This window comes from Capsicum annuum, chromosome 10 (assembly GCF_002878395.1).
Source record: "Capsicum annuum cultivar UCD-10X-F1 chromosome 10, UCD10Xv1.1, whole genome shotgun sequence".
NCBI lineage: Eukaryota > Viridiplantae > Streptophyta > Magnoliopsida > Solanales > Solanaceae > Capsicum > Capsicum annuum.
In genome coordinates, this window is record NC_061120.1 from 20,399,670 (window position 1) to 20,468,913 (window position 69,244).

Below are 69,244 nucleotides of genomic sequence, written 5' to 3' on the forward strand. Positions count from 1 at the left end.
CCTTGAAAGCCTTTGCAATAGATATGTATTCTGCCTCAGTAGTTGACAAAGCAACCGTTGTCTGTAAAGTAGGTTTCCAACTGATAGCACAACCACCAATGGTGAAAACATAGCATGTAAGGGATATCCTTTCATCATGGTCTCCTATAAAATCAGAATCAACATACCATATTACTCCATCTCTATTTCGCCCAAACTATAAACATACATCAGTAGATCCATGCACGTATCCGAAAATCCACTAAACTACTTTCCAATGTTCTTTACCAGGATTTGCCATGTATCTGCTAATTGAACTGATAGCATATGATTAATTTGGTCGGAAAAACCCCATCGCATACATAAGAGACCCGACGACACTAGAATATAGAACTCAAGACATATAATCATACGTATCATCTGTCTTTGTAGATAAAGTGGACGAGAATTATAAGTGAGCTGCCAATGAACTACTGACAGGCTAGGCATTTTGCATATTGAACCTGTGAAGCACTTTCTCAATATAGCTTTTTTGACTTACGTATAACTTACACTTCTCTCCACCCCTCTTAATTTTCATCTCAAACACCTTGCTGAGATGGGCTTTGACTTTTATTATCTCGCTTATTTCCTTTGTTGCAATCCACATATCATCAAAATACAAGAGAAGATACACGAATGAACCATCACTTACCACCTGAAGTAGACACAACTATCATAACTACTCCTCTGAAACATATGAGAGATCATAAAAGAGTCAAACATCTTATACCACTGTCTGGGCAACTATTTTAAGCCATAAAGAAACCTTTTTTGCAAGCATATATTGTCCTCTTTTCTTGAAACTACAAAGCCCTCTGGTTGTGGCATATAGATGTCCTCCTCAAGTTCTCCATGTAAGAATGTTGTTTTCACTTCCTACTGCTCAAGCTCAATATTATTCATTGCCACAATACCAAGCAAGGCTCAAATTGAACTATGTTGTACAACTTAAGAAAACACAGTTGTGAAATCGACTCCTGGAACCTGATTGTAACCTTTAGCAACCAGTCTTGCTTTGTACCTAGCATTTTCAACTCTCCATGTTCCTTCTTTCTTTTTAAATACCTATTGCAACAGAAAACTTTCTTATCTGTAGGCAATCTCACTAGATCCCATGTGTTATTCTTATGAAGTAATTCCATCTCCTCCTGTATAGCAATCATCCATTGGCCAAAATCATCACAACTAATTGCCTCTGAGTAAGAAAAAGGTTCTTTACCGGAATCAATACCTTCTGCTACATTAAATGAATAAGCAACCAAATCAGTTTCAACATACTTCTAAGGAGCTCCAATATATTTTCTATGCCTGTCTTTAGCAATAGAATATTGTGGCATTGCTAGTGATAAAGTAGAAATAGTATAAATTTGTATGTTTGGTCTAGACTTAGAAGTAGGCACTAGTGTAGGCTCGTTTCTAATCTGTAATTCAACATAGGTGTTTAATTTTTTCTAATTCATGTCACTAAGCTAATATGGGATGAAGCTCTAAACTCATAGGGAGCTCGAAGCATGGCAGCTTCATCAAAGACAACATCCCTGCTAATTATAACCTTTTTGTTTTCTGGTTACTAAAGCTTATAACCTTTAACTCCAAGCTTATAACCCTCAAATAAGTATTTTATAGATTTAGGTTCCAACTTTCCATTATCAACATGAGCATAAGAAGGACGTCCAAATATCCATAAATCAGAATAACTAGCAGGAGTACCATACCATACTTCTTGTGGAGTCTTTTTACCAATCGCCACTGACGGAGAGCGGTTAATAAGAAGACAAGCTGTGGAAGCAGCTTCTACCTAAAAAGTCTTGGGTAAATCATCATTAGAGAGCATACAATGAACCTTCTCCATTATTTTCCTATTGATTCGTTCGGCCACACCATTCTTCTGCGGAGTATGATAAATTGTCAAGTGCCTCACAATTTCTTTCTGACTTGAACAAAGAATTAAATTCATTATAACGGAAATCTAAACAATAATCAGTCCAAAGGCGTTTTACCTACTTCCTTGTTTGCTTTTCAATTATAGACTTCAACTCCTTGAAAGTAGGCAACACATCATTATTTTGCTTAAGGAAGAACACCTAAACTTTTATAGAATAGTCAACAAATAATTAGCACCTCTTCAAGAAGGTACTCTAGAAAGACCCCTGAAATTAGAATGAATATAATCAAGTGTGCCTTTAGTTTAGTGGATGCCTCTAGTAAATCTGACTCTCTTCTGCTTCACAAAAATTCCCTGCTCATAGAACACTAGTTTTGTAATACCCTTCCCATCATGAATTCCTCTCCTACTTAGTTCAGCCATCCTATTTTCAATCATATTCCCTAGATGCATATGCAAAACTTTAGCAAAGTCACTTTCTGCTAGAGAGAAAGTAGAAACAGTTGCATCACTTGTAACCGTAGAGCCTTGCAACACCTATAAATAGGTAGTCTTTCTCTGTCCCTTCATCACAACAAGAACACCATTATCAACCTTCAGGACTCCACCTTGACCAATGTTGCTATATCCGTTCGAATCAAGAGTACTCAAGGAAATAAGATTTCTCCTTAGGTTTGGGATATACCGCACATCACCCAGTGACCCCACTACCCCATCAAACATCTTAATTCTGATTATTCCAATACCATTTTTCTTACAAGGTATGTTATTTCCTATTAGCATAGAACCTTTCATATGTTGTAAACCAATCCCGATTGTGATACATATGAAATGTGCAAGCTGAATTAAGAATCAAATCCTCATTGGGTTTGGAGTAACCATTAGAAAGTACAAAGAGTTCTCCATCACTACCGCCATCTTTAACAAAACTGGCTTCACCAGACTTCTCAGGTTAGTTTTCCTTTGGTTTTGGAGCTTCTCTTTTCACTCTATTCTGTAATTTCCGATACTCAAATTTTATATGGCCCTTCTTCTTGAAATAATTATTGGTTTTGGTTTTTTTTCTTAATTTTGACCTATTCCTGTCATCGCCCCAGAATTCCTCTCATGAGTTCTTCCTCAAACAATGACACCATCTCCTTGAGTCTTCGACCCATTTATAAGATACTTCATCTTCTCCTTAGCGAATAATACATCATAGACTTTATCTATTGCCAGGGTATCATGACTATATAAATTTGTATCCCTAAAGGTCGTGTATGATATAGGCAGCAAACACAACAAAATTAACCCTTGATCTTCCTCATTATACTTAACCTCCAGAGTCTATAAATCAGAAACAATTTCCTTAAATACAGATAGGTGATGCTCCAAGGATGCATCATCAGACATGCGATGGGAATAAAGTCATTTTTTGAGATGTAACTTACTTGTTAGGCTCTTTTTCATACAAAATTATTCCAGTTTCAACTATAATGCAATGACATTGGCCCCCTTCAAAATATCCTATAGAATTTGATTAGATAAATGGAGGTAGATCTGAGATAGAGCCTTCTGATACTTACTCTATTCATCCTCGTCCATCCATGATGAGGGAATCTTATCAAACCCTAATAGAGAATTGTTCAAATCTATTGCGTGAGCACAACCCGCATCTTTATCTACCATAACAAAAATCCGGTGTTGCAATCAAATAGCAAAATATCATACTTCTTGGTTTCCATCCTACAGATGATAATTGAACAGGCTCTGATACTAGTTTGTTATGATTTTGACAGAATAAAAATACCACAAGTAAAACCAAAATAAAGAAAATACACTAGATTTACATAGAACCCCTTGCGGGGAGAAACACAGGCATAGGAAGAGGAATTTTACTATGAGAAGAGAGAAGTACAATATGGAGAATAAGATAATTTCTGATGTCCAAAACCGACTCACTAATTGTGCTTATATATTATGTGCATACAAATAAGTCCTAGGCCCAAAACATACAATTCCATAGTGATGCCTACGCTACCACCACAGATCCCATTAAAAATCACAAACATAGGTCGCACCGTAAAACTTTCAGTGTCGAGCCAACAAAATTTTGGTCACAACTCTAACAATAGGTAAATCATTTTGTATGTCAATCTCTTTAGCAAGATTACAATAACTATTAGTTCTACCTGTAAAATCTAGATAATTTTGTGTTCATATTTTATTTTGTATCCATTAATTTCATATTTTTATCTCTTACTTTTATTGTGTTTTTAATTATTTCCTTGCCCATTAGTGTGTTTCTGTCCTTCTTAGTTGTTGACATACACTCTTCTTTGAATTGATACTTGAAAGATTACTTTGAGATTATTTAAGCTTGTAGAACCGTCAAGAGTCTAATGAATATCCTTGAGTGGTAAAAAACTAGAGTGGTGATATCATTTGTGTGTGGTCGTAAAATCCTACGACCTTTGAGTTTATACACAAAGGGAAAGAAAATTGAGAGACATCATTTGAGTTATACAGGTGAGGGACTCACTTGTGTGTTCTATTCTTTTTATGACCACTTTTCTTGGAATAGTTAGGTCTTATATAAGTTCAAGGAGTTACAATAATTATTTGGATTTCAATGGAGAAAGGATAATTTCATATTATAATCTACTTCTAGTAGAAGTTATTGTGATGTTTTTCATGATTACATTTGTGCTTCTAGATGAAAAAGAGAGCATTAGCTTAATAAAAGATTGACTAAATTTGCATTCATTGTAAAGGGTATATAAGAGTGGTTGCACATTTGGTTGCACCTTAGATGTGAATAAATTGTGTTATAGCATCTTTATTGATCTTTCTTTGTTAGATTGGTCAGATATATCTTGTCATAAAAAAAGTTGACCATATAAATTCAGGACTGATCTCAACTATAGTTAATCAGTATCAGAATTATCAGTTTTAGAGATCACCTGCTAGATAGGATTGATCTTAAATTTAGTTACTCCATATAGAACAGAACTCAGATAGTTTTATCAGAACTAGACTGTTAAATATATTTGGTCAATATCAGTTACATTGGTCTTGTCGATCATCACAGTTATATCAATTAAGCCAGTTGTCATAGCTTATGTTATCAGTATTCAGCTTTAGGACAATTAGACACAGACCAGTTCTTTATAATTCAAATAGTCAGAAATAGTCATTTATCTATTCAGTATCTCAGTATTAGTAAAGTCATGTCGTTAGTATTCAGACTCAGTAGTCAGTATCTCCACGAGTTCAGTTATAGTTTGTTATGCATGTCTGTATTCTCACGTTTATATTAGTCAGCATTGTTCATGCACATAACCCTTTACATTTAGCCTACCTCAGTTGTATACTCAGTACATTAAGACGTACTGAAGTATTTGTGCTATGGTGATTTCTCTAATGTTACACCATAAGTTTAGAGGCACGTATTCCAGATCAGTGGTAGTATTCTAGTCGCAGAGTTACAGTGAGTCCTCATCTATTAGAGGATGATATTATTTTATTTCATTTATTATTTCAGTTCAATTTTGCTAGAAGGAGTTAGTTGGAGACATGTTCCTTCAAATCCTTACTCAGACAGTATTTTGATGATTTTAGATTTAGTTCAGATTTGATTTAGAATTTAGTTGTTTTTTTGGGTATTTTCCACCCATATGAATATTGCGTTTGTCAGATATTTTATTCAGTTAAACCTTATGGCCTATTGTTCATATTTTTCCTCATTATTACGTCATATATTGTAGTGTACAGGTATAGATATCAGTCATGGGTTAGCTTCTGGTCCTTCAGGGTCATAAGCACCATGTACAATTCTAGTTTAGAAAATCGGGGTGTTACAAACTTAGTATTAGAGCCTATGGTTCTTTAGAGTCTTAGGAAGTCTGAAAGCCGCATCTAGTAGAGTCTTGTACATGCATGTGTTGTGCTCTACACTTATGTGTAGGAGGCTATGAGATGTTTTAGGAATAGTTTCCCTTCTTTTAGTATTCATGTTATGCCAGTGAGCATAATCTCACATCACTCTCAGTCTAATCCATTTCTCCCTTTTTTTTAAGAACATGCCTCCTAAAAGAAGAAACACGAATCAGTCAGCCCCTCAGCCTGAAGAACTGTTGGGCGATCATGTTTCTCATGCGGAGTTTAGGACCGCATTCACCACTCTTTCTTAGTCAGTTGCTGTCCAGATGAATGACCAGTTGTCGTTACGGCCAATCCAGTGGACAATTTAGCTGCTGCTAGATTTTAGGACTTTACATAAATAAATCCTCCTTCTTTCACGAGGCCTAAGTAAGATGAGGACTCGCAGGAATTCTTAGATCAGATTCTGAAAGTGATAGATATTATGGGGGTGACTACTATGAAAAGTGCTGAGTTAGCTGGATAGCAATTGTAGGATGTGGCTTATACTTGGTATAAATAGTGGAAGTCGGAAAGGTTAGATGATACAGGTTCTATAGAGTGGGAGGAGTTTCCCTCTGCTTTCCTTGATAGATTTTTCTCACTAGAGCTTAGAAAAGCTAAGGTGATAGAGTTCATCAACCTCAGGTAGGGTAGAATGATAGTGAAAAGAGTATTCTCTTAGGATTTCTCAATTAGCCAGATATGCCCCTCATGTGGTTGCAGACAGTTGAGCCAAGATGAGTAAGTTTGTGTCAGGGGTGAATAATAGCATGGTAAATGAGTGCAGATCTTTCATGTTGAATAGTGATATGAGTTTAGCCAGACTTATGTCTCATGCTCAGCAGATAGAGAAGGAGAAAATTAGAATGAGGGAGATATAGAGTAAGAGAGTAATGACATGCAGTTTTAGCTTTGCTCAGCCTAAGTCACAGGGTGGTAACCATTCTCAGAATAGTCAAAAGTTTTCAGTCCCAGCTCCATTCTCAGGTAGTGCACCAATACCTAAGTCTAGAAATAACCATCATGATGGAGCACCAGGCTTCGAGGCCCAGGTTAGTGAGAATAGAAGTCTTACTTATCCGTTTTGCGAAGAGTGTGGTAAGAATCACCTAGGTATATGTAGGTCAGGTAGTGATGTATGCTTTGGGTATGGCAAGCCAAGCTACAGAATGCAAGAGTGCCGAGTTCTAGCATAGAGGGGTAAAGGGTTACATTAGGAAAGCACCAAGAGCGGTCAGCGCCAGAATAGACTCTATGCACCCCAGACCCATGATGATCTGGAAAGTTTCCCTGAACTAGATTCGGGTATGTTACCAGTCTTTCATCTTTATGGTATGCATTGTTAGATCTCTTTCTTTGATTTGGATATATGTTTCAGCATGAGTTAGTTAGTAAAGCCAGTAAGCCAGTTTAGCAATCAAGCAGTCAAATTTATATAGTTTGTTTCCTCATCTTTGCATCTATTTATTCTATCCAAGATCTCAGGAAATGTAACTATTCCAAGTAGAACCTCCTAGTAGTTGCAAGTTCAATTCAGTTCATGCATTAGTCCCAGACTCTTAAGGTTCAGTTATAATCTAGTTCGTAGATGCCTTGTGCATCACCTCAACTTTCTCAACATCTCAGCAACGTCAGTCCAACATCATTCAAGGGACATAGTGTTCCAAGGGGGAGATACACTATAGCACCCAAACTTTCATGATTTAAACTTGTCATTTTCTTTGATGAATCTATCTTGCTGGAAGTGTTACTTATGAGCCAAACCTCTAGCTCCAAAACTCAGCAGTAAGCCATGTACTCAATGGATCAGTTTAGTCCACAATACAATACTCTATCCATGTCATGCATTGCAGACTCAGTTCAGTCCTGTATCACATTCCAGAATCAGTTATGTTCTTATGTTTCCGCTCATGCATATTGAGTGATTAATCTCAGACTCATCGATATTTTTAGTTTAAGATGATAGTCTATTTTGATCTTAGTTGTTCCCATGTTCAGATTTTAGTACCAAACTTTGTATTTAGTTCCATGCTTATTTTTCAGTTCAAACTTGGTACCTTTACCATTACATGTTCAGCCGCATGTTCAGCTGCATGTTCCTGAGCCCGTTCAGTCATATATTCACGTGTTACATATGCGTGATCAGCTTATCAGTACTTTCTATCATGCATTCATGTATCATGTCAGTCGTATAATCATGCATCATATATGCATGGATTCAGCTCATCAATTAGGCATCAGATATGCATTCTTTTTATGAGAAACTCAGTTCATCAGAACACTCAGTCGTGCATTCATGAATTAGTTACTCATGCATCAGATATGCATGTTCCATATGATGTATTCAGCTTATCAGTCATGCCAGTCCCAAAACCATGTTTCAGTATTGTATGTATTGTACGTACTTCAGTTGATCTTTTCTTCCATATTAGTTATTCTCATTCGAGGACGAATGTTCCCAAGGGGGAGATATTGTAATACCCCAAAAAATCCAAGCCAATATTAACGTCAAATTAAAGCTCATGCATAGTACATCATGGTTATTTTATAATTTTATGAGCAAGTTACATATATATTAAGTCTTCAAATAACTTCCAGCTATCAGACGGATCAAAACATTCCTTACCGATTGAATTCTTGGGAAGAATATTGCTATAGTCAACTTCAAATGAGCATATCTCTCATTATAAAAAGATCTCATGACCTACCAAAAGTTAGATAATTGAATTATCTTTCCAACAATATCAATTTCGCCTAAATACAGTATCAGAGCAAGGAGTTATGCCCATTTTACTCCGGCATGTCAGGCAGGGAAACTGAGTGACGACATTCGTGATAAGCTGTCACGCCCGTGATGGCCTATCACCAATGTCGTCATCCCTGGGCAGATTTTCACCTCCAGTGATGACATTTTCTGACATTCCATCACGCACATGACGGCCTATCACACCATTGTCGTTAACCTTAACCAAAAAACCAAGATTTTACCTTTTTATGATGACAATTCGTGATGGCCTATCACCAGTATGACGGCTTCTCACAAATGTCGTCAGCTATTTTTTTCAAGAAATTGAGGGTCGTTTTTCCAAGGGTATTTTGGTCTTTTATTTCACTTCCCATAACTTATAACCCTCAAGGAGCGTATTATCTTTCATTCTCTCTAGTTAAACATCTCAAAAAGCTCTCTCATACACTCTCAACCACAAGATTAGGATTTTCTCTTAAGATCATCTCCTCAAGAACAAAACCATTTTCTCCCAAAGGGGTTAACTCCTAGTCAAGAAAAATCAAGAATAAGCCTAAGGATTTCTTCAAGAACCTTCATGAAACATTAGATCTCTTTCAAGATCAATCTTTAAGGTATGCCTAGTGTTCATCCATGGGTCCCTTTCATCCATGGAACTCAAGAATCATGTTTTAAATTATAGATTATGATTTTGTTGTTGTGTTATGACTATATTTATGTTGATGATTGTTGTTTGGATTCAAGGTTGTATCTTGATGTGTTTTTCATGAAACATGTGAGTACGTTAGTTGAAACCCATCAATTTTGGATGGATTAAGATTGTCAAATTGATAAGTACACCTATGCCCAAAGTTGTGCATGTAAGATGTTTGATAAAATGCCAAGAATGATAGAATCTATGTTTTTATGACTTAATAGTGCTTAAATGACAAGCCCATGTTTTATTCTTTATGATTCCATATGAACTCCATGTTATTGTTGTGTGTTATAGTTGTGATATGGAATGAGCATGATATTGATGCAATGCAAGTATATACATGTTGTGTGCATCACCTTCCATGTAAAAGATGTTGCGAACCAAGTGTAGTATGAAATCCCTTACTTATGATATTGTGAATTGTGGACTCTATTCTTATGATCAAGTCAGTCATGTGTGTCAGTTTCCTTCCAGCGAGTCCTGGGGGTATTTGTTCTCAAAATAATATAGATGTGTGCCTGGTGTCATGTCATGTTATCATGATACTCTCAGTCAAGCCATGATCTATAGAATTCAGTTAATCATGTGATTTAGGAAAACACAAAAATCTCAGCAGTCTTAGTAGTTCAAGAACCTCAGTACTCAGTAATCTCTGTGATTTCAGTAACAACAATATTCCTAGCGATCTCAGTAATTTCAGTAATCTTATTCAGTCCTTAGAACATAGTACATTCCTTCAGTCAAAGGAACTCATTCAACGTAGTTTAGCTCTGGTAAGCAATACCACTAGTATCAGTTCAGTTAATCAGTATATGTTCAAATAATCAATTCAGTTCAGTTATTTAGTTTAGCTTAGTTATCCGGTTCAGTTTCTTTCAGATGGGAGTATGATTCAGCACCAAGTGAGCCTAGGGATGGGGACTCACCAGCTAGAAAGGACGGAGATCCTTAGAAGCAATCCCTAAGTTCCAAAACTACATAGCCAGCATAGGTACGAGATGTCACCTATTAGATAGGATTGGCATACTCAGGGGTCACCCGTTCGCACATTTATATGTATAGAACTAATCCCAGGAGTGACCTGCTTGATTAGGACTGACTCTACAACAGTTGTCTTTACTGGTGGCGCGGTACTGACACCCTTTCAGTTAGGGCAGAGATTGAACCCAAGTCAGCTTAGCATGGGGCATGTCAGTTAGATGAATATATCCCATAGTTTCAGTTACAGATTTAGGACTATCAGATACAATTAACTCAGTTTAGTAGTATAGATTGAATACTGTTAGAGACATCAATCCTTATCATTACAAACAGACTTCAAGATCACCAATTAGACAGGAATGATCTCAACTATATTTAATCAGTATCAGAATCATCAGATTTAAAGATCACCCGCTAGATAGGACCTATCTCAAATTTAGTTACTCCATATAGAATGGAACTCAGATAGTTCTATCAGAACTCAGACTGTTAAATATAGTTACTTAGTATCAGTTACATTGGTCTTGTAGATCATCACAGTTATATCAGTTATGCCAGTTTTCATAGCTTATGTTATCAGTATTCAGTTTCAGGACTGTTAGACATAGTCAATCAGACCAGTTCTTCATAATTCAAACTGTCAGAAATAGTCATTCATCTATTCAGTATCTTAGTATTAGTATAGTCATGTCATCAGTAGTCAGTATTACCACGAGTTCAGTTATAATTGGTTATGCATATATGTAGTCTCACATTCATATTAGTCAGCATTGTTGATACATATAACCCTTTGCATTTAGCCTACCTCACTCGTATACACAGTACATTCAGACGTACTGACGAATTTATGCTATGTTGCTTTCTCTTATGTTACACCACAGGTTCAGAGGCACGTGTTTCAGATCAGCAGTAGCATTCCAATCGCAGAGTTGTAGTGAGTCCTCATCCATTTGAGGATGATATTATTTTATTTCATTTATTATTTCAGTTTAATTTTGCTAGACGGAGTTAGTTGGAGACATTTTCCTTCAACTCCTTACTCAGACAATATTTAGAGGCTTTTAGATTTAATTTAGATTTGATTTAGAATTCAGTTGTTTTTTTAGGTATTTGCGACCCATATGTATATTACGTTTGTCAGATATTTTATTCAGTTGAACCTTATGGCCTATTGTTCATGTTTTTTACATTATTACATCATATATTATAGTGTACAGGTACAGCTATAAGTCATGGGTTAGCTTATAGTCCTTCGGTGTCATAAGCACCGTGTAGCATTCCGATTTAGAAAATTGGGGTGTTATATGGGACATGCCCTAACTAACTCCAATTGACTAAATAATCGAACTACTTACATAACTGAATCTCGTACTCGAAGGAAGATGACTCACCAAGGCTTCTTCTACTGATGCACTTTAATTTCTAAGTAAAGTCATGAATTCGAGCATCCGAACCTATGTATAAGACATCATAGCACAAGAAATGAGTATGCAATCAGTACTTTGAATGTACTGGTATGATAAAGAGGTAAGGCTGAAAAGCATGGGTACATATGTAAGTAGTGCTAACTGACTGAATAAAGTAAGGTAACTGTTTGAGAATACATGTAAAGACTGAAAATACTATAAAAAATGCAAGACCAGGTGTATAATACAAATTTGATATAGTCTGGAACTGAAGTACTAAAGTCTGTAACTAAATTTCTAATAACTAAAAGCTATGGTCAAGCAGAAATGAACTAAACACTGTACTGAGTACTATAATTGAAACTGTAGGAGGTATCATCTAACATACATGCCCCAAATAAACTAATTAGGGTCCACTCTATAACCCCAGTTGAAAGGGTGTTAGTACTATGCCACGGGTTGTAACAATGGTTGTGTCAACGCTAATCTGGCAGCAAGACTTATGGGATATTTGTATCTGTCAGAACTAATCTAACAAGAAGACATATCAACCTACACTTGCTACGTAGTTCTATAACTTACACCTCGATTGAAGAATTTTTTGAAGTTCTTGGTGGATTTCTTGAAAATTTTTACTTGAAGGTTGAAGGGGCTAGGGTTTTGTTCTTCAGAGAGAATGATTCCAATTTGAGAGAAAATATTATTTTGTGAGTTAAAATTGCTGTTTTGGGGCTTTCACCCCATATTTTGGCTGAATTCAATTAGGGGAAAATGACTTATGTGCCCCTATGGACCCAAAAGATATGAAAACAAAATTGGGCCCCAAAGCGATGGGTGACGCGCCGTGTATCTCAGCTTAACGAGATAGCTGCCGAGCCGTGTTGATGACTCCGATGTGATGACTAATGTAATTCAAACTTACCGCATTGGTTCACTATTTTGGTCATCCAAACATCGCTCAAACATCGTCCAAAAAATTCAAAACTCACCTGATATGACCTATGGGCAACCCAGATCATGAATGAACTTAGAAATCAACATTCTAAGGCTAGGAAAATCTAAATAAAATTCATTGTAGTAGAGATGCCAAACTAAGACTCCCCCAACACTTAGCCAAATTTTTATGTTCAAACCTCTTACACATGCACTGGGAGCTGAATTGAGTTAAGGCTAATACGGGGTATTACAATATCTCCCCCTTGGGAACATTCGTCCTAGAGTTAGTCTGGTTAAGCGGAGAGATTCTGAGGCACTGAGATTCCATTCTGAACATCCATGACTTGGAACATTAATTGGATAACTGAGTCTGAAATATGATACATTAACTGAACTGATTATCATGAACTGAACTATTTTTGTGAAAACATGCAATGCCATCAGAATGTTTATAAGGATGAGCTAGGATGAGAGAGTCAACATATAATTAACTATTACTTCAAGATGGATCTTGTTTTGGAAAGAAAAGATGGAAGGTTTCGGAGATGAATACTCAGGGTATTAAAACTTCTCTCCCTTGGGATAGTTTGTCCCATGAATGATACTGACTTGGCTGAAATGCTAAGGAATAACCGAGAGGATGTACGGGACACTTATAGACAGAATTATGACTGAATACCTAAAATTTGAAACTGATGCATGATACCTGAACTGAGCCAAATTTACGACTTTCATGGTCGTGAATAGATTAGCTCTTGAATAGGAAAGATTGGAAACCATAGAAAATTGTGCTAAACTAAATTGCTGGTTATATGGGCTGAATTATATTAAAAACCTATACTCAACTATAGATTCCACTTCAAAACTGCATTCCCCTTGAGGCAACTGAAAAAATTCACAAGGGCACCGATAACTCTACCTACTGAAGTCTGAGCTGAACTGAATTTTCTCATTAGGTTTAAGCCTACCCGAATCTACAAAGTGCACACATAACACTGTTACAAAGTGCACACTAACCATGACATATATCAAAACTTGGCCTCGATCGCACTTCACACTTATAATCTTAGATCCAACAAGCATACAACAATTTCTCATAATATGACACATTTACTCTCACCCATATAAATAATTATTCATCAACCCTATCTTGACATAAGGTAAGGTCATTGAAAGGTTAGAATGTGAGGACCTAAAACAAGAAAGAATACTATTCATAACATTATGGATTCATCATGGAGATTTAAACTAAGGGCATATATGAAATAATCTTAATTTTACTGATCGTTAAGAGAGTTTGGAACTTAACATACTGTAGGGCATGAGTACATAAGGTGTGAGATGCATGACCTAGGTTTGGAGTTCATAATTTTATGGAACATGACTCGTACTACTGAGAAAACTAGAACTCCTTATACTAGGGACTGGAAAAGTATATGATTCTATGGAAAGTGCATAAATATGAGTTACGATCATGGAGCTGACATGTAAGGCATGAGTAGATATTGTGATGACTGATAAAAGATGCAATGAGATAAGGATGGGTCAGGCATCTTTCTTTTTCTCCCCTACTAATGTTCTAGGATACACTAACATTACTACTAGGATCTGAGGGCCTGACTTGGTCAGTTGTTCTATCATCTACCTCTTAGCTTAAAGCCATCATTCTAAGTTTGAGAACCACTTAATCAATACCTCTAAACTGAACTGCCACCACTTTACTTTAGAATCTGGGGTATAATAATACACATAATTGGTAAACTCACCTAGAATAGCCATGCCCAATAATGTAAAACTTGCTGCTAGTACTTTCTCCCGAGATACAACTCTTAGCCCTATATATCCCCAAAAATAATCAAGTAACAACTTAAAATTGACTAACTTAGAATTTTTAATTCCTCTTTCTATTAGCTCAACTTTAAAGATTCAAACTTAGATTCTAACATATAATATGGATATCCCAAAATCTTTAATAACCATACTACTTTCATCATAAACTTCAAATATCACATCCACAACATATGTTTTGAATCAACAAACTTAAATTCTTACATACACAGCTGCAAGGCTACTGATTCACATTTCATATGACTAGCCCCATGAAATATAATTTGCACAAATTAAGATAACACTATCCCAAATCTACTACTATTGCTAAACTCCTAGTTCTATGCTTCTAATTCTAGATCATATACTATCATAGGATTTTGAGAAGGGATTAGAAAACACGCATGACTCTTAAGCACTGAGACACCACCCTTTAATTCAATAACAGGGTCCTTGGGAAACTAAAATTGAATGACTCTATTTCCTAGATCAACTAAATTGTTTTATTGGAATACTATAATTGGGCCATTTCTATAAATCCCCATAGAAATGATATATTTACCCACTAAGGTACACATTAAGAATGGCACTACTAATGTTATAGGTTCGGCACCAAAGTTGATTGCTATATAGGGGGGTTACAAGAGAAAGTGAAGTTCTGGGGTCTAGTGAAACATATATAAGAATATGAAAGGCCTATAACATACCCGTAATCGCATAAGAAGAACTTTCCTGACCATGTCAGGACTGGAGTACATAAAGTTTATTTTGATATTGACCACTAGTAGCACTGAAAGTGGCGCCCTACTGAGTTGGGCGAGTGGGTGGAACTGAAGGACAGTTGGTGTAACGCCCCAAGTCTGTACCCCGGATGGTACAGTTTGCTCATAATCCCAAAGGATCATAAGCTAACCCATGACTGGTTCTTGGAGTAATAACTCAATAATAATATGATAAATATCTAGAAAGTAGGCAAAAAACTGGCCATAAGGTTCAATACTGTAAATAATACTGGATGTGGTATCACAATACCAAAAACTAAATATCAATACTGAAAATTAAACAACTGTTTGAAAATACTCTATTCTAAAAAGCCTCTAAACTTTCTGAACTATGGAGTTTGATGGGACAAGTCCCGAACTAACTTTGAATACTAAAAATAAAATAAAATGCTAAAATAAATAAACACATGCTAGAACTATGAGAACTCACAACTAACTCTGTATGCTGAGAATCTAAATTTCTAAGGGTGCTCGGGAGCCCGTGCATCTGAACCTATGATATGAGACATCATAGCGCAAAAGTAAGATATGCGTCAGTACTTTGAATGTACTGGTATGCTCAGTGAGGTAGGATGAAATACATGGGTTCATATGAGTGAACAATACTAACTAAATATCATGAGTATGATTGAATAAGAGTACATGCATGAATATGGAAACTGTACTGAGATTGTAATAACACTGAACACTAATATCTGAGTATACTAATACTGAATTACTAGTAAATGAATGACTGTATCTGATAGTATTGATTTTGTTAAACTATACTGAATCTCGTATTGAGGTGAGTGACTGTGTCTGACCGTCCTAAAACTGTATAACTAAACTGAGTCCCATACTGAGAGTGAATTTGAAACTAGACTGTGGGAAGTAATCATCTAACCAACATGCCCTTTTTTTAATTGATTTGGGGTCCAACCTGTAACCCCAGTTGGAAGGCTATCATAGTAAGGACAAGTGCTGAATCACCCTTATCTGGTAGGTGCTCTGAACGAGAATGATGGTACCCTCAATTGGTAGGTAGGTCACCTTATCAACCCTCAACTGGCAGATTTATGTCTCAACCTATACAGGCTACATAGTTCTGGAATGCAAGGACTGCTTCTAAGAATTTCACTCTCTACTGGCAGGTAAGTCCCCATCCTTGGGTTCACTCAGTGCTTAATCTTACTCCGAACTAAATAGACACTGTACTGAATTCTAAACTGTACTAGGCTTGACTGAACTATTACTGATCATACTGTATAGCAGAACTGAACTGATTTTACTGAATTAAGCTGGACTGATTTTGAGTTCACAAAGTTTTCCTAAGTTTTGTAACTGACTAAATTTTAGTGACCGAGACATGGCTGATTCTACTATTTGACTAACCATAGCTCTAGATAAGCAGCTAAATTGTCGGGTATTAAATAACCCCAGGACTCAAAATCTTAAACTTAAAAGACATGGCATAATTTTGAGACATGGTTGCGAACTACTTAGTCATCATTTATGCATTTGGGAATTCAAGCAAACACTTGCATACATGCTAACATGATATAATTAATATATTCAACTCACATGGACAATTCAACAAACACTTGTGGGGTACAATACATGCACATAATACTAAAATAACATTTTGGCATCATGACTCAATTCCAATTACACAATTCCAAGAGTTTCAACATGAATTCACATGATAAAGCACACATATCAATTAACTCTACATGAATCTTGTAATAAATCATGAATGCTCTTTAATTCAAATTATGAAAATCATGAAATAACTCTACATGAACTTTAAAAGAGTTTCTTGGACTCAAAGGGTGGAAGGAACCCTTAGATGAACACTTCACATACCTTAGTTTGTGAATTCTAGAAAATTAACGTTGGAATATTTAGCCTTGAATTTTAATTTAATTCACCTAGGGTTTTTGTTCTTGAGCAATTTGTGAAACAATGAATATAACTTGGTAAAAGAGGGCTAGATTTCATGTTATAGGGGTTGAAGGGCGTGGGAAAAAACTTAATCAACCATATGGATGTGGCATTTTAAATGACTATAAACTGAACTATGAACGCGCAAGTCAACGTGCCGCATTATTGGCATCGACGAGATAGCCAATATGTTGCGTCGAGTCCACGTTGGTTCACTGGAATTGGACGTTGGGAGCTGGGGAAAAAATTTATCAATGCGATACTCGATGCGACATGTTAAGATAGCATTGATTCATTGGTTTAGGATTCCAAAGGTGCTTCAAATGAAGTCAGAAAAATCTGTAACTTTTTTGGGAACAAATATTGACATTCCTGATGAAGAATTAACTCTAATATCAACATTTAATAGACGTAAAGGTCTAAAAATAAGAATTCCAACTTTTGAAGGCTAAAATAACACGAAGTCTGAATACTTAGCTAGAAATTTTCTAAGCTTGGGACCCCTTAACAAGCTTAAAAGACTGAATTAAGCTTGGAATTGTGGGGTCTTACATTATCTCACCCTTGAGAATATTCATCCTCGAATGAAACTGACTAAGATGAGAATATTGGTAGACTAAACTTACTTACTGAACATAAACATCTGAAATATAATTATCTAACTGACATTACTGACATACTGAACATGCATATCTGATGCATAAATACATGACTGAACTGGCTTATGAACGTATGAGTGAATATATAACGGTATTTGATTCCAAGTTCGTAATGTACAATCTGAGCATAAAACAGAACAAGCTTAAGGAAAACTATTACCTTGAGCAGAATTTGAGTTTGTAGAGAAGAGGTAAGGATACTTGGTCCGCATATCTGCTTCTGCTTCCCAAGTAGCTCCCTCAATGGACTGATTCTGCCAAAGAACTTTGACTAGAGTGACTTGTTTATTCCTTAGTTTATGAATCTGGTAATCAAGGTTTTTGACTAGAATTTCTTTGTAAGAGAGGCTATTCTAAACATCTATTCCCTTGCACACATAGTCGACCCTAACAATAAAAACATCATATTTCCCTTGGGAGAAAACCTCTACCTTCTGATCTCTAACTGATTCTTTCAACTTGACCAGATTGGGATCCCAATTTTTCTTTTCCTTTACTTCAAAAACTAGGGATGATTCTGAACTACTCTGCACCCATACACTACCTTCTACTGAATCAACTAAGCGGACACCTAGCCGGACTAGCATATGAACTTCCTGAGCTAGCATTTTTTTACTATCCTTGATATGAGCAATACTGCCCATAGATATTCTACTAAGAGCGTCGACCACTATGTTGGCCTTGCCCGAATGATACAAAACACTCATGTCGTAGTCTTTCAACAACTCCAACCATATTCTCTGATGAAGGTTTAGGTCTTTTTGACAGCATACATACAACAGGCTCTTATGGTCAGTGAACACATCCATGTGCACACCATATAAATAATGCCTCCAAATCATTAAGGCAAACACTACTGCTGCTAACTCAAGATCATGAGAAGGGTAATTCTTCTCACTTGGTTTAAGATATCTAGAGAAATAGGCTATGACCTTACCTCTCAGCATCATAACATACCCCAAGCCAACCCTTGAGGCATCACAATACACAAAAAAGCCATTTGAACCATCTGGTAGGGTCAAAATTAGAAGTGTAGTGAGTCGAGTCTTCAACTCTTGAAAACTCTTTTCACAAGAATCTGACTAGTGGAATTTAACTTTCTTTCGAGTCAATCTAGAATAGGGGATACAATAGATAAAAATCCCCCAACAAACCTTTGGTAATAGCCGGCCAAACCCAATAAACTTCTGATATATAAAAGAGAGATGGGTTAGGGCCAGTTTTTAGTGCTTCAGTCTTTTGGGGATCAATTCTAATGCCATCATCGAAAACTACATGGCCAAGGAAAGCTACTAAATTTGGTTAATAACTGATGGTTTCTGAGAGTCTGTAATACTATTCTGAGATTGTCTATATAGTCGTGTTCATAGTGGGAGTAGACAAGAATGTCATCTATGAAAACTATTACGAATATGTCTAAGTACTTCTTTAATACACGGTTTATTAAGTCCATGAAAGCTGCTGGGGTATTGGTAAGGCCAAAGGACATGACTACGAATTTGAAGTGACCATACCTAGTTCTGAAAGTAGTTTTTGGGATGTCAAACCCCCTGACTCTGAGCTGGTGATAGCTTGATATGAGGTCTATCTTAGAGAAGTAACTGGCACCATAAAGTTGTCAAACAAGTCATCAATTCTGGGAAGTGGATACTTGTTCTTGACCGTGACTTTATTTAACTGATGGTAGTCAATACATATTCTGAGGGAACCATTTTTCTTATGCACGATCAAAATTGGTGTGCCCCACTGGGACACACTGGGTCTGATAAATCCCTTATCTAGGATATCCTTTAATTATTCTTTTAATTCTATGATTTCTTCAGATGCCATTCTGTATAGCGAGATAGATATGGGCTGAGTATTTTAATTCTCTAAGTTTTATAGGTGCCACTCTATATGGCTGGATAGATATGGTTTGAGTATTTGGAAGAAGGCCTATTCTGAAGTCAATTTACAATTCAGAAGGAATCCCGAGAAGATCTTCCAGAAACACATCTGGGAATTTACATACTACTGACATTGATTCAAGAGTAAGAGTTTCTGAACTGGAGTCCTAGACTTGAACGAGATGGTAGACAAATCCCGTATATATCATATTTCTTGCCCGAAGGAAAGGAATAAGTTGACCCCTAAGTGTTGAAGTACTACCCATCTACTCTAGGACAGGTTCATTCAAAAGCTAAAATAGGACAATTCTACTTGTGCAGTCGACTGAGGCATACCATGAATGAATCCAATCTATTCTAAGAATGACATCAAAATCAGTCATCTCTAATTTGTCTAAGTCTGCTAAAGTGACTTTTTGTGATAACTTAATTGGACAGTTCCTGTATACACACCAGACTATGATAGATATACCCACTAGGGTAGATACTTAGAAAGTCTCTACTAGGATTTTAGGACTAACTCTAAAATCAATAGCTATATAAGGAGTTAGAAAGGACAAGGAAGCTTCTGGATCTAGCAAAGCGTAAACATGTAAATGATAAACTAGTAACATTCTAGTGACCACATCGGGAGAACTCTCCTGATCCTATCAGGACTAAAAAGTATAGAGTCTATTTAGCCATTGCCCACTGGTGGCACTGGAAATAGTGCCCTGCTAATTCGGGCAACCGGACTGAGTTGGGGGATGGTTATACTAAGCCTAAGAACCTGACTAGGAAAAATTTCTGACTCTATGGCCTGGCTTGCCACACCCAAAACACACATTGTTGTCTGCTCTACAAATACCCTGGTTATTTCTGCCATACCTCTGACAAAGGGGATTGGTTCGGTCACTGCTCACACTTCCCTAGGGTTTAGAGCCCGATGCCATATCTTTTTTGTCATCTTTGAATTTCAGTACATGAGCACTAGCTAAGGAAAGAGTTGGATTGAAGATTTTAGGCAGAACTGAGAACAATTTTCACCCTCTGGCTTAGGCTGAGCGAAGTTGAAACTAGCTATTCTTGCTTTCTTTCTCCCCTCTCCTTCTCTTTATTCTTGGCCTCCTCTACTTGCTAAGCATAAACCATGAGCCTGGATATGTCCATCTCCTTAATAAGCATTATGATCCTACACTTCTTGACAATGCTGCTAGACACCCCTGACATAAACTTACTCATTCGGGATCTGTTGTCTGCCACCACATGAGGAGCATATCTAGCTAATTAAGTAAACTTGAGAGAATACTCTTGCACCATCATATTGCCCTACTTCAGATTGATAAATTCTATAACCTTCTCTTCTCTCAACTCTAGTGAGAAGAACCTATCTAGTAAAGTAGTGGTAAACTTTTCCCACTCTATGGACCCTACATTTGTGGCCCTTTCTGCTTTCTAACAGTTAAACCATGATGTGCCACATCCTACAATTGATATGAAGCCAACTCAGCACTCTCAATAACGGTCACTCCTATAATATCAGTAACCTTCTACACTTGATCAAGAAATTCTTGATGGCCCTCATTTTCCTTAGACCCAATAAATAATAGAGGGTTCATTTGGGTGAAGTCCCAAATCCCAGCAGCAGAAGTATTTGCCACTAGGTTGGAAAGAATGACAGTTGGGCATTCATTCTAGGCTATCACAGAATGATCTAGGATGGTGAATGTTGCTCTGAACTCAGTGTGGGAGATGTGTTTGTCCAGTGGATCTGGCAAGATGAGATTGAGTTCTGGCTAGTCTCCTATTCCTTTTCCCTTAGTCCTCTTTTGAGGCATATTTCTGTAAAATAAAAGAGAAAGGATTAGACTAAGAGTTTAACTGGAGCTCATTCTTTCTCCCATGACATGAATACTTAAAAAAGGAAAACTTTTCCTAAAACATCTCATATCCTCCTATCCATAAGTGTGGCGTGCAACACATCCATGCACAAGACTCTACTAGATGGTCCTTTCAGACTTCCTAGGACTCTGTTGAACCTTAGGCTCTAATACCAAGTTTGTAACACCCTGAGTCTATACCCCAAACTCTACATGGTGCTTATAATCCCAAAGTACCACAAGATAACCCATGACTTGTACCTACTGCAATAACTAAATATTAATGCGGTAAATATATGGAAAGTAGACGAAAAACAGGCCATAAGGTTCAATATGATAAATAATACTGGACATGGTATCACAATACCAAAAACTGAATATCAATACTGAAAAATGAACAACTATTTGAAAATACTCTAGTCTGAAAATCCTCTAAACTCTCTGAACTATGGAGTTGATAGGACAAGTCCCCAACTAACTCTGACTACTAAAAATAAACTGAAATGGTGAAATAAATAATCACATCCTCGAACTATAAGGACTTACCACTAACTCTGTATGTAGAAAATCTAAACTACTAATGGTGCTCGAAGCTCGTGCATCTGAACCTATGATATAAGACATCATAGCACAAAAGAAAGGTATGCATCAGTACTTTGAATGTACTGGTATGCTCAGTCAGGTAGGCTAAAATGCATGGGTACTATGCATGAACAATACTAACTGAATATCATGAGTATAACTGAATGAGAGTACATGCATGAATATAGAAATAGTATTGAAATCATAATAACATTCAATACTGAATCTGAATATAGATTAACTGATATCTAAGTATACTGATAATGAATTACTAGTAACTGAATGACTGTATTTGATAGTGTTGATTCTTTGCAACTATACTGAATCCCATACTATAATGAGTAACTATGTCTGACAGTCCTGAATCTGTGGAACTGAAATGAGTCCTATACTTAGACTGAATCTGAAACTGAGACTGTGGGAAGTAATCATCCAACCGACATGCCCCTTCTCTAACTAATTTGGGTTCCAACCTGTAACACCAGTTGGAAGGGTGTCAATACCGTGCCATGGGCAAGGACAAGTGTTGAGTTACCCTCATCTGGGAGTTTCTCTGAATAATAAAGGCAGTACCCTCAACTGGCAGGAAGATCACCTCATCAACCCTTAACTGGTAGGTTGATGTCTCAACCTACACTGGCTACGTAGTTCTAGAATGCAAGGACTACATCTAAGGATTTCATCCTCTACTGGCAGGTGAGTCCCCATCCTTGGGTTCATTCAATGCTGAATCCCACTCCCAACTGAATAGGCACTTGACTGAATTCTAAACTATACTAGGCTAGACTGAACTATTACTAATCATACTGTATAACTGAACTGAACTGATTTTATTGAACTGAGATAGACTAATTCTGAGTTCACTGATTCTTCCTAAGTTCTATAACTGACTGAATTCTACTAATTGAGAAATGACTGATTCTACTCTGTGACTGACTATGGCTCTATACAAACAACTAAATTGTCGTGTATTAATACCCTTGGACTCGATAGTATAAACTTAAAAGACATGGCATAATCTTGAGACATGGTAACTAACTACTTAGTCATCATTCATTCATTTGGGAATTCAAGAAAACACTTGCATACATGCTAACATGATATAATTTCACTATTTAACTCATATGGACAATTCATCAAACACTTGTGGGGCACAATATATGCACATAATACTAAAACAACATGTAGGTATCATGATTAAATTCCAATTATATAATTCCAAGAGTTTCAACATGAATTCACATGATAAAGAACACATATAAATTAACACTACATGAATCTTGTATTAAATCATGAATACACTTTAATTCAAATCACGAAAATCATGAAATCACTTTACATAAACTTTAAAAGAGTTCCTTGGACTCCAAGGGCTGAAGGAACCCTTGGATGAACACTTTACATACCGTTGTTTGTGAATTTTGGAAAATTAACAGTGGAATCTTCAACCTTGAATTTGAATTTAATTCACCTAAGGTTTTTGTTGTTGAGCAATTTGTGAAAGAATGAATATAACTTGCTAAAAGAGGGAAAAATTATGTGTTATAGGGGCTGAAGGGAATGGGAAAAAGACTCAATTAACCCTATGGATGTGGATTTTTAAATGACTATAAATTTAACCATCGACGCACAGGGCGATGCACCACGTCATTAGCATCGATGCGATAGCCAATACGCTGTATCGAGTCTGTATTGGTTCACTAGACTTGGATACTGGGAGCTGGGAAAAACATTTATCGATGCGATAGTCAACACGACGCGTCAAGGTCGCATTGATTCACTGGCTTAGGATTCCAAAGGTGCTTCAAATCATGTCCGAAAAATTCAAAACTTGTCCGGGAACACCTATTGACATTCCTAATTATGAATTAACTCAAATATCAACATTTAATTGATGTAAAGGTGATGAAATAATATTGCCAAATTTCTAAGGCTAAAATAACACTAAGTCTGAATTAAGCGAGGAATTTTATGGGGTCTTACAGTTGGACTAGCCCTACTAACCACTCATTAGGCAGTCTTTGACTTTGTGGCTGTACATGCCACATTCTAAACATAAATCACTACCGACTCTACACACTGTATTACGATTCCTACTACATTCTCCGCAAAGAAGATTAGTATGCACACCCTTCCCACTCCCTAGTGACTTAGAGACTAGTGCTCTGTATTGACCATCTTTCTTAAACTTAGGCATTGGCGCACTGGCTGAATTCAGAAATGGGGCTATGAATTTCTGATAGAATTAAGAGCGGTTGACTTAAAACTACTTATTTTGTCCCTCTTATTCTTTCTTTCTTTCTTCCTACGCTCCCCTCCCTCACTCTACTTTGCATAAGTCAAAAGCCTAGATAGGACAACAACCTACAAATTATTTAGAGAAATACCTTTTTAAGATAAGGTAGTGAAAACAACTCTAAATTCGGTGTGAGAGACATGTTCATTCAGGAGATCTTCCTGAATAAGCGGAGGTGAAAGATAATTCTCGTTTCTTTTTTCGTTGTTCTTTTTGGAAGGTATTTTCTATACACAGAAGGACAGATGAGTTAGGAAGATATTTTAATTAGATATCATGCTCTTTCACATGACATGAACACTAAAAGAAGGGAAACTTTTCCTAAAATGTCTTATAGTTTCTTGTCCATAAGTGTGGCACACTATACACCCTTGCACAAGACTCTACTTGACACGAATTTCAGATTCTCTATGATGCTTTAAAACCTTAGGCTATGATACCATATTTGTAATGCCCCGGGAATACACCGTGAATGCCAAATGGTGCTTATATTCCCGTAAGACCCCTAACTAACCTATGAGCTGGTACCTGTTATGAACACTTAATAATATTGATAAATAACATGTGCAGAATTTCTAATGAAATGTCATAAGGTTTTAAAAACTAAAATCAATACTAAATCATGGTTTAAAACATATGAAAACATACTGGAAATACTGATAAGACAAATGATAATCCTAACTAAAAAATGACTAAATTTCTGTACTAGTTTGAAAGCCTCTAAACTGTCTGACTGTGGAGTTAATGGGACAAGCCTCTAACTAAATCTGACTGATTAAATAACTGAACTACTGACATAACTGAATATAAGATAACTCATCCTTAACGAAAGAGGACTCACCACCGTTGCTACTTCTGATGAACTAGAATATCTAAGTATGGTCAAGAATCCGAGCGTCCAAACCTATGATATAAGAAATCATAGTACAAGAAATAAGTATTGAATCAGTATATTAAATGTACTGGTATGCTAAATGAGGTAAGGCTAAAAAGTATGGGTTCAGATGCAAGTAGTGCTAACTGACTGAATAACGTAAGGTAACTGTATGAAAATACATGTAAAGACTGAAAATACTAAAGAAATGCAAGACCAAACATATAATACATATTTGAGATATTCTAAAACTGAAGTACAGAAGACTATAACTTAATCGCTAATAACTAAAAGTTATGGTCAAGAAAAACTAAATAGAACTCCGTACTGAGTACTGCAACTAAAATTGTAAGAGGTATCATCTAACCGACATGCCCCAAATAAGCTAATTAGGGTCCAACCTCTAACCCCAGTTGGAAGGGTCTCAATACTGTGACACGGGTTCTAACAATGGTTGTGTCAACCCTAATCTGGCCGGAAGACTCATGAAATATATGTATATGTCAACCCTAATCTAACAAGAAGACATGTCAAACTACACTGGCTACGTAGTTCTATAACTTAGCGACTACTACTAAGGCTGACACTCTAACCTGACAGGAATTCCTCCATCCCTGGGTTCGCTTAGTGTTGAATCCTACTCCCAACTAAACTGACACTGATCATTAGACTAGATTAAGCTTAATGATATTAACAAACCGAATAATATTGTTCCTGGCATGAATCAAAATATTCTATTAATGTTGTAACCTAAGTAAATAGCTAAATTTTAGGTAATCAAAACCCCAGGATTTAATAGAAGAAACAATAGGACCATACTGAAGTGTCAAAAACATAATAAGAAATCATTGTTCAAAATTAGTCACTTAAGTATTTCATCATACTCAGGGGGACTAGAATTTTAACATGGGATGCTTTTTAAACATGATTAGATAGCACAATCACTTGGCCAAATAATAAACTGAGGGTTTTATTCTGAATTTGCATGAACATATATGGAATCCACAATAGTTAGAACATATTATAATACATTGCACGTATGATCAATTGAAAACCAAACTTGAACCTAAACTAACAAGATATAGCTAGACATACCTCGACTTTCAACATATAAAGACAATTCTTACACATGGGAAAGCCACCAGGCTTCAAATGCTCTACTTTGAATTGTTGACGAACCATACACTTAACCAAGAAGTTTGCCACATCTTTCTTCATATTATTCCACTAGTAGATTACCTTCAAGTCATGATACATCTTAGTTGAACTCGAGTGAACTGCATATCTAGACTCATGTGCCTTAGTCAAAATCCTTTTCCATAGTCCATCAGCATTAAGAACACATAACCTTCCTTGATATCTCAAGATGATATCTCCCCTAATCTTGAAAGTCATAACCTTTTGATGACCCACAACATCCTTAAACTACATAAGTATGGGATCTAAAGTCTTTATATCCTTCATCTCAAAGCTAAGAGATGAGTTAACCACTTCCTGAACAATTACTCCTTCATCCTTAGAGTTCAAAAGCCAAACTCCCAAGTTATCCATTGTATTAATATCCTTTACCAATCCTTTTTCCTCCTCATCAATATGATATAAGCTCTCCACAAACAACCAGCTAAGAGTATCAGCAATAATAATAGCTTTACCTGGATGATAGTAAAGGCTCATGCCTTAATCCTAAAGAAACTCAAGCCACAATTATTGCCTAAGATTTAATTCCTTCATCGTAAATACATACTATAAGCTCTTATGATTTACACCCCATATAGGTAATGGTACCAAATCTTTAAGGCAAAGACCAGAGCCACAAACTCTTGTTCATAAGTCAGATAATCCCTTTCATGAACCTTAAGTTGCCTTGAAGCATTCGCTAAAACCCTACAATGCTATATCAAAACACAACCTAGTCCTATAAGGGACGCATCACAATGCACAACAAAACCATTAGTACCCTTGAGCATGGTTAAAACAAGCACAAAAGTCAACTTATCCTTCAAATTCTCAAAGTTACCCTCACATGCATAAAACCTCTAAAATTTAACCTCCTTCTGAGTCAACTTCATCAGTGGAGCACAAATAGAAGAGAATCTTTCCACAAACCTCATATAATACCCAACCAAGCCAAAAAAGCTCCTAATGTCTATTGGAGTCGTGGGTTTAGGCCATTTCTTAACAACCTTCATTTTTTGTGGATCCAACCAGATCCCCTCACTATGAACCACTTGCGCAAAAAAGGTCACAACACTTAACCAAAACTCACACATGGAAAATTTTTTATGCAATTTTTGGTCCTTAAGTGTCTACAACACAATTCAGAGGTAATTGGCAAGATCCTCTTCACTCTTGGAGTACACCAAGATGTCATCAATGAAGACTATAACAAACAAATCCATAAATTGCATAAACACTCGATTCATAAGATCTATAAGAGTAGTTGAATCATTAGTCAACCCAAACGACATAACCAAAAACTCATAATGGCTATACTAGGTTTGAAAAGAATTCTTGGGAATATCAACATCCCAAATTTTCAAATGATGATAGCCAAAATAAAAATCAATATTAGAGAAACACCTAGGACCACGAAGTTGATCAAATATGTCATTAATCCTATAAAGAGGATAATTGTTCTTTTTTGTAATATTGTTCAACTAACGATAGTCTGTACCAATCCAAAGAGGACAATCTTTCTTTTGCACAAAAAGCACAGGAGTAACCCACAGAAAAATAATAGGATGGATAAAACCCTTATCAAGAAGATATTTCATTTGCTCCTTAAGTTCTTTTAGCTCATCAAGAGCCATCCTATAAAGAGGAATAGAAATAGGATAGGTATCTAATAGAAAATCAATCCCAAAATCTATTTCCCTATCAGGAGGAATTCTAAAAAGATCATTAGGGAAAATTTCAAAAAACACATTAACCATAGGGTTAGATTTCAAAGAGGGACCTTCAGAGTTAAATCCTTAACTCAAACTAGATGATACACACACCTATTAGAAATCAACTTCTTAGCTCTAACATAGCAAAATAATCCTCTCTTTGGGTACTAAGGAGCTCTCTTCCAGTTCGATCACTGATTTATTAGGAAAATGAAAACTGACCTTTTGGGTCCTACAATCTGGAGATTCATAGCATAAATAAAGCCAATCCATCCCCAAGATTAATCAAAATCTATTGTACCAAGTTATATCAAATACACTAAGGTCTCTTGTGTAACATAGATATCACACAACCTATATATATTTTTCTATCAATAATAGAATCACCTACTAGAGTAGAAATAAAAAAGGAGTTGAAAATATTTTCAGGACCAAAACTAAAGTGTACCACAATATAAGGGGTAACATAAGATAGGGTAGAATCCAGATCAACCAAGCAATAAACATTATGAGAAAAGAGTTGTAACATACCAATACCAACATCTGAGGATGCCTCAAATTCATGATGAGTAGCAAGAGCATAGAGAGTATTTCAGCCAATGTCGGTACCTGAAGTAGCACCCTTTAGTGTAGGAGTTGAAGAAGTGGCAAACAAAACCTTATTAGCTCCAATAGAAACTTTGTATATGGGACAATTTCTCTGTAGATGACCAAGCTGACCACAATTGAAACATGATTTCCTCTACTTATCTCAATAGCCATGGTGAAGCTATCCACAAAATACATAAGGAGGATAGGATGGGGTTAACTGATCTCTACAAGCTTAAGATTGGGTACCCTGTACCTTAAGACTACTACAATCTTGAAATCAACAATCACTTAAAGGCTTAGGAAAAGGAGTACTTGCTAACGAATGAGAACTTCAACAATTCTTCTAATTGGTCTACTGTTTACCATCTGTCCTATTGTTCTGCTGACCTGCTCTCTTCTCTAATTATATGAACTTCTTGCTCTTCTACTCTCCCATCTCTACTTGCTTCTACTTTAATTCTCTACCTATTACAGATAAACCACCAACCTGGAGATTTCCATATCATTGTTCAATATCTCATCCTTACACTATAATACCAAGTCATGGGACAAACCATAACTAAACTTCCTCATCCTAGACCTCATATCAGACACTAATTTAGGATCATGTAGAGATAAATAATTGAACTTTAGAGCATAATCCTTCACACTTATATTTCCTTCCTTTAAGTTTACACACTACCTATTTATCATCATCACCCCTCACTACTTTTTACTCCTTATACTAATCAAGCCATATCTTAAAACTTATAGGTAGCAGATTCCACACCCTCTAAATCCGTAGCATGCATAAATTGGAAAATCTTATTTATCTCATTAATAAACCCTTAAGGATCCTACTCAACCGTAAAACCTGTAAAGGTTAAGAGATTCAACCTTATGTACTGGAAAACCCAAGCTACATTAGATGAACTAAGAGTAGGACCAACACAGTAATACTGATGAAACTATGATGTCACCTGTTGGTCAAGCATATGAATGGACTATCGAAACTCTTCATTAGGGATATCTTCCTAGGGTGTCTAGGAATAAGCATCACCATCCTGACAGGCCAAAGAAGGACTAGAATGGATAGATGGAACACCACGTGGATTAGTATAATCAGAAGTAGGGTCCTAAGACTATATATGCATCCCATGACTAGGGTAAATTCCCTTTATATTGTCCTCAGGTGGGAAAAAGGTTCCAACTGAGTTTCTATGATCCTTAGATATTTGGGGAGGCATTATCTAAAATGCTAGTAAGCTAGGAATTAGAGAATTTTCATAACACTAGACTTTATAGTCTGAAATAGAACACAAGAAATAGAAACATTCATAAATGCGTTGTAGCCTCCTCCTTATAAGTGTGGGGCACTACACACCTATTATAGGAGCTCTACTTGACATGAATTTTTAGACACCTAATGACCTTGAACCATGCTCTGATACCAAGCTTGTCACAACTCAAGCTAAGGCATAGTCGTAACAAGTATCTCAAGCTCACAGTGGGATGGAGACCACCCCCTTAGCCTATCATCCTGAACACAATATATGAATACAGGGAAAGCCAACCAAAAATAATGATAATAAGTATAGATAAACCAAAAGTAACTCAAAGTCAAAACAAACGACCATCCCACACTTATCCTCAAAAGTCTCTAAAATCAAAATACAAATCTAGGTCATGACATGCCTCTAACCATGGCAGATGAAAACTCAAAATTCCTAAAATCTAAAAAAAACTAATAAAATGGAAAGGCTTTTTAAAATATGAAGGCTCACCATTTCATAGCAATTCAACTGACAAACAACACCCCCTAAAGTTGTACAGGACTAATAGAAAAACCCTCAGACCCTACATAATGAAATGATGTAGCAGCCAAGGATGATCAATGGGGTAAGCACTGGTATATACCTCAGGAAAAGTGATAAGCTAATGATAATGCAAAAACTAGTCTAAAATAACATGCACAACAACTATATATATAGGGTGTCGGGATAGAGAAAAGGGATATTGACATGAGAGTTTAAATGATCAACTATAATGTGTAGCTTGCTCTATCGTAATAGCTACCATAGCTAATATAGATTCAGCTATCCCTGCTGAAAGTCACCCTGCTGAAAGGGCCCAAGTGTAAGTTAGCTACACAAATTAAGGAAATTTAAAGGAAAAGATAAATACACCAAGACCATAGCCATTCCAAAATATAATGTATGCACCAAGGACTTGGTCATATAAAACCAATGACAAAAAATATGGTTTCCAGTGTTGGTCCCTTTGGGACCTTCACCATCACGGTGAGTTACACAATTCACTTTAAGCCCAAATTAAAAGCATTTGCACATAACTCCAACCATTAACCGAGGAGTCTTTATTAAGGCATTTAACATTATGGTATCATCAAAGCAGTTATGATTGCAAGCTTATACCATTATTCAAAACCAATCCATGTAACCATTAAACTCCCCAAGTTTTATTTAAAACCAAAACCATTTCCACCAAGGGATTTCCAAAATTATTTTAACTATCCATTATTCTTTAATGCAATCCAATGTCAAAAAGTAGATTAAATTATGCAAATTCCATACAAACTCCATAATTAAAACTCAAGTTATAAAGGTGGGTTGAGTTTAAGACCATTATCAAGACAAAATTTTACTAAATATAGAATGGGCAAAGCTTTTGCACAGTAGTGGGAAGTTCATTGGATTGTCACATAAGGATCCACATTTCTATTTGTAGAATTTCATAGAGATCAATGATAAATTCATTCCCATTAGAGTCTCTATTAATTATGTGAGGCTCACTCTCTTCCCTTTCTCACCTATAGGAAAATTAAAAAAGTGGTTAAATATTGGGCCTAAAGGTTCAATGACTACATGGGATGATTTGTCCAAGAAGTTCCTTATCTATTTCTTCCTATCCAAAAAGACTTCAAGGTTATGCAGTGAGATTTTGAGCTTTAAAAAGAATTCAGATAAGAATCTATAACATGCTTGAGATAGGTTAAAATTTCTTCTCATGAACTGTCTACATCACTAGCAATTCTATGAGGTATTAGCTAACACCTATATTGAATCACTTGACCATATTATGAATATTTTGCCAAATTTAGCTATAGGTGGTCATGGAAAAAGCAATGCTTATTTATATACCATATTGAACTAAAGTGCATAAGGAAATCTTAATTGGCATGGTGACATCCACTGAGGTGCAGTGAAGAAGAATATATGGATAATTGAAGTTCATAATGTCACAACCATAATTGCCCAAATATCTTATTTTCAAGATCAAAAAATGACTTAGTTTAGAAAATTGGGTGTGAATCAGTCTCAGGCTAAGGTAATTACAACTTAGCAGTGTAATACCCCGTATTTCTCAAGCTTAACTTAACCCTCAGTTCATGAGATATCTAATTTCAAAAATTTTAAATACTCAGTATTTTTTAAATTTAGAGCCTAGAATTGCATAGGAAATTGAATTATCTTTCCATTGATATAAAATTCATCCAAATCTGATAATCGGGTAAGAAGTTATGGTGATTTTAAGTTCCAGTCGTTAAACACAGTCATTTTGATCGCTAGCTCATCACGAAGCCAGCCTAAATGACATTTTTAAATTTCCACTGTAACTCCATGACATCACCATATCACGGAGGGCTTCTAATTTCAAATTATCCAATTCCAGTAAGGGAAGGCGATATTGGCGCGTCGCAAGAGGGTAAAGAGGTTTGTCAAGAAAGGAAAGATCAATCCCTAATATGTTAGTCCTTACTGAATGCTTAGTTATTTTGGAAAGGTAGCTTATGATCATGAGTTTCCTTTAGATCTAGCCTCAGTGCATCTAGTATTCCACGTCTCCTTGCTAAAAAAATGCATTAGTGACCTAGTAGACATAGTTCCTTAAGAGGATGTAAATATTTTGAATGATCTCTCTTTTGAAGAGGTTCCCGTCTAGATACTCAATCATCAGATTAGTAGACCGAGGAACAAAGAAGTTCCCTTGGTCAAAGTTCTTTGGCGGAAGCAAAAATAGATAAGCAGACCAAGTATCCTCACCTCTTCTCCACAACCTCAGATCCAACTTAAGGTAATGTTTTTTCTTAGATTTACTCAGTTTGATATTTAGATATAATTATAACTTGGTATTCATTACCGCTGCATATTAAGTCATGCATTCATCAATCAGTTCAGTCATGTACTCATGCATCAGATATGCATGCTCAATGTGAAAGCTCAGTTTGTTAGTAGTTAATTCATGTAGTCATGCATCAGATATGCATGTTCAGTGTGTAAACTCAGTCTAGCAGTGTCTTAACTTAATCAGTTTTATTTAGGGATGAATGTTCTCAAGGGGGAGATATTGTAATACCCTGTATTTCTCAAGCTTAACTTCACCCTTAGTTTATGAGTTATCTAATATAAGAAATTTTAAATACTCAATATTTTTTCAATTTAGAGCATTCCATTTCATAGGAAATTGAATTAGCTTTCAAACAATATAAAATTCACCCAAATCCGAGAACCGGATAAGAAGATATGGTGATTTTAAGTCCAAGTCATTAAAATTGTCATTTTGATTGTAGCGCATCGTGGAGTCAGTCTAAATGACTTTTGTGATTTTTAAGTGTGACTACGCAATTTCACCATATAACAGAGGGCTTCCAATTCCCAATTGTCAAATTCCAGTAAGGGACTACGTTATTAGCATATCACGCCAACGACCCAGTTCACGTTTGTCAATTTCCAGTAAATCAAAGCGATTGTGCCGTATCGCGCCAAGCTTCCAGGTTTCATCTAACGTGGTAATGCGATACCACCACATCGTTCCACTATACATTTTCCCAGTTAGCAATTTACAGAGACACGGCATGATAGTGCCGCGTCGCGCCAAGGGTGAAAATTAAGACATTCCAGTTAATTCTAAGATTTAATTTCCAAGGGATTTTAGGTCTTTTTCCGTCATTCCAATCACCCAAAACATGGGATTAAAGTCCTGATAGATTGTTTATACTCCAATAAATTTGTGTAACACCCCAATTTTCTGAATCGGAATGTTACACGATGCTCATGACCCCGAGGGACCACAAGCTAACCCATGACTGATATCTGTACCTGTAAACTACATATATAATCTAATAATGCGGAAAACAAGAACATGTAGGCCATAAGATTCAACTAAATAAAGATCTATCAAGAAACAATATCCATATGGGTGAAAGAAACCCAAAACAACTAAAAACTGAATCAAATTTGAACTAAATCTGCATACTGAATTTGAAAGCCTCTAAGTACTGTCTGAATAAGGGGTTGAAGGAACATGTATCCAACTAACTCCCTCTATCAAAACTGAGCTGAAATAATAAATGAAATAAAATAATATCGCCCTCGAATGAATAAGGACTCATTGTGCCCTGACTGGAAGGGTTTCAATACCATGCCACTGGTAAGGACAACATATGATAAACCCTCAGACAATAGGTAAATCTAGTGAGAATGGTGGGAACCCTTATATAATAGGTTAAGCCACCTCATCTACCCTCATATTACAGGCTGCGATGTCTCAACCTATGCTGGCTACATAGTTCTGGAATGTAAAGATGATTGCTAAGAATCACACCCTAATATACAGGTGACTTCCCATCCTTGGGTTCACTCGGTGCAAACTTCTACTCCTATCTTAAGAGACTGAACATGATTTTACTAAATGTATGTAAGTGGAACTTACTGAATTCCATTGACTGACGAATTAGTACTAATATCTGAGAGTTAACTGATATCATGAGATTTCTGAGGTGTCCTGAGTCACATGACTGACTGAGTTTCATAGACTATAGCTTGACTAAGATTATCGTGACAACATGACATGGCTCTAGGCACACAACTATGTTTTTTGGGTACGAATACCCCCAGGCCTCGATAGAAGGAAACCGACACATATGACATGACTTGATCATAAGATTTGAGTCCACAATTCATAAAATCATAAGTAGGGGATATCATATTTGATATAGTTATTCAACATCTTAAACATTGTAGGGAATGCATGGATATATTTCGTGTACATATTGTATATCTCCATTATCTTGTATGCTTCATGCCACCACAATAGCAATACATGAAAAGCATGGAAATCATATTGAAGTATATAGCTAACATGAACTTCTCATTTAGACATCATAGAACCATACAAACATGAATTTCTAGCATGCCAAGCATTTTACCAGACACCTTGCATGCATTCTTTAAGGCATCGGTGGGTTTCATACTTGCACCATATTAAACCACCTAAATTTCATGGTTTTCAATTAATAAACATATATATATTCCATGAGAACACCTTTAGACATCATATTGAAACTTAAAAAATAATCATCAACATGTACATACGCATATCACCATAAAAAGTTTACAAAATAATATTTAAAACATTGTTCTTGAGCTCTATGAACGGATTGGATCCATAGATGAACACTACGCATACCTTAGTGATTGAGTATTTAAAGAGATCTAATGTTTCTGAAGGTTCTTAAAGAATTTCTTAGGCTTGCTCTTGAGGAGATGATCTTGAGAGGTGGTTGAGAGTGTAAGAGAGGGTTTTTAAGATGCTTAACTGAAGAAAAATGGGAAAAATTACACCTCTTTAGGGTTATAAGTCATGGAAAGTGAAGGAAATGACCAAAATACCCTTATGAAATAAATTCCCTATTCCTGAAAATCATAGCTAACGATATTTGTGACAAGGCATCAAAAATATGGTAAGCCGTCAAAAATGTTGTCACACAGAAACTGGAATTGATGGTTTCTGCCTAAGTCTGACGACCTTTGTGGTAGGGCATCACAAATGTGGTAAGCTACCATGAATGTCATCACTTAGGAGCTGGTTTCTACCTAAGTTTGATGCCCTTCTTGGTAGGGCATCACAAGTGTGGTAAGCTACCACGAACATCGTCACACAGGAGCTAGATTCTGGCTAAGGCTGACAACCTTCATGATAGGGCATCACAAATGTGGTAAGCTACCATGAATGTCTTCACTTAGGAGCTTGTTTCTGCCTAAGGCTGAAGACCTTCGAGGTAGGGCGTCACAAATTTTGTAAGCTACCACGAATGTCGTCACACTTTTTCCAGCCTGACATGCTTGAGTAAAATAGGAATAACTCTTTGCTCCGATATCAGATTTAGGAGAAATTGATATCGTTGGAAAGCTATTTTAAATTATATACCTGTTTATAGGTCATGAGCTCAAAAATTTAAAGTATAATGAGAGATATGCTCGTTTGAAGTTGACTATACCAATATCCTTCCCAATAATTCAATCAACAAGGAAATATTTTGATTTGTTCGGTAGCTGGGAGTTATTTCAAGCCTTAATATACATCTAACTTACTCATAAAACTATAAAAGAACCATGATGTACTATGCATGAGCTTTGTACATGGCTCTAATATTGGTTTGGATTTTTCGGTGTATTAGAATATCTCCCCCTTGAAAAATTCATCCTTGAATGATGTCTGCTTGAGAGAGGATAAAAGATAAAATGATGCATACACTTATCATACTCAACTGGCACATGATTTTAGGACTGACTTGAATTCTAAAATAAATATAGCACAACTGAACATGCATATATGATGCATGACTAATAAGCTGAACTCAGGAATGCATAATAAGCTATGGACTGATACTTGATACCAATTTTATACTGGAATTTTGAACATGTAACTGAATAAGCTTAAGGAAAATGGTTACCTCGAGCTAAGTCTGAATTAGTGGAGAAAATATAAGGGTACTTGGTTCGTATATCTGCTTCTGCTTCCCAAGTAGCTCCCTCCATAGACTGATTCTGCCAAAGAACCTTGACTAGAGGGACTTCTTTGGTCCTCAGCCTACAAGTATGATAGTCGAGGATTTCAACTTGAATCTCCTTATAAGAGAGGCTATTCTTAATGTCAATGCTCTGAATAGGGACTACAACTGCTGGTTCACCTATGCACTTCCTGAGAAAAGAGAAATGGAAGACTGGATGGACTGAGGCCAGATCTGAAGGGAATTCGAGCTCATAGGCTACCTTAACAAAATGACTGAGAATCCTGAAGGGACTGACATATTGTGTAATAATCTTTCCCTTCTTGCCAAATATCTTTACTCCCTTCATGGGAGAGATCTTAAGATAGACATAGTCATCGACCTCGAATTCGAGATCCTTTCTACGAACATCCGCATAAGACTTCTGTCATATCTGAGTAGCCCAAACTCTTTCTATGATCAACTGAACTTTCTCTAAGGCATCAAATACTAAGTCAGGACCAATGACTGTGGTCTCACTAACTTCAAACCAACCTATCAGCTACCTATATCTCCTACCATAGAGAGCTTCGAATAGAGCCATCTGAATACTGGAGTGATAGCTATTGTTGTATGTGAACTCAATCAAAGGCAAGTGGTCATCCCATATTCCCTTGAAATCAATTGCACACACCCTTATCATATATTCTAGAGTCCGAATGGTCCTTTCTTCTTGACCATCTGTCTGAGGATAAAATATTGTACTGAGATGAACTTGGGTACCAGGACCCTTTTGGAATGCTTTCTAAAAGTGAGGGGTGAACAGGGTACCTCTGTCTTAGATGATAGATAGTGGAACACCGTATAATCTGACCAACTCCGTGATATAGAGTTTGGCATAATCCTTGGTTGAGTAAGAGGTACGAACTGCAAGGAAATGAGCTGACTTGGTCATTTTGTCTACAATGACCCAAACTAAATCATGTTGATGACATGTTCTAGGAAAACCCATCAAGAATTCCATGTTCACTTCTTCCCACTTCCAAGTAGGAATAGTGAACTCCTGCATGGAACCGTTAGGTTTTTGATGCTCTATCTTAACCTGCTGACTTATAGAGCACTTAGCCACAAACTCTGCAATGTCCCTCTTCTTCCCACTCTACCAATAGATCTCCCAATAGTCACTGTACATCTTAGTCGCCCCTGGATGAATAGAGTATCACGCACCATACGCTTCTGCAAGAATTCGCTGCCTCAAGTCATCTACACTGGGAACACACAGACGACCCTGACAATGAAGAATACGATCTCCCCCTTGGGAGAAAACCTCTACTTCATGACTCTGAATTAACTCTTTTATATTGACAATGCTAGGATCCCTGTCTTGCTTCTCTTTCACCTCGGAAACTAGAGATAACTCTAAACTACTCTAAACACATAAACCACCCTCTGAAGAGTAGACTAAGTGAACACCTAGTCTGGCTATCCGATGAATCTCCTGAGCAAATTTATTCTTACTATCCTCAAGATGGGAAACACTACCCATGGACAGTCTACTGAGTGTGTTGGCTACTACATTAGCCTTGACAGGATAATAAAGGACACTTATGTCATAATCCTTCAAGAGCTCTAAACACCTTTTGTGATGAAGATTCAGATCTTTCTTGGAAAAGGCATACTGAAGGATCTTATGATCTGTGAATACGTCTATATGAACACCATATAGATAATGCCTCCAAATTTTTAAAGAAAAGACAACTGCTGCTAACTCAAGGTCATGAGTAGGACAATTCTCCTCATGGGGATTTATCTATCTCGAGACGTAGGCTATGAATATACCATGATACATGAGGACACAACCAAAACCTACTTTGGATGCATCACAATATACTACGAATCCATCAGAACCGTCGGGAAGTGCTAAAACTAGAGTTGAGGTAAGTTGAGTCTTCAAATCCTAAAAACTCTTCTCTCGAGGTTCTGACCACTGAAACTTAACCTTCTTCTGAGTCAATCTGGATATAAGATATGCAATAGAAGAAAACCCTAAACCATCGGTAATAGCCAGCCAAACCCAAGAAACTCCTGATATCTGATGGAGAGATAGGGCGAGGCCAGTTTCTTACCACTTCGGTTTTCTGAGGATCTACTCTAATGCCATCACTAGAAATAATGTGGCGAAGGAATGCTACTAATCATAGCCAAAATTTTCACTTACTGAACTTGGCGAACAATGGGTGATCCCTGAGAGTCTGAAGAACAATTATAAGATGGTCTGAATGATCATGCTCTGTGCGAGAATAGACCAAAATATCATCTATGAAGACTATGTCGAATATGTCCAAGTAATCCTTCAAGACCCAGTTCATCAAGTCCATGAAAGTTGCAGGGGCATTGGTAAGACCAAAGGACATGACTAGAAATTCAAAGTGACCATACCGAGTACAAAAAGCTATCTTTGGAATGTCACATTCTCTAACTCTGAGCTGATGATAGCCTGATCTGAGGTCTATCTTGGAGAAATAATTGGCACCCTAAAGTTGGTCAAACAAGTCCTCTATCCTAGGCAGCGAATACCTATTCTTGACCGTGACTTTGTTGAGTTGATGGTAATCAATACACATTCTAAGAGAACCATCTTTCTTCCACATGAATAAGACTGGTGCACCCCATAGGGATACACTGGGACTTATGAATCCCTTATCTAAGAGATCCTTCAACTAATCTTGTAGTTCCTTAAGTTCTGCTGGTGCCATTCTATATGGCGGAATAGAAATAGGCTGAGTATTTGGAAGAAGGTCTATGCCAAAGTCTATTTCCCTTTCAGGAGGACTGCCTAGAAGATCTTTGGGAAAGACATCTGAATATTCATTAACCACTAGGAATGATTCGAGACTGGGAGATTCGGAACTGGAATCCTTAACATCCATGAGATGATACACACACCTCTTAGAAATTATTTTCCTTGCTCGTAGGTAGGAAATAAGCTGACCCCTGAAAGACGAAGTGCTACCCTTCCACTCTAGGACAGGCTTATTCGGGAACTAAAACTGAACTATCCTGTTTCTACAGTCAACATGGTATAGCAGGAATGAAGCCAATCCATGCCGAGAATGACATCAAAATTAGTCATCTCTAACTTGAATAAATCGGCTGATGTGGATTTCTGAAATATCATAACTGGGTAGTTCTTGTATACCCACTGAGCTATGATGGTTTTACCCACTGGGGTAGATACTAAAAAGGGCTCTACTAAAATTTTGGGACTGATTCCAAAATCACCTGCTATGTATGGAGTGATGAAAGACAAGGATGCACCTGTGTCTAGCAAAGTATAAACATGAACATGGAAAATCTGTAACGTACCAATAATGACATCAGGAGTATTTTCTTGATCCTGTTGGGTCTAAAGAGCATAGAGTCTATTTGGGTGTTGCCCAATAGTAGCACTGGAAGTGGCACCCTGCTAGTTCGGGCGATCGGACTGAGCTGTGGAATGATTTTACTGACCCTGAGGACCTGTCTTAGGACAGTCCCTAACTCTGTGGCCTAGCTTGCCACAACCAAAACAAATTCCTTGACCCACTCTACACATACCCTGATGGTGCTTATCGTAGGTCTGACACTGAGGATAAGTGTGGGCACTGCTAATACTTCTCTGAGATTTAGAGCCTGGTGCTCTGTCTCTATTGCTTTCCCTAAACTTCGGCACTGAGGCACTAGCGGAGGAAGGGGCTGGAACTGCTGACTTAGGATGAAACTATGAATGATTTCCTCCCTCTATTTTGGGTTGAGCAAAATTAAAACTGTCTGCTCTTACTCTCTTGTTCTGCCTCTCCCTAGTCTTAGCCTTCTGCTCCTCTATCTATTGAGCGTGGGTTATGATCCTAGCTAAAGTCATATCACTATTCATTATCACAGAGCTACACTCATTTACCACGCTATCATTCACCCCTAACACAAACTTTCTCATCTTATCCCTATTATTTGCAACCACATGAGGGGCATATCTGGATCGCTGAGTAAATCTAAGAGAATACTCTCTAACTGTCATATTTCCCTGCCTGAGATTGATGAACTCAAGAACTTTGGCCTCTCTTAGCTCTTGGGGAAAGAATTTATCTAGGAAAGCCGTGACAAATTCTTCCCACTCAACAGGACCTGCATCCTCTAACCTTTCTGCTAACTACTGCTTGTACCAAGTGTGAGCGATATCCTACAATTGGTATGTGGCTAACTCAGCACTCTAAGAAGAAGTGACTCCCATGATATCAATAACCTTCTGGACTTGGTCAACGAATTCCTGAGGATCCTCGTCTAGCTTAGACCCAAAGAAAAATGAAGGGTTCATTCGGGTGAAGTACTGAATCCTAGCTGCTACTGAATTCGCCACTGGATTGGTCGGAATGACTACTGGTCGTTTATTATGGGCAGCTACAGACTGAGGAAGAGCGGTAAATGCAGTCTTAAACTCTACATGAGAAACATGTTCGCCCAAAGGATCTTTGGATTGAGGAGCTAGCTGATTTCTTCTCTTTGGAGGCATGTTTCTAAAATAAGAGAAGAGTGGATTAGACTGAGAGACTGACTTTAAATTATGCTTTCTAGCACGACATGAATATTGAAGAAAGGGAACTGTTCCTAAAACATCTCATAGCCTCCTGTACATAAATATGGCACGCAACACACTTATGTACAAAACTCTACTAGATCTAGCTTACAGACTTCCTAGGACTTTATTGAACCTTAGGCTCTGATACCAAATTTGTAACACCTCAATTTTCTAAATTGGAATGCTACACGGTGCTCATGACCCTGAGGGACCACAAGCTAACCCATGACTAATATCTGTACCTGTACACTACATATATAACATAATAATACGGAAAAAATGAACATATAGGCCATAAGGTTGAACTAAATAAAGATCTGTCAAGATATAATATCCATACGGGTGAAAGATACCCAAAACTACTAAAAACTAACTAAAATCTGAACTAAATCTGAATACTAAATCTGAATACTAAATCTGAAAGCCTCTAAGTACTGTCTGAATAAAGAGTTGAAGGAACATGTCTCCAACTAACTCCATCTAGCAAAACTAAGCTGAACTATTAAATGAAATAAAATAATATCGCCCTCGAATAGATAAGGACTCACTACAACTCTGCGGCTGGATGCTACTGCTAATCTGGAGATCGTGTCTCTGAACCTATGGTGTAACATGAAAGAAAGTACCATAGCACAAATGCATTAATACAATTGGAGTACTGAGTATACGAGTGAGGCAGGCTAATGCAAAAGGGTTTATATGCATGAACAATGCTAACTTACTGACTGATATGAACATAAGAGTGTAAACATACATACATAGTAACTAAGATTATGAGTACGTGATATTTAGATCTGTACGCTAACACATAGTTTACTGATAACTAACATGGATAAAATTGTAGTTCTTATAACATGGGCGACTGTATCTGACAGTCTTAAAATTGATGGAACTATCTGAATTCCACACTATAACTGAATTTGACTGTATCTGATAGTCCTGGTATACTGATATCTGAAGAACTGATTTCTTTTACTGAGACTGAGTCTGAAACTGTGGGAGGTAGTTGTTTAACCAACATGCCCCATAAGTGCCATTATGGCTAAGATGGGGTTCAGTATCTGCCTTGACTAGAAGGGTGTCAATACTGTGCCACTGGTAAGGACAACATGTGAAAAAACCCTCACATAATAGCTAACTCTAGTGAGAATGGCGGTAACCCTCATATAATAGGTTAAGCCACCTCATCTACCCTCATATAATAGGCTGCGATGTCTCAACTTATGCTGGCTACATAGTTCTAAAATACAGGGATGATTGCTAAGAAGCACACCCTCATATACAGATGAGTTCCCATCCTTGGGTTCACTCAGTGCTAACTCCAACTCCCATCTAAAGAGCATGATTTAACTAACTGTACGTAAGTGGAACTTACTAAATTCTTTTGATAGATGGAGTAGTACTATTATCTGAGAGTTAACTGAGATCATGAGATTTATGAGGTTTCCTGAGTCACATGACTGACTGAGTTCTATAGATTATAGCTTGACTGAGATTATCATTACAACATGACATGGCTCTAGGCACACAACTATGTTTTTTGGGTACGAATACCCCCCAGGACTCGATAGAAGGAAACAGACACACATGACATGACTTGATCATAAGATTTGAGTCCATAATTCATAAAATCATAAGTAGGGGATATCATATTTGATATAGTTATTCAACATCTTAAACATTGTAGGGAATGCATGGATATATTTTGTGTACATATTGTATATCTCCATTATCTTGCATGCTTCATGCCACCATAATAGCAACACATGAAAAGCATAGAATTCATATTGAAGTATATAGCTAACATGAACTTGTCATTTAGAAATCATAGAACCATACAAACATGAATTTCTAGAATCCTAAGAATTTTATCAAACACCTTGCATGCATTCTTTAAGGCATCGGTGGGTTTCATACTTGCACCATATTAAACCACCTAAAGTTCATGGTTTTCAATTAACAAACATATATATATTCCATAAGAACACCTTTAGACATCACATTGAAAATTAAACAACAATTGTCAACATGTACATTCTCATATCACCACAAAAAGTTTACCAAATAATATTTAAAACATGATTCTTGATCTATATGAATGGATTGGATCCATAGATGAACACTATGCATACCTTAGTGATTGAATCATGAAAGAGATCTGATATTTCTGAAGGTTCTTGAAGAATTCCTTAGGCTTACTCTTGAGGAGATGATCTTGAGATAAAACCCTAATCTTATGGTTGAGAGTGTAAGAGAGGATTTTTAAGATGCTTAACTGAAGAAAAATCGGAAAAATTACGCCTCTTTAGGGTTATAAGTTATGAAAGGAAAATAAATTGACCAAAATACCCTTATGAAATAAATTCCCAGTTGCTAAAAATCATAGCTGACGATATTTGTGATAAGGCATCAAAAATGTGGTAAGCCATCAAAAATGTCATCACACAACAGCTGGAATTGATGGTTTCTGCCTATGTCTGGCGACCTTCGTGGTAGGGCGTCACAAATGTGGTAAGCTACCATGAATGTCATCACTTAGGAGCTGGTTTCTGCCTAAGGCTGGCGACCTTCGCGGTAGGGCATCACAAATGTAGTAAGTTACCACGAATGTCATCACACAGGAACTGGATTCTGCTTAAGGCTAACGACTTTTGTGAGCTGGTTTCTGCCTAAGGATGATAACCTTCGTGGTAAGTCATCACAAATGTGGTAAGTTACCATGAATGTCGCCACACTTTTTCCAGGCTAACATGCTGGAGTAAAATAGGAATAACTCTTTGCTCCGATATCGGATTTAGGAAAAATTGGTATCAACTAATTCAATTATCTATCTGTTGGTAGGTCATTAGCTCAATAATTCCAAGTATAATGATAGATATGTTTGTTTGAAGTTACTATACCAATATCCTTCTCACGAATTCAATCGGTAAGGAAATATTTTGATTCGTCTGGTAGCTGGGAGTTATTTGAAGCCTTAATATACATCTAACTTACTCATAAAACTATAAAAGAATCATGATATACTATGCATGAGCTTGGTACATGGCTCTAATATTGGTTTGAATATTTTGGGGTATTACAGTTTGCTTGGTACCAATATGGCTTAAGGTCAAAATGGATTCTTGTTTGAAAGACTCAAATAAAAAAATTATGCATGGACATGAGCCAATAAATCAAAACGAATTCAAAATGAATAAATCTTGAAAGATATAAGACATTGAAAGAAATAGGGCTCATAAACTAATCAATCAACTTAGTCAATGAATTACTAGTTGATAATTAGTTTAATAATAATAAAAAAAAAAGATTAGGAATAAAGAAATGGAAACTAAGAATCAAACATTCAGAAATGAAGTAATTAAAGTGTTGAAATGCAAATTGGAATCTGGAATTTAATGTTGGGAACTCAATCTGCATTGGAAGGGGTGAATATGCATTGGGAGGAGGGTGTTTTACATTGGATCTGTATTGGTACCTACTCTATAGTTGTGGCACACCTTAGATACACATAAGAAGTCTTGGATACTGTTTTTAGGAGCTGCAGCACCTTGGGCGTACCACAAACTCACTTTAAAGGCAGATCAGCCAACAAATACCTTGCATTGTACCACTTTTACTTCCAAATGGATCCCTTTTTATCCTCTCCTTGGAATATTCTTTTGGATATTCAACAGTTTCTTTGTATCAACACTATTTTATACATTTTGTTTCTCTTTTTAGGATCAAACAACTAATTTCAACTAAAAAACCAACTTGAAGATATTAATTTCTTCAAGAACCCAAGAATATCAATCTTCTAAGTTTTTCTCCGGTGCTCGTAATAAGTTGAAATTTTAAATATAAGCACTTCATAACCTTATAATCTCATTCCCAACATAATTTTTCCCAAATTATTCATAATTTTTTCCATATGTTTCAACACTCTTCACTTTTCTTCAAGTTCTAGCTCTTAATAGTGGCAGCTCACTCAATATGACTCTGATTAAGCTCAAATTTAAAATATAGACTCTAATAGTGTTATGGAACTCAAATCTAACACTATAAACACATGAAAAATACAAGATAAAAAACTTAAAATTTTACCTAAGAACAAAACATGAATAGTAACTTTATTTGTGATTTTTTTATTTTCTAAGAAGAATAGACCTAAGATTGACTTCATAGAAATGATATCAAGCTCATATATGATACCAAATGATAGAGGAAAAAATGAAAAAATTAAAACTACAATAAGATAAGAAAATAAATGAATAATAAATAATGATAGGAAGTGAATATATATAGAAAGATGCAAAAAGATAATAAAAGGGAAACCAAAGGGTGTATCAAACCCAAAGATCTTCCCTATTGATTAACTATGAGTACCCAACTCTTACATAGACCATGAGGAAATAAGATTCCCAAGCAACAAATGTTTCTAAATGAAATATCAACACAAGCTAATCCAAGCTTAATACAAGCTAATCCAAGCTTGCCATCAACTCACAAAGGAGTAATAAATCGTAATTCATCAAGAACTAAGGAAATGAAATGTCTAAGGTACCTATTTAAAGTATTTTCCTTTACATAAATAACCTATTACAAAACTAGCCCAAAGGTAGCTATTTTGGAAATAATCCACAAGGTCTGTCTTTACTGTGGCATGGCTTTCCTTGCCTCCAAGCTAAATTTTAAATATGAAATTATTTAATTAAGTGCTCAAAGAAGGTATTCCAAAGACATTATTGAACCCTTAAGGTGATCCAGTCATGGACCTCCTTGTGTCGGCCTCGAGTTGTGCGATCAAAAGTATTAACGCCCATTTGGGTTGTATCATGTGGGGTTCACCCAACCTCATTAATGATTAAAATGCTACTAGGTATGCCTAGAGTCCTCAAAAAGTATTTCTATCTGTATATTTGTGTATACTTTGGGGATAAAATGTGTTTTTAAGTGCAGGGTAAGGAATCTTTCCATGGTTTAGGGTAAAGTGTTCTTATAAGATTTTCATTATTTTTTTTTCTTAGTTTTGGGTTAAAATTTGAAAAAATAATAATAAAAAGGTCTTCTCTCCCTTTTTTTTAGTTATTGTTGTTGTCAATTTAGTAAGGACACACTTCACCCACTCCTTGATGTTCTTTTCGGTTATTTTTTTAAGGGAAACCATTTGGACCCAATATCTCTTTTTCACTTTTTAGGAGTAAACTTTTAAATTTTTTGTGTTAGGAATAAATAGGATGTTCTTACTAGTTACTATTTGTGATTACAGGATGCAAGTGATTTTAAATGTAAGAGCATATTGATTGTATTGAGTGACAACTGTTGAGACACCAAGGCTCATGTTTATGACTCTTGTGCAATGTTGGATTAATTTTTAATTCATAAGATGCTTGGTTTAGAGTTTATAGTGATTCTAATTTATTTGAGCATCTGTGATGTATGAGTGAGGTGTTTGTTCTGTTCTTTGTTGCATATTAATGTCTAGAATATGCCTGGGGTGTTAGCAAAGCAAAATGAAGAAGTTCAGTTTAGGGTATGATATCGGCATTTCTTTTATATCCATGTTTCATACATCTTTTATCTACCCTTGTGCATAATCTTAGTCAGTCTCATTAAGCCTTTAGACTATAGTCTTGGTAGACTCATATGTAGCCTATTCCCTTCTTTAATTGACTATAATTTGATCCAAAGTTCCTAAAAAATTTAGTTAAGAAATTGATGAGTTTATAAACTATAAAAAAATAAGAAGGACAGTGGTGAAAAAATATTAGCTATTGGTGTTGAAAAAGTGATGTGTTGTGGGCGGAAGTTGTGTAATAAAAAGAAAGAGAATTGTGAAACATTAAATCTTGAGTTTATAGTAAACACTCCCTCCATAATAGATGTGAACTAAGTAGAGGTGGTGAGATTTTGGTTGCTTAGAGAAAAGTTTAATGTCATATGTGTTGTATTAAAGTGCTTAGGGAAGATAGCCATTATTGCTGGCCGGAATAGTTCCTACCCATTTGTTAGCCTACATTACAACCTTGAAAGTCCTATTTCATCATAAGGCTCAACATTTTTATGTTAGTAGGATACTACACTAAGGCAAGTTTATGGTTCATCTTATGTGACATGAGAATTCTTTGTAAGAGTGAGCATAATTTGATTCTGATACTCATTCCGATGATAAATTGCATAATATGAGTAAATATAGGTAACTCTCTTGTGGTGAGGGAACATGTTTTATAATTGTTAAGTGGATAATATGATCTCTATGATTGAGTAATGTGAATGAGTTTTCCAACTTGGTGGAGAAAATTCTTGAGGCTAGGATGCTTTGAAGTAGTGTTAATCAGCTTCAACAGTATATACATGCTTGTTTGTAGAACTTTCTATCTATGTAGGTATCGTAGTGATATCTTCAGTGTATTAATAGTAGTGGTAATGTTGGATTATTCCTTGATTATGATGCTTAATGTGAAAAGTTTTTTGAGGATTAACAAGGCTTTAAGTGTGGGGTGATGATCTTAGGTGGATTTATGCACCTAAGTGTTTTTATCTAGCCTTAATAAGCCTAGTTTTGAGGACTTATCTTGTTTGTAATGTGTTAATATACATATAAATAACCATCTAAGTGTTAATTTACTTGTCTATAATGTTTAAGCTGTGATCAAATCAAAGTTTGAAGAAGAACATTGATTTAGTGTTTAGACAAGAAGTTTAGTACTCTTAGCTTAAGATATGTGTTGTTCTAGTTCATCTTGTTGGATTCTATGGTGTTGCGAGCTCTAATTCATGGTGTTTTGTTTTATATGAATTTTGTTTAGATGATAAACATGATAAATGGATGATGTACAAGCTCGAATTTAAGAGGAAAAGTTACCAAAAAGCAAGAACTGAATGCCAAATATATGGAGTAAACTATGATAAAATCTGGAAATTTTGGGCTTAGGGGTTTGCCATGCTCCCTAGCCACCGCTTTAGGGCTGTTTAACACCATCAGTGTCAAACATAAATGTCAAATACAATGATACTTTGTGATATTGGTATGCCATGCTACCTAGGCACCGCGATAAATAGAACACTCCAACTCTTTTGTTAACACCTTCGATGAACTTTGGAGACTGGAATACACTTAAAGAGGCTTCAATTAGGGTTTTCTATCATTTCATATAGTTAACATTTGGATTAAGAATATGAATTCCTTGATTGTGATTCTTTGTAAGGTCATAAGTGGCTAAACACCCCCATCAAGGGTTGAGGCCAAGAACATGAGTACTCATGCTTGCAAGTAATTAGGTTTAAGTTATTTACCATTATTGGTTGTTCATATATTATGGTTATTACTATTCTATAAATTTGCAACCGTTAGAATAAATTCATATTTCTATTGTGAACCCTGAAGGAGGAAAACTATAATAGAATGTGGAATGTATGTAATTGGATCTTAATTATTAAATAAATTGAAGTTAGGATTTGCATTAAGGATAGGAATATACCAAAGTCTCCCAATTTGGTTTATATACGGGAAGAAATACAAATGTGTTTAACTTAGTTCTTGCATCCCCACTCAATGATGTTGTTGTAAGTCTATGTTAGATAGTTGATTAGAGTTTTTAAAAACAATAATCATGTTATCAACCCCGTGAACCAACAACCAAGATACTTAACTAAACCAACAATATCATATAGCTAAGTAGGATTGTTCGTAGTGCCTCAACCCTGGGTTTCTCTCATTATTTACTTTTAATCATAGTTGATAATTCTCAAACTTTAGTGGTTAATTTAGCACTTTTTTAATCTTTATAGTGAACTAAACTTGGATATTTGTTAAGCACAAGTCTCTGTGGGATCGATACTTTGCTTTCAAAGGTCATTTTACTACTTGGGTGACCATGTACACTTGTGTGTGTGTCTGGGCACAACATGGCTCAGGGATTTCATTTAAATTACTACCTATTCAGTTTATTCAGACAAGCCACACTATCCTATTACAATTCCTAATTCCATGTCTAAATCCTACATCGGTTACAACATTGTACATTCAAACACTACATCATAAAACAAGATTATGGAGGGCTTTCATTTTAAACTCAATGATTAAAAATAGGTAAGTATGCTTATTCAAATCAGGCTGCACCAAGTTCTGTTAAATTACTTAAAGTTACACAAAGAATAAAAACAACATCAAAAAAGTAAAAACACCTAAAAATGTTGGTTCTAACTATGATAGTGCAGCAGAGGGAAGAAATACCCTTAGTTGTAGTACACGCCCACCCCAAACATTAAGATGATGCAGTTTGCTCAGTACATAGCTACGAAAATTCTAAAAACACAGGGTAAAGACATACCTGTGGCACATAAGGAAATGGATCATAAAATCTCCTCTATTTGGGCCATGGGATGGGCCCCACTCTCGAGAATAGTGGCCTCAGTGGTGACCAGGCACTCAATTCAATATGGGCACCGATGGAAACCAATGAACACAATGGTGGAATAACCTCAGGGGACAATACTAAAGCCCCACTCACATCAATAGTAGTAGCCATAGTCTCATACATTTAGGAGTTGTCATCTCCCGCTCCTATCTCATGGACCTCAAAAAGTTGGTCATGTGATGTCTGCTTTCTTGAGACAATAGATATTCTCATCTCTTTTCTCTCACATCTGCTCTTTCTCTTTTTGCTTTCTTTTTCATCACTTTCTTCTGAAATATTTTGTTTTCCTTTTGTTCCTCAAACATCAAGTACATCCTCTGCCAGAATAACCTCAATTATGGGTATCATAAGAGTTGGAAAGACTAGGTACGGCCTTGTGGCCATATCCTTTATGGAATCTCATAGTGCAGCAAACACTTTGTGAATCCCTACTAACTCTAAGTACTATACCACTTCAAGATTCTTATTTATCATTTGCTCAAAATTGCTAAACCTTGTCTCATACCATTCATATTACCCCTAATCTCCTTTTTTACCCAAGGTTGTACCCAGTCACCAATGTTTTCCACTTTTCGCAAGACGATGTGTTCCAAAACATTACTCAAAAACTCCTGGGAGATCAAAACTTATCACCAAGGCAGTAGATGTGGTGCAAATGGTCTTGAGTAGGTATAGATGAGGTTAGTGGTGCCCTAGAATCTATGGAACCTATAGCATCAGTAGAGGTCTACAGATCAAATCGTTCAGTCTCAACATGTGTGTCTCCAAGGTCTATAAAAGCAAGAGTATTAATATCCATGTGCATGTCAAATTGAATTGTGTACTATAGTAGTTCTACACCAACCTTAGTCCTAGAAATTAGGTTAGCTTGATCCCGAATTAACCCCAAATCTGTGTTCTAGCAGACCATCACAAAGTTATCCTCATGGGGTTTTGCAGACACTCTCTCGTCGAGATACATCTTTGTTATTGTATCCAACAATCGAGCTCAATCAATGGAAAACCCATGTCACCAAGATTTTGCGGCAAAGTTAGGTTACCTTTAGTAATCTTAGACGATGGTCCCACAACCAATGAGGCGCTCTCTTGCACTATAGCAATAATACCTGAAATCCACCTCATATGCATAAATATATCTTTTGTCCCAATCTGTTTAGTGTTGATATTTTTTATCCTCTCAATCTAATTATCAATTTCTAAAGTGTCTTTAGGAAGCTCAACTTCAGCACCCTGCAATAATCGAGAGATAGACTATGTTGATACATTCACTCTATCCCCTTAAATCATCAACGAATATAATGGGTCTCCACCCTTCCATGTTGATCCTTGAAAATGCATCCATTTTAATCCCATCAGTTAGGTAGCATAAAATTCACAAATAAGGGTCGGGTTGTACCTACCAGATTGTCTCGTCATTCATTAAAAATGGTATTTCTTGAACAAGGCCTCAAACTCTGGCAACTATGATATTCTCCTAGTCAACAATTTTGTCTTAAGGTAGAACTCTCTCTTTGGATTCCTAGTACTGAATACAATAGCACATCCCCTCTTATATAGCATATATATTCTCGGGTGCATCCATTAATAGACGACGGGCATCGGGACATCCTCTATGTGTAATCCAGGTTGATCCTGGGGAGCAGATAAAATTTCAATCAGGGTTATTTCACTTTTAGCCTCATCCTTGCAACACTCAATTTCTTTGGAATTGGATTACGATCCATTATCACTATATTGCTTCCTAATGCAGCGTGGACTCCACTTTTGAAGTCACTTTTCTCTCCTCCTTCTATATAATTCGAGCCATACCTAAACTCCTCTTCCTCTTCAAAATATGTACGAGAATATAGTGGCTATTGTGTAGAACTCTTCATTCATGGTTTATACTTCCAACCATAAGGTAAGCTACTCTGTAGTTTGATCGGCCCCGAGATTGGGTAATATTTAATGGAGCCATTGTACTCTTATTCAACATTAGTTAGCGCATGCCTTAGTTGGTGAGTGAGGCAAGGTTGTTTCATAGGATTTTCCCTATCCCCCATTGCAGTGTCATTCTTTGGTGTCATAGTACCTACGATGGATAGCTTCTTATTTTCATCTAGAAAGAGTAAAAAAAACTAAAAGATGAAGTGTATTGCAACCCTACGAGTTAGGGTATGTCCTCACAATGCTACAAATCATTTTTATGGTCATAAGGTGTAAGGGTGTATTAGGAAGTCTTATTAATAACCCTAAAACTCTACACTACAAGTTGTTGGTTCACTAGATTACTCAAAGATTGAACCATTGTAGGAGTCCTTTCTAGTAGGTGTACTCACTATGGGTTTACCCAATGATTCATTAAGTAACATGATGAATCATGGGTCACTCATAGGGTGATCGTTGAATAACTCTTAAACTAGTACCTCATTCCAAGTCAATAAAAGTCAAGCAACAATTTGTAAGTTATGATGATGACTCAAAGGGACACCAGTGAATGAATACTTTCTACCACCCATGATTTGAGTCACAAGATGACTCGTCATATGTGTCTATAATTAATGGAGTGACTAACTATGACTATCAAAATGGGTTGTCAATTTTTATTTTTTTCCTTAATTGAACTTTTTCCTAGGGTACTCAAACTTCCCCTTAGGCCAATAACACATAAATGAAACACTCAATCATCCACAACCTATTATGTGCGAAAACTAATTTTGTTTAATATTTTAGATTATGAACCCAAACCCCAGTAAAGTTAAAGAGAAGTATGTGACGAAAACTTTTAAAAAAATATCAAAATCAATGGAGAAATTAGAAAGAAATAATGAGTACTTACTTAAAATCAACAAGTGATGCTTCGTTACTTTGCTTTCAACTTATCAAATTCCTGAGAGAATGAAAGATCTAGGAGAAGTTTTGATTTTAGATAGGGTGATTTACATGAGGGAGAAGTGTATTTGAAGTAGGAAATACGGTTATTGAAGAAGGAGGGAGATACGCACATTCAAAATGGAAAAACGAATCCATTATGATCGTGTGCCCCTTTTAAATTTTTGCAGCTAGATTGGGTCAAAATTTTTTTAAAGTAAAAAATTTGAACCCTTTAATGATTTTGCCCATGACTTAAGGTAATGACTCATGCTTAGTGGCTACGATTCATAGACTCCCCAATCTAATGCTAATATACTTACCTGAGTTTCAAATCCTTATGACTCAAGGGGATGAGTCGTAGTGAGTAACTATGACTCATTCTAACAGTCTAGGTACTCTAGAGAGTTTTGGCGTGATGTGATCATCCATTACAATTCCCAACAAGTATGGTCAAGAGTCTTCAAGTGACTACGACTCGTAGGGTCACTCATTTTTCCTGGAAACCAAAATTTTTTCTATTTTTCTATGTATCCTAGCCCTACATGTTTGAACACACATGTTACCCTTAAATTTATTTAAGTACAAAAACCATGGGGTGCCCCATGAAGCTCTTGAATTCACATTGCAACATGACATGGCTATATTGGGTACTCAGACATTGCCAACTGGCGATGGATTACCTCCCATGAATAGCCTGATTTAACATCATGGTGTGACCAACTCCGTTGACTACTCAGGCTTCATCAAGGCTCAAATTTTTGCATATCTCTACTTCTTCAGTATTTTCGATATAGTAAATTTCATGTTGTTCATTCAACTTGAATGGGACATCACCACTTCATTGTAATTCTATTTCACTATGTGGAAACAATGTCACCACAATGAATGGTCCAGACCATCTAGACATCAATATTCTAGGAAATAAGAGAAATCTTGAGTTATACAGAAAGACCAAATCATCGAGTTGGAACTCTCACTAATTAATTTTCCTCTCACGGTACAATTTCATCTTTTCTTTAAAGTGGCTGAGCTTTCATAGGAACAATGACGAAACACATTCATCTCATTCATTATAAGAACCCATTATTTAAGAGGGAACTTTTTTCATGAAGAAAAGTTGAGAGATTTAGTACATGAAAACTTGTGGGTATTACAACATCTCCCCCTAGGGATAGTTCATCCCCCAAATCATACTAACTTGGCTGAAATACTAAAGAAACACTAAGATGCTGCATGGGACACTTACAAACTGAATCATCACTGAATATATGAATCCGAAACATGATGTATGGACTGAACTGCCTTACAATTTAGTTGGATGTAAACAAAATATCTCTTGGAATGGCTATATTCATGAAACTTCAGATAGTAAGACTATATGGGAAGATCAAAAACCATAGAAACTTGTTTGTCTGACTGCTAGACTGAATTAATGGCTTTACAGACTAACTTATATTAAAATCTTATACTCAACTAGAGTATTTATTCAACGCTCTTTCTAAGAAGTTCTAACAATGTTAGAGACCAGGGAATCTTGGGCATGATGTGAATAAGACATCTGTATAAGGAATCCCAACATGGGTATAGTTCTGTGATAGGGAACATAAGCCTATGAAACATATGGTAGGATAGATTTGTTATGCCTTAGATAGTGCAACTTCTACTTTCAAGATTAGACAATGTAATACCTCATACTTTTTCCTAGCTAATTTCATCTGTAGAATGTCTAGTATTAGCTTATAAATTTAATGATGGTTAATCCATGAGGAATTTTAAATTTTTTTAATTTTTTCATGTGGGAAATTTAATAAGCTTTCCATCGATATAAGATTCGCCCAAATCTGATAATCGGGTCAGAAGTTATGACTATTTCAAGTTCACATCATAAAAAAGTGCCATATTAGTTAGTGGCGTACTATGCCAAAAGAGGAAATGGAATTTGCAAATTTTAGTAGGGGTCCGCAATTATGGCGCATCGTGATAGGGCTCAAATTCAAAATTGTCCATTTTCCAGTGTCTCATCACTATTTCTCCCGCGTCATACCAAAGTTCCAGGTCATAAAGAAAGTGGCAACGAGATGGCTCCGCATCGCGTCATTCCTCAATTTCCCAAATGTCAAGTTCCAGTGACACGGGGCGATAGCGCCGCATCATACTAGGGGTTCAGTTTGGGAATATTTTATAGAAATAAATAACATGTCCAAGGTTGAAAGGGTCAACTTCCCACCCCTACTTAAGCCCTATAATACGTGATTCAGCCACTTTGTACCCAAAATATGCTATCTTCCCTCAAAAACCTCTCAAGAACAAGCTAGGATTTTCATAGAAGATCTAATTCCAAGAAATTTTCACCATCAACCTTTATGAAATCACGAACTACGGTATGGATAGTGTTCATTCATGGACTCTTTTCATCCATGAAGCCCAAGAATCCCTTTTCTAAATTCAAGTTTATGGATTTTATAATGAATTTTATGATTGGGTTGCTCTTGTTCATCTGGAAAATGACAAATTGAATTTTACTCCATGTTGGGTGATAAATTCTATGTGGGTTAAATTAATATAGATATAGATTCATGCAAACCTATCCTTAAACCCTTGAATGATAAAATAAGAATTGAACCATGATGTTTAATTATTGAACAACGATGTTTACCCACACCATGCCTACAATATATTTGATTAAATGCCTAGATGAAGGAAAAGTGTCTAACTAGCATGATACCATAAAATTCCCATGTATGTACAAGTTATTCCTATCACATGTTTTGATGAAATGCTTCTATAAATGTATTATGGATTATGATGTTAGTTATATGTTCAAGTAAGTTATGGTTGGCCAGTTTTCTTCCATCGAGTCCTGGGGGTACTCGTACCCAAAAACATTAGTTGTGTGCCTAGAGCCATGTCATGTTTTCACGATACTCTTAGTTAAGCTATGAATCCTTAGACTTCAGATAGTCTTATGACTTAAGAAATCTCCATGATCTCATGAACTCAGACAGTTGTTAGATATTAGTAGTATTTAATCAGTCAACGGAATTCAATAATTCAGCCTATGTTCAGTTCAGTATATCATGATTCAGAGTCGATTCAGAGTCTATTCAGATGGGAGTACAAATTAGCATCGAGTGAACCTAAGGATGGGAACACACACTATCAGATGAGGGTGTGATTCTTAGAATTCATCCTTGCATTCCAGAACTATATAGCCAACATAATTTGAGACATAAACACTGTCTAATGAGGGTTTATGAGGTGGAGAAGCACTGTCAGATAAGGGCGCCACCATTCTCTTTTGGGGACACTATCAGATAAGGGTCGCCTATAGCTTGTCCTTATTAGTGGCGTGGTATTAACACCCTTCAATTTGGGATACATATTGGACCCCAACTCAGCCATATTATCATATTAGGGGCATGTCGATTAGATAACTATTTCCCACAGTTTCATGTTACAAAATCAGGACTATCAAACACAGACAATCAGTCTCAGTATTAGAACTCATATAGTTCTTTAGATTTTAGGACTGTTAGAAAAAGTTAACTCAGATACAGTATGAAACTCAGATAGTTCCATTAGATTCAGGTCTGTCAGATATAGTCACTCATGTTATTAGTTATATTCAAATTTAGTAATCATGTTATCACAGTATTAATATCAGTTGTTATGTCGCATGCATGTATTCTCATTCCCATCATAGTTAGTCAGTTATTATTATGGTTTATGCATATAAACCCCATGTATTTAGGCTACCTCACATGCATACCAGTATATTCAAAGTACTAACGCATTTACACTATGGTGTCTTATACCATAGTTCAGAGACACGAGCTCCAGAGCAATAGTAGATTCTAGATATCCAAAAAAAAAGTTAGAAGTGAGTCCTCATCTTTTGAGGACATGATTATATCCCTATTATCTCATTAATTAATTTATTAGTTGTATTTAGTTAGGACATGTCCCATGAACTCCTTTCTCTGATAGTTTAGTCATTTAGAGGCTTTTAGACTATTAAGTTTTAGACTTTAGTATGTTCAGTTTTGTTTTGGGTATTCTATTACCCGCATACAGATTCTATATCATTCAGATCATCTTAATTATTGAACCTTATGGCCTTTTAGTTTATGTTTTTGCATTATAAAGTATTTTATACAGTATATAGGTACATATATCAGTCATGGGTTAGCTTGTGGTCCTTTAGGGTCATGAGTACTGTGTAGCATTTCGGGTACCAGATTTGGGGCGTTACCAACTTAGTATCAGAGCCTAAGGTTCAATAGAGTCCTAGGAAGTCTGAAAGTTACATCTAGTAGAGTCATGTACATGGGTGTGTTGTGCGCCACATTTATGTACAGGAGGATATAAGATGTTTTAGGGATAATTTTCCTTATTTCGATATTCATGTCATAACAGTAAGAATAATCTAAATTCAATCTCTCAGTTTAATTTATTTCTCCCTTTCTTCTATAAAGCATGCCTCCTAAAAGAAGAAATGGAAATCAGTCAGCCCCTTAGCCCAAAGATCCTTTGGGCGATCATGTTTCTCATTTGGAGTTCAGGGCCACATTCACTAATCTTTCTCAGACAGTTGCCACTCAAAATGAATGACTAGCAGTTATTCCAGCCAAACTAATGGCCAATTTAGCCACAGCTAGGATTTAGGACTTCACCCGAATGAATTCTCTTTCCTTCCTCAGGTCTAAGGTAGATGAGGACCCAAAAGAATTGATTGATCATGTTCAGAAGGTGAAAGATATCATGGGGGTAACTACTATTGAGAGTGTTGAGCTAGCTGTATATCAGTTGTAGTATATGGCTCATACTTGGTTCAAATAGTAGAAGTAAGATAGGTCAGATGATGCAGTTCCTATAGAGTGGGAAGAGTTTGTCACTATATTCTTAGATAGATTCTTTCCCCAAGAGCTTAGAGATACTACGGTTCTAGAATTCATCAATCTCAAGTAGGGAAATATGACGGTGAAAGAGTATTCTCTTAAGTTTACTCAATTAGCTAGATACTCCCCTCATGTTGTTGCAGACAACAAAGCCAAGATGAGTAAGTTTGCTTTAGGGGTAAATGATAGTATGGTAAACGAGTGCAGATCTGCCATGCTGAACAGTAACATGACTTTAGCCAGGCTTATGACTCATGTTTAGCAGATAGAGGAGCAGAAGATTAAGTAGAGGGAGAAGCAAAATAACAAAGTGAAGATAGATAGTTTCAACTTCGCTCAGCCTAAATCAGAAGGAGAAACCGTTCCCACTTTCATCTCAAGTCATTAGTTCTAGCCTCTTCTTCATCTAGTTCTTTAGTTCCTAAGTTCAGGGAGGGTAACAGAGATAGAGCACCAGGCTCTAAGTCTCAGGATAATATTAGAAATGACCCAACTAATCCTCTTTGTTAGACTTATGGTAAGAACCACACGGGTGCTTACAGAGCTGGTTGCGATGTCTATTTAGGTTGTGGCAAGCCAGGCCATAGATTCAAAGACTACCCTCAATCAGGATATCAGAGACATCTCTGCTTCTCACCTCAATCCGATTGCCCGAATCAACTGGGTGCTACCACCAGTGCTATTAGTAGGCAATGCCCAAATAATATCTATGCTCTTCAGTCCTGATAGGATCAGGAAAATTCTCCTAATAAAGTTACAGGTATGTTACAGATCTTTTATGTGTATGTTTACACTTTGCTAGATCCAAGAGCTTCTTTGTCTTTTGTTACACCATATATAGCAGGAAATTTTAGAATTAGTCTCGAAATCCTAACAGAGACCTTTTTAGTATCTACCCTAGTAGGTAAAACCATCATAGCCTGGCGGTTATACAGAAACTATCCAGTTATGATATTTTAGAAAGTCACTTCAGTAGACTTAGTCGAATTAGAGATAACTGATTTTGATGTCATTCTCAGTATAGATTAGCTTCATTCCTTCTATGCCACAGTCGACTAAAAAAATAGAATAGTCCAATTTTAGTTTCCGAATAAACTCAACATTGAGTGGAAAGTTAGTACTTCAGCGTTCAGAGGTCTACCTATTTCCTACCTTTGAGAATAGAAAATGATATCTAAAGGATGTGTTTATCATCTTGTTCGAGTTAAGGACAATAGTTTAAAAACTCCCAGCCTTCAATCAGTTCCAGTTGTAGGTGAATATTCAGATGTCTTTCTCGAAGATCTTCTAGGAATTCCTCCTAAAAGGGAAATAGTCTTCGACATCGACCTTGTTCCAGATACTCATCCTCTATCTATTTTGCCATACAGAATGGCACCAGCAAAACTTCGATAACTAAAAGAATAATTAGAGGATCTCTTAGATAAGGGATTCATCAGGCCCAGCATTTCCCCATGGGGCGCTCTAGTATTATTCATGCGCAAGAAAGATGGTTTTCTTAGGATGTGAGTAGAGTACTTTCAACTCATAAGGTCACAGCCAAGAACAAGTATTCTTTTCCCAGAATCGATGACATGTTTGATCAAGTTCAGGGTGGTAGTTGTTTCTCTAAGATAGACCTCATATCCGGCTATCATCAGCTCAAAGTTAGAAAATGTAACATTCCAAAAATAGCTTTCCATTCTTGGTATGGTCATTTTGAATTCTTAGTTATGTCCTTTGGTCTTACCAATTCGCCAGCAGCTTTTATAAACTTGGTGAACTGTGTCTTCAAGCAGTACTTGGATATGTTCATCATAGTTTTCATAGATGATATTCTGGTCTATTTCTGCAATAAGTACGATCATGCAAACCATCTCAGAATAGTACCTCAGACTCTCAGAGATCTTCGGCTATACGCCAAATTCAGTAAGTGCAAATTTTTGCTTAGTTCAATAGAATTACTTGGTCATATCATTTTCAATGATGGCATAAGAGTGGATCCTCAAAATACTAAAGAAGTAAGAAACTGGCCTTGCCCTATCACTCTATTAGATATCAGGAGTTTATTGTGTTTAGCTGGCTATTACAGATAACTTATTGAAGCATTTTTATCTAGTGTATACCCTATGTCCAGATTGACTCAGAAGAAAGTCAAGTTTAAGTGGTCAGATCCTTGCGAGAAGAGTTTTCAGGAGTTGAAGATTTGACTCACCTCAGCTTCAGTTTTAACTCTTCCAGATGGTTCAGATGGGTTTGTAGTGTATTGTGATGCATCCAGAGTGGGTTTAGGTTGTGTCCTCATGCAGCATGGTAAGGTCATAGCCTACGCCTCCAGAAAGCTTAAAACCCATGAGAAAAATTATCCTAATCATGATCTTGAGTTTGCCGCCGTAGTCTTTGCCTGGAAATTTGGAGGTATTACCTCTACCGAGTTCACGTAGATGTGTTCACTGATTTTAAAAGTCTTTAGTATATCTTTTCTCAAAGATATCTCAATCTTCATCAAAAAAGGTGGTTAGAGCTCTTGTAAGATTATGACATGAGTGTCCTTCATCATTCGGGCAAGGACAACGTTGTGGTCAACGCTCTCAGTAGGCTATCCATAGGTAGTCTTTCTCATGTTAAGGACAGTAAGAAGAAGTTAGCTCAGGAAGTCCATCAGTTTGCCAGACTAGGCATTTTCTTAGTCGATACAAAAGAGGGTGATAAATGGGTTTAGAGTTGTTCATAATTATCTCTAGTTTCTAAGGTGAAAGAAAAGCAAGATAGAGATCCCAGCCTTGTCAAGTTGAAAGAGTCAGGCCAGGATCAGAAAATAGAGGTTTTCTCCCAAGGTTAAGATGGTGTCCTACATTGTCAGGGTCATCTCTGTGTTCCAGGTGTGTATGACTTAAGGTAGTGAATTTTTGCAGAAGTGCATAGTGTGCGCTACTCTATTCATTTGGGGGCCACAAAAATGTACCGCAACTTATGGAAAATCTATAGGTGGCGTAGGATAAAGAGAGACATTGCAGAGTTTTTAGCTATGTGCTCAATATGTCAGTAGGTTAAGATAGAGCATCAGAAGCCTAGTGGGTCCATGCAGGAGTTCAATGTCCCAACTTAGAAGTGGGAAGTTGTGAACATGAACTTCGTGATGAACTTGCCTTAAACTTGTCACCAGCATGATTGAGTCTGGGTCATTGTAGATAGAATGACCAAATTAGATCATTTCCTTCCAGTTCATACCACTTATTCAGCTAAGGATTATGCCAAACTCTACATTAAGGAGTTGGTCAGATTGCACGGTGTTCCATTGTCCATTATCTCAGACAGATGTACCCAGTTTACCTCTTATTTCTGGAAAGCATTCCAAAAGGGTCTTGGTACCCAAGTTCATCTTAGTACAACCTTTCATCTTTAGACAGATGATCAAGCAGAAAGGACCATTCGGACTTTAGAAGATATGCTAAGAGCGTGTGCAATCAATTTCAAGAAAAGTTAGGATGATCACTTATCTTTGATTGACTGTGCATACAACAACAGCTATCATTCCAGTATTCAGATGGCTCCATTAGAAGCTTTCTATGGTAGAAGATGTAGATCTCCAATTGGTTGGTTCGAAGTTAGTGAGGCCTTAGTTATAGGTTCTGACTTGGTATTCGATGCCTTAGAAAAAGTCCAGTTGATTATAGAAAGACTTCGGGCTACTCAGAGCTGACAGAAATCTTATGCAGATGTTCGTAGAAAAGATCTCGAGTTTGAGATTGGTGATCATGTCAATCTAAAAATCTCTCCCATAAAAGGAGTGAAGAGATTTGGAAAGAAGGGAAAGCTCATTCCCCGATATGTCGGTCCTTTCAAGATTCTCAGTCGATTTGGCAAGGTAGCTCGTGAGCTTGAATTGTCTTCAGATCCAGCCTCAGTTCACCCAGCATTTCATGTTTCTTTGCTCAAGAAGTGCATAGGTGACCCATCAGTTGTAGTCTCTATTCGGAGCATTGATGTTCAGAACACTCTCTCTTATGAAGAGATTCCAGTTGAAATCATAGACTATCAGACTCATTGATTGAGGAACAAAGAATTCCCTTTAGTTAAGGTTCTTTAGGGAAATCAATCCGTCGAGAGAGATACTTGGGAAGAAGACGAAGACATGCGTACCAAGTATCCTCACCTCTTCTTCGCCAACTCAGATTAAGATCAAGGTAACAGTTCTCCTTAAGCTTACTCAGCTTCATTTTCAGTGTTCATCACAAACTTGGTATGCAGTTTCATGCTCATGTTCACATTATAAACTTGGTATCAAGTACCATTGCAAATTAAGTCATGCACTCATGTATCAGTTCAGTTATGTAATTATGCATTAGACATGCATTCTCATTGTGAGAACTTAGTTCTTTAGAACACTCAGTTATGCATCATGAATCAGCTACACATGCATCAAATATACATGTTTAGTATTATATGTTCAGCTTGTCAGTCATTGATAACGCTCAACTTACAACTCAATTTAGTGCAAGGAGGTCATCATCAATATATTTACCCAATTTTCGAGTTGGGGTCGAAACCATAAGGAACAATGTAAGTGGAAATTAAATCTATTTGAAACTATAGCTACAAGTTAAATTCAAAAAATTGACACAAAAAGAAAGTAAAGTGGGGGTTTTAGTTTAATATGTAATTGTTTGTCACTTTTATTTCGATGTTTGTAACCAAGATTTTATGAAATAGCAAGGATTATGTTCACTAGGGCTTACGGTACATGATAGATGCTAAAATTTACTCAAGATTCTCACAGTGGTTATTAAGACAAGCTATCTTTATTGATGGTATGCTCAAATGTCTCTCGACCTATTCAAGCGTCTAATTTCCTAATCCACTTGGACTTAGGGAATCTCTTATCACTACACAGATTTTACCTCAGGTTAATCAACCTTGTTATAGCGCTGATTATTAAACGAAGCCTTTCCGAGTCCTTGTTGATAACTCACTTCCTACTGTTTATGATTTCTTTCTCAAGCAAACCAAAGTAGGTACGCCTATTATTTACAACCAACAGACATAAATTAAAGTCTCAAATTATCAAGAAATTCTAACACTTATTAAACCTTGATTATTTAACACCTTATCATGACCTAACCCTAGATTCCATAATCCAGGTTAAAAGAGTGTAGCTAATCATGACGCATGAAACAAGCATGCAATTTGAATTCATAACTGAAAGGATTAACTTACAATGATGAATGAAATTGAAAGTGAACTTGTATTTGAATCACACGGAAACACACTCAAAAATTGTTCGTGAGATAGGGAGGAAAAAATATCCTTTTTTCCTCGATAATAGATAATTTTCTGCTCAAAACCATAAAAGTTCTATAAATACTTAATTCTAAATAAGGAAACAAAAATTAAGGTGTCAGTTTTCTCTACGGAATACATGACAACGATCTTGATGGTGTGTCAGACGTCTAACGGGGTATGCACGATGTCATCAAAGATTTCAGTGACTTGTTATCTTCTGATTCTTTTGACGGCAAATCTGACGGCATATGAATATGTGACGGCGCGTGAAAAATGTCATCACATCTTCACTAGAAATCAGCATGATCTGCTTCAGGTTGACGGCAATTTTGTCGCCTCGTCACAAATTTGATGGTGTTTTCGAAACGTCATCACATTTCATCTCAACTCCTCAGGTTCAGTCTAAACTTGACGGCAACTTTGATAGACTGTCCTATATCTGACGACGCTTTGGAAATGGTGTCAGCTATAATTTATCTTATTCACACCAGATTTCAGCTGATTTATTATTCTTTTCTTTAGTTTCCTCCCCAATCAGTTGTATCTGCATTAAAACAATAAAAACAGTCAAAAATAACAAAAGCTGCTTAAGGCGTCACAATTATGTAGAGTCAAAAGCCTCAAATGTGTTAGCATCTGCTCACACATCAACACCCTCAACTTAAAACAATTGTGTGTCCTCAAGCAACCAAAACATAACTTAGGAAGATACAAAGTACAATTGGCAGTCACTCATTTGCATAAGCTCAAACACACTTTACCTTCACCAAGGTCAACTATTTCAAAATCAACTGTGTACACTATTGAAGAACAACAATGTGACAAACAGGACTCAAGATATGGCATAAATTTAGAAACAACAACTATGCATATATACAAGTTACACTACCCAAACAAGTAGGCAGGTAGCAATAAAACCGGTGTACCCTTTCAACCAAAAGGTCCCTCCTAACTCATGTATGAAATCAAGCATGTCAATGCAGGGACGGTTAAGAAACACTCACTCTCAGAAAGAAATTTCAATCAATGTATGTCAAATACCATATTCTTGCCCTTATTTTCATTACCAAGGCTTTCAGAAAATTGAGTTAGGATCGCTATAGATCTTTTTCTTTGGATGGTAATGTAGGCTTGGGGGCTGGAATGGTGTTCACGGATATTTAAAGTGACTAAGCCTCCTTGATACTACACTACTCTTTTAGGGTCCCACCTCTTAGCCTTTTTCCATTCACACATATTTTGGATGAGTGCGGTCTTTTTTTTTCTTTTTAACACTCCGTTCTTTTTTTTCACTGTCTTTTTCTATTCTTATTTTTTTTCTACCGCATCCATCTGTTTAAATTCTTTGTCTTTTTATTCAATCCTTCTTCATACTCATTGTACATCACGCACCCCTATGATAGCCACCCTCAACTTAGATTATTTACCTAAGTCAAGGTGCACAGTATCCAAGGAGGATCGGGCTAAAACATGTTCATTGTGACATAAATGGGAAGTTCATAGTTGTCGTAAAAGAAATAAACATTTAGGCTCAAAGTAGGGATCAAGGGAGATATCATTCACACAGGGTAGGTAATTTAGGATAAAATTTGTCTAATTTCAACAACGGCCTATGATCCTTTTCTAACCCCTATCTTTCAACCCAGGCAAGACTAACTGGGCAAGTTCTAGATTCAACACACAAAGAAAACTGAGTTAGACCTCACATACACATGGCACAAAGGTACATCATAAACTACTACCTATCCGATTTATGCAATTGTTAGCAATGATTATCATGTCCCTATAACTAATGCCATAAAAAGATTCACAGTAGTCACATATAGATGCACATCACACAGTCAACACAGACAATTGGAGAGGTAATTATCATTTCAAGAAAATTTAACAAAAATATGTCACAACACAAAAATAATACGCCTAAACATGTCGTTTCTACTAGGAACAACACTCCGGGGAAAATAGAAACGGAAACAAAAACCCACGGAGAACATCAACACCTACAAGTAGCCCCACCCTCAACTTAAAATCATGTAATATCTCCAATGCGTCAAACCAAAACAAGAGAGTTAGAAACATACCTGTGGCACCATGGATGCGAAGATCTGATGTCAATCACATAAGACGAATACAAATAAATAAATACCTTGGGTTGTCTCTCAAGCAGCGCCTGGTTTAACCTCGCGGGGCGACTCAGATATCTTGACTACTCAGACTTCGTTAAGATACCTTGTTGATAATTGTTTATGTCTCCACTTGGAGGATTTGAAATGTTGGCCCAAATTTTGATCAATACATTTTCGGGGTGTGTTGGGAAAATGTGAGGGCATGATGAGGAATGTTCTATCACGCCACTTCAAAGACTTAAACTGCTTGCCCAATTTTGCATCAAACTTTCGTTTGGGCTCATTAGAAATGTTGAAAATCTTAAATAGCCACTAAATAAACATCGATCTTTAAACTCCTTGCCCTTCAATATTGGGGTTGTAGTAAACCCTTTGGAAGGACGAACTCCAAAATGTAAGAATCTTCCTCCTCATTTTCAAATTCATCATTTTCTTGGGTGATTCAGCTTTCATCACATCCACTAAGCATAACGTTGAAAAGTGATTTGAATGAGGACTAACCCTCAATTTTGGAATAACTTCCCTATTAGTATTTTTACCCCGAAATAGACTAGAGTCTTCACGAGGATTGTTCTTGATTTCTTCTTTTGACTCTAATACCATTTCCTCATCATTGGAATCCTCATTCATAAATGTTTCGGTTGGTTGGGAAATAACTGAGGGTTGCTCAACATCAAGATCATCATCAACATGGGATTGTTTCTCTTCATCCTCACACTCTTTCATTGTTTTAAATAATTTCACAGATAAGATATCATCTAAACATAATGTAGAAAAGTGTTTTGGATGATTGACCTCGATATCCATCTCTTATATCCTTTTTCTTCCCTCGTTAAATGCCCTAATGTCTTGACGTATGTCACATATGATATCATTCATTGTGTCTATACGATCCCACATTAGTTGAAGCATAGCTTCAATGTCACTCTTTCCAGTGCTTCGTTCTTCTTTTTCTTTCCCACAAGACTTTTCATACTCATAAGAAGAACTAGAACTTGGGTTAGCATAATAGGGGGAGGGGGAATTTGGGCAATCACTCCAATATCCATATTGACCACCATATAAAGAAGAATTATACTCCCGATAGGATGGAGATGGTGCACACATCTCTCTCCAGGGAGCATATCTACAATCTTGCCAAAAGTGGGGTTCATCACAATATGGATGTGGATCATCTAGATAAGATTTCCAACCATTAAAATCACATTCATTCCATAATGCCATAGTAAGAAATAAACAAAAATAAAGAAAATCTATCTAACACAAGAAAAAAAGGAAACCACAAACAAATATTTACAAGTTTGAATTCAAGCAAGTAAGCTAAAATTCCAAACTAACTTAATACGCCAATTTTTTTCCTGGAAACGGCCCCATTTTTTATAATGCTCAACTTACACCTCAATTTAGTGCAAGGCGGTCATCGTCAATATGTTTACCCAACTTTGGAGTCTTGGTCGAATCCATAGGGAACAATGTAAGTGGAGATTAAACCAATTTGAAACTATAGCTACAATTTAAATTCAAACAATTGTCACAAAAAAAAAGTAAAGTAGGGGTTTAAGATTAACATGTAATTGTTTGTCACTTTTATTTCGTTGTTTGTAACCAAGATTTTATGAAATAACCAGGATTATGTTCACTAGGGCTTACGGTACATGACAGATACTAAAATTTACTCAAGATTCTCACGGTGGTTAGGATGAAAGGCGATCTTTATTGATGGTATGCTCAAATGTCTCTCGACCTATTCAAGCGTCTAATTTCCTAATCCTCTCGAATTTAGGGAATTGCTTATCATTACACAGATTTTTTCTTAGGTTAACCAAATTTGTTACAATGCTGATTATTAAATGAAGCCTTTTCGAGACCCTATGGATAACTCACTTCCTACTGTTTATGATTTCTTTCTCAAGCAAACCAAAGTAGGTACGCCTATTTTTTGCAATCAATAGATATAAATTATAGTCTCAGAATTATCAAGAAATACTAACACTTCTTAAACCTTGATTATTTAACATCTTATCATAACCTAACCTTAGATTCCATAATCTAAGTTAAAAGAGTTTAGCTACTAATGAAGCATGAAACAAGATGCAATTTGAATTCATAACTGAAAGGGTTAACTTACAATGATGATTGAAATTGAAAGTGACCTTGTATTTGAATCACACGGCAAAACACTCAAAAATTATTCTTGAGATAGGGAGGAAATAATATCATTTTTTTCCTCAATAATAGATGATTTTCTGCTCAAAACCCTAAAAGTGCTATGAATACTTAATCCTAAATAAAGAAACAAAAATTATGGTTTCAGTTTACTCTTTGGAATAGACAATGATAATCTTGTTGGTGTGTCAGACGTCTGACGGCATGTGCAAGATATCATCAAATATTCCAGTGAATTGTTATCTTCTGATTCTTCTGACGGAATATCTGACGGCGTGTCAAATATGTGATGGTACGTGAAAAATATCACCACATCTTCACTGCAAATCAGCATGATTTGCTTCAGGTTAACGACAATTTTGATGCCTCCTCATAGATTTAACGGTGCTTTTAAAACATCATCATATTTTATCTCAACTCCTCAGGTTCTGTCTAAGCTTGACGGTAACTTGGACAGCCTATCCCATGTCTGACAACGCTTTAGAAATGGCGTCAGCTACACTTTAGCTTATTCGCACAGTAAAAAAAATCATAAACAACAAAAGTTGTTTAAGGATTCACAATCATTTAGAGTTAAAAGCCTCAAATGTGTTAGCCTCTGCTCACACCTCAGTCATGTCAATCATGAGATCGTGTTCCAGTTATTCAAGTTTGGTATATACATCAGTTGTATTTTCTCCCCTCTCAGTTAGTCTCATTCGAGGATGAATTTTCTCAAGGGGGAGATACTTTAATACCCTGTACTTTTTCCTAGCTAATTTCATCTCAAGGATGTCTACCATTAGCTTCTAAATTGAATGGTGGTTATTCCGGGAGGGGTTTTCAATACTTTCACTTTTTTCATTCGGGAAATTCAATAAGCTTTCCATTGACATAAGATTCTCCAAAATCAGATAACCGGGTTAGAAGTTACAACTATTTTAAGTTCTCGTTGTAAAACAGCACCATATTAGTCAGTGGCGTGCCGAGCCAAAAGAGGAAATGGAATTTCGGAAATTCTAGTAGGGGTCCACAATTATGGCGCATCGCGTCAGGGCTCGAATTTAGTTTTGTCCATTTTACAGTGTCTCAGTGCAATTTCCCCCATGTTGCGCAAAAGTTCCAGGTCACAAAGGAAGTGGAAATGCGATGGCTCCACGTCGCGCCATCCCTTATTTTCCAATTGTCAAATTCCAGTGAAACGGCGCAATAGCACTACATCTTGCCAGGGGTTTAGTTCGAAAAAATTTTACTAAAATTAAATAACGCTTCCGGGTTTAAAGGGTCAACTTCCCAACCCTATTTAAGCCCTTTAACACGTGATTAAGCTACTTTTCACCAAAAATAGGCTCTCTTCCCTAAAAAACCTCTCAAGTACAAGCTAGGGTTTCCATAGAAGATCCAATTCTAAGAAAGTTTCACCGTCAATCTTCACGAAATCACAAACTAAGGTATGCATAGTGTCCATTCATGGACTCCTTTCATTGATGAAGCCCAAGAATCCCTTTTCTAAGTTCAAGTTTATGGATTTTCTTATGAATTTTATGATTAGGTTTCTTTTGTTCATGTTGAAAATGAGAAATTAAATTCTACTCCATGTTGGGTGATAAATTCTATGTGCGTTACATTATAATAGATATAGATTCATGCAAACCTATGATTAAACCCTTGAATGATAAAATTAGAATTGAACCATGATGTTTAATTATTGTACAATGATGTTTTCATGTACCATTCCCGCAATATGTTTGATGAAATGCCTAGATGAAGGAAACATGCTTAACTAGCATGATACCATGAAATCCCCATGTATGTACAAGTTATGCCTATAACATGCTTTGATGAAATGTTTCTATAAATATATTATGGATTATGATCTTATTTATATGTTCAAGTAAGTTATACTTGGTTAGTTTTCGTCCATCGAGTCCTGGGGGTATTCGTACTGGAAACATTAGCTGTGTGCCTAGAGTCATGTCATGTTTTCACGATACTCTCAATCAAGCTATGAATCCTTAGACTTCAGATAGTCTTATAACTCAGGAAATTTCCATGATCTCGTGAACTCAGTCAGTTTTCAGATATCAGTTGTATTTCATCAATCAACAGAATTCAGTAATTCAGCCCAGCTCAGTTTAGTAAATTATGCCTCAGAGTCTATTTAGAAGGGAGAATTAGCACCGAGTGAACCCAAGGATGGAAACACACACTATCAGATGATGGTATTATTCTTAGAAGTCATCCTTGCATTCTAGAACTATATAGCCAGCATAGGTTGAGACATTAACAATGATGAGAGTTGCGCATAGATTGTCCTTACCAGTGGCATGGTATTGACACCCTTCTAATTGGGGTTACAGATTGGACCCCAACTCAGCCATATGGGTATATTAGGGGTATATCGGTTAGATAGAAAATTCCCATAATTTTACGTTACAAAAT

The 69,244-nt window shown here is 36.5% G+C and overlaps 1 long non-coding RNA gene across 1 annotated transcript; it reads right to left on the reverse strand.

Moving 5' to 3' along the window:
* Nucleotides 1-11,189: 11,189 nt before the first annotated feature.
* On the reverse strand, nucleotides 11,190-52,630 carry LOC124888134. The gene is made up of 3 exons (XR_007046157.1): nucleotides 52,337-52,630; nucleotides 25,228-25,290; nucleotides 11,190-11,687 (listed from the first exon to the last, which is right to left on the reverse strand). It is a non-coding gene; the product is annotated as an uncharacterized LOC124888134 (long non-coding RNA).
* Between the last annotated feature and the right edge of the window lie 16,614 nt (nucleotides 52,631-69,244).